This window comes from Pristiophorus japonicus, chromosome 21 (assembly GCF_044704955.1).
Source record: "Pristiophorus japonicus isolate sPriJap1 chromosome 21, sPriJap1.hap1, whole genome shotgun sequence".
Lineage (NCBI taxonomy): Eukaryota > Metazoa > Chordata > Chondrichthyes > Pristiophoridae > Pristiophorus > Pristiophorus japonicus.
The window spans coordinates 34,269,165-34,341,253 of record NC_091997.1 but is presented as its reverse complement, the minus strand read 5'-3'; the positions used below and the strand labels follow the sequence as shown (position 1 = coordinate 34,341,253).

Genomic DNA, 72,089 nt, shown 5'->3' with positions numbered 1-72,089 from the left:
TGACACTGATTTACCTTCAAGTAGCTGTTTCCAGTCCACTGTGGCCAAATCACCTCTCAACTTAGCAAAGTTGGCTTTTCCCCAATTTAGAACTTTTATTCCTGGTATATCCCTGTCCTTTTCCATAACTACCTTAAATCTGACTGAATTATGGTCACCTACATGCTCCCCCATTGGATCAGGGTCTGGTGCTCAGTGCTGCTCCCACTCTCTCGGGAAGAGGAGCTGAGGAGCTTTCCCGTTGCCATCTTCACGGTACCTCCTCTGGGTGGGCTACGACCAAGGCTGAATGGCCCCTCCTGCCCTTAACAGTGGGGTAGGGACCCCCACCCACCCATCTGCCACCATCCCACCCCCACCCACTCACACCCACCCCAACCCCCCACCCACACCAACTTGTACCCCCACACTCAACCCCACCTATACTCACCCCCACCAACACCCACACTCACCCCAACCCCCCCACCCACCCTCCCCAACCACACCAACTCCCACCCCCCTCCCCACACCCACCGCCACTTCCACCCACCCACACCCACACCAACTCACCCCCACACTCACCCCCACCAACTCCCACCCACCCCGACCCCCCAAACACCACACCAACTCCCACCCACCCCCCACACTCACCCCCATTAACAACCACCCCCGGCAAACATCAGCCAGTATTCACAACCAACGCTCTGCTCACCCAAAACTCGGTAGCCCGTGTCTTAACTCGCACCGAGTCCTGCTCACCCATCACCCCCTGTGCTCACTGCCCCGTGTCCTAACCTGCACCAAGTCCCGCTCACCCATCACCCCCTGTGCTCACTGCCCCATGTCCTAACTTGCACCGAGTCCCGCTCACCCATCACCCCTTGTGCTCGCTGCCCCATGTCCCAACTCGCACCAAGTCCCGCTCACCCATCACCCACTGTGCTCGCTGCCCCGTGTCCTAACTCGCACCGAGTTCCGCTCACCCATCACCCCCTTGTGCTCGCTGCCCCGTGTCCCAACTTGCACCAAGTCCCGCTCACCCATCACCCCCTGTGCTCGCTGCTCCCTGTCCCAACTCGCACCAAGTCCCGCTCACCCATCACCCACTGTGCTCGCTGCCCCGTGTCCTAACCCGCACAGAGTCCTGCTCACCCATCACCCCCTGTGCTCACTGCCACGTGTCCTAACTCGCACCAAGTCCTGCTCACCCATCACCCCCTGTGCTCGCAGCCCCGTGTCCTAACTCGCACCCAGTCCCGCTCACCCATCACCCACTTGCTCACTGCCCGTGTCCTAACTCGCACCGAGTCCCGCTCACTCATCACCCCCTGTGCTCACTGCCCCGTGTCCTAACTCGCACCCTGTCCCACTCACCCATCACCCTCTGTGCTCGCTGCCCCATGTCCTAACTCGCACCCAGTCCCGCTCACCCATCACCCACTTGCTCACTGCCCGTGTCCTAACTCGCACCGTGTCCCACTCACCCATCACCCCCTGTGCTCGCTGCCCCATGTCCTAACTTGCACCCAGTCCTGCTTACTGCCCGTGTCCTAACTTGCACCGAGTCCCGCTCACCCATCACCCCCTGTGCTCGCTGCCCCATGTCCTAACTCGCACCAAGTCCCGCTCACCCATCACCCCCTGTGCTCGCTGTCCCCGTGCACCAAGTCCCGTTCACCCATCACCCCCTGTGCTCGCTGCCCGTGTCCTAACCCGCACCGAGTCCCACTCACCCATCACCCCCTGTTCTCGCTGCCCCGTGTCCTAACCCGCACAGAGTCCTGCTCACCCATCACCCCCTGTGCTCACTGCCCCGTGTCCTAACTCGCACCAAGTCCTGCTCACCCATCACCCCCTGTGCTCGCAGCCCCGTGTCCTAACTCGCACCCAGTCCCGCTCACCCATCACCCACTTGCTCACTGCCCGTGTCCTAACTCGCACCGAGTCCCGCTCACCCATCACCCCCTGTGCTCACTGCCCCGTGTCCTAACTCGCACCGTGTCCCACTCACCCATCACCCTCTGTGCTCGCTGCCCCATGGCCTAACTCGCACCCAGTCCCGCTCACCCATCACCCACTTGCTCACTGCCCGTGTCCTAACTCGCACCGTGTCCCACTCACCCATCACCCCCTGTGCTCGCTGCCCCATGTCCTAACTTGCACCCAGTCCTGCTCACTGCCCGTGTCCTAACTTGCACCGAGTCCCGCTCACCCATCACCCACTGTGCTCGCTGGCCCATGTCCTAACTCGTACCAAGTCCCACTCACCCATCACCCCCTGTGCTCGCTGTCCCCATGCACCAAGTCCCGTTCACCCATCACCCCCTGTGCTCGCTGCCCGTGTCCTAACCCGCACCGAGTCCCACTCACCCATCACCCCCTGTTCTCGCTGCCCCGCGTCCTAACTCGCACCCAGTCCCGCTCACCCATCACCCCCTGTGCTCGCTGCCCCGTGTCCTAACCCGCACCGAGTCCCGCTCACCCATCACCCCCTGTTCTCGCTGCCAAGTGTCCTAACTCGCACCCAGTCCCGCTCACCCATCACCCCCTGTGCTCGCTGCCCCGTGTCCTAACCCGCACCGAGTCCCGCTCACCCATTATCCCTGTGCTCACTGACCTACACTGGCTCCCGATTAAGCAACGCTTCAACTTTAAAATTCTCATCCTTGTTTTCAAATCCTACCATGGCCTCGCCCCCTCCCTATCTCTGTAATCTCCTCCAGCCCCACAACCCCGCCCGCCCCCCCCCCCCCGAGATGTCTGCGCTCCTCTAATTCTGCCCTCATGCCCATCCCTAATTATAATCATCCCACCATCGGTGGCTGTGCCTTCTGTTGCCTGGGCCCCAAGCTCTGGAACTCCCTCCCTAAACCTCTCCGTCTCTCTCCTCCTTTAAGACACTTTTTAAAACCTACCTCTTTGGCGAAGCTTTTACGCACCTGTCCTAATATCTCCTTATATGATCAAATTCTGTTTGATAATTGCTCCTGTGAAGCACCTTGGGACGTTTTACGGCATTAAAAGCGCTATATAATTGCAGGTTGTTGCGATATAGTACAAGGTAATATTTAGAAATGGGGTTTGATGGAGTTAGATATTTAGTTGGTTGACCAGTTCCCATAGCCCAGAGCCTGTCTGTCCTTGCTTTATCCCAGAGTTGACTTGGACAGAGACCATCATCACCATCATAGGCAGTCCCTCGGAATCGAGGACGACTTGCTTCCACTCTTAGCATGAGTTCTTAGGTGGCTGAATTGTCCAATACGAGAACCACTGTCCCTGTCACAGGTGGGACAGATAATTGTTGAGGGAAAGAGTGGGCGGGGAGTCTGGTTTGCCGCACGCTTCTTCCGCCGTCTGCGCTTGATTTCTGCACGCTCTCGGCGACGATACTCGAGCTCAGTGCCCTCCCGGATACACTTCCTCCACTTAGGGCGATCTTTGGACAGAGACACAGGGACACTGACTCGCCCCCCCGGGAGGTGCCTGCGATTTCAGAGGGTGTTGCTGTGTCTGCGATCGTTATATACTGTGTAATGTGGCCATCCAGTTCATTAAATAAATGTAATCATTAAGCAAATGGATCTATTACATGGTGAAATGATCTTAATCGCTGACAGAGCGGAGCATGTCTCCCCCACAGATTGGAATGAAGTTTTAAAGGGGCAGGCCACGTCCAATCCTTCTCCCGTGGGACTGTGGCGGGGAGGAACTAACAGAACCGGACAAAATAATTCAGGTGCTGCAACACGACATCCCACACCAAGGGGCATAAACAGATACTGGGACAGGCGACCAGAAGCTCGGTCAAAGAAGTAGGGTTTTAAGGAGCATGTTAAAGGAGAGAGGTGGAGAGGTTCGGGGAGGGAATTCCAGAGCCTGGGGCCCAGGCAGCTGAAGGCACGGCATTAAGTTGCAGGTACTGAAGTTGCATGTTCAGCCATGAGCTCATTGAATGACGGTGCAGGCTTGAAGGGCCGAATGGCCTACTCTTGCACCTATTTTCTATGTTTCTAATAGACACATGGACCTGATTTTCACTCCCCTCGCCCGTCGGTAATGGGGAGGGATAACACGGAGGGGGGGGGAGGCGGTAATGGCGAGGGGGTAACGGCCTCAGACGGGGGATCCAGACCCTTCCCGCTCCGTTACCGGCGATGAAACCGACTCCTATGTGACGGGGTCCCACCGCCAGGTGTTCAAAACAGCTGACTGTTCCAGGCGATGGGGGCCTTTGAATGTGCAAATCAGGCACTCTACGACATAAGGTGGCCCCCTGATTGTCATTTTAAATTCGAACTGGTCGGAGTCTGGTCCATGTTCACTCCCGCCCGGGCCCACAAATATAATTCAGGCCACTTCTGCCCCGGGACCTCCACCCTCCGATATCGTGATACCCTGCTCCCCACGACTCACCTTCCCGTTGCACTATTGGAGGGGCAGTGCTGAGGGAGCGTTGCACTGTCAGAGGGTAGTACTGAGTGAGCGCTGCACTGTCGGAGGAGCAGTACTGAGGGAGCCCCGCACTGTCGGAGGGGCAGTACTGAGGGAGCCCCGCACTGTCGGAGGGGCAGTACTGAGGGAGCCCCGCACTGTCGGAGGGGCAGTGCTGAGGGAGCCCCGCACTGTCGGAGGGGCAGTGCTGAGGGAGTGCTGCACTGTCAGGGGGCAGTGCTGAGGGAGTGCTACATTGTCGGAGGGGCAGTGCTGAGGGAGTGCTGCACTGTCGGAGGGGCAGTACTGAGAGAGTGCTGCACTATCGGAGATGCCGTATTTCGGATGAGACGTTAAACCGAGGTCCCGTCTGCTCTCAGGTAGATGTAAAAGATCCCATGGCACTATTTTGAAGACAAGCAGGGGAGTTATCCCTGTGTCCTGGGATCAATATTTATCCCTCAATCACATAACAAAAAAAACTTATCTGGATCATTATCATATTGCTGTGTGTGGGAGCTTGCTGTGCGCAAATTGGCTGCTGTGTTTCCCACATTACAACAGTGACTACACTCCAAAAGTACTTCATTGGCTGTAAAGTGCTTTGAGACATCCTGAGGTTGTGAAAGGCGCTATAGAAATGCAAGTCTTTTTTCTTTTCCTTACATACGTACCTTGCAGTCTTCTCCCAGCTCAGAAGAATGATTCTGATAAACATATTGATAATTTAATTTCTGTTGCTGAAATCCTGTTGGATTCCTCTAATATTTTTATCAGTGTAGATCTCAGATCTCTTGTGAATCACAGAGAGACAGGCAGTGGGCCTTGAGATCTGAACATTTACTGGTGCTTGGTGTTTCGGCAAAGAGCTCTCAGTAGGTGGGGCTGTCGACTGATGGGAATCAGATGCCAGCCCTGGAGGAGAGGTTATAGTGACAGCCCATTCCCAGAGTTCCCACACTCACAAGGAAATGCCGCATTCTATTTATGCACACCCACCTGTGTTTTATTTCTCAATATTATTCATTTATTTATTTCACTGCAGTTCCCACCTGTCCACTTCCACCGACCTATCATCATAGGCAGCCCCTCGTATCGAGGATGACTTGCTTCCACATCAAAAAAGGGTGTTTCAATGAAGGACCTAATATTCCAGGTCCTGAACTACATACTGAAGGGTGGAAGATGCCTGTGCGTGGATTTTTTTAACGTGTGATGGCCGTTGCACACCAGCCACCACACGGGCTTGACAGAGCTAGGTCTTGGTCCAGTGGCAAGGATTAACCAAGACGACTGGAGACCAGCTCTGCTGCACATACCTAGTGCGCGCACATATCGTAATGTGGGCTGGCCCGTGCTGCCCCTGGGCCCTCGCCTCTCCTGGGCCCCGATCACATCCCTCTGCATTCTCTCGTCGCTCCTTCGCCTCGACCTCGCCGCTCCTGCTGTATCTGCCCACGCTCCAATCACCGACCTGGACCTTGATGACGTCCCTCTTTGCTGCCTTGAAGTGCTACACCGCCATGCTGCCCATGGTCACCGTTCGCCACTTCTTTTATGGCCCCGACCTGCCGCTGATGGTCTCTCGCAGGTCGGGGCCACCACATAGAACCACAGAATGGTTACAACACAGGAGGCCATTTGGCCCATCGAGCCCACGCTGGCTCTCTGCAAGAGCACCTCAGCCAGCCCCACTCCCACTCCCCCTCGGCCAACCCCTCGGCCAGCCCCACTCCCACTCCCCCTCGGCCAGCCCCACTCCCCCTCAGCCAGCCCCTCTCCCCCTCAGCCAGCCCCACTCCCAGTCCCCCTCCCCCACTCCCCCTCCCCCAGCCCCACTCCCACTCCCCCCTCGGCCAGCCCCTCTCTCCCTCGGCCAGCCCCACTCCCAGTCCCCCTCCCCCTCCCCCTCGACCAGCCCCACTCCCACTCCCACTCCCCCTCGGCCAGCCCCTCTCCCCTTCAGCCAGCCCCACTCCCTCTCCCCCTCGGCCAGGCCCACTCCCCCACCCTCTCCCCGTAGCCCGGATCACAGTTTTCCTTCAGGTACTTATTGAATTCCCTTTTGAAAGCCACAAAATGGAATTGAATAACCTTTGCCTGAATTCTCTGAAATCAGGGAGCAGGTTGATTGGGGAATTAAGGATATGGGGACCGAGCAGTAAAGTGGGGTTGAGGTTGTCCTGGGGCCAATATTTATCCCTCAATCAACATAACACAAAAAGCAGATTATTTGGGTCATTATCACATTGCTGTTTGTGGGAGCTTGCTGTGCGCAAATTGGCTGCTGCGTTTCTCACATTACAACAGTGACTACACCCCAAAAGTACTTAATTGGCTGTAAATCGCTTTGAGACATCCGGTAGCCGTGAAAGGCGCTATATAAATGCAATTCTTTCATTGCAGGTCAGAAATGGCAGAGCAGGCTCGAGCATTCAGTAACGGAGCCGTCACTGGATGCAGTAAAAGCTGCAATTGCTGTATGTGTGGGTGAAAGGGTTGACAAGGTGTGCTCCTCTCCGGGCTGGTGCTGGGGGAGCGGCGCCTCCAACTCACCGATACATCCGGCACTGTAACCAATCCGCTCATCTGCATACCACGCCCCTTTGCTGCCATCCTGGCCAATCACATCCCGCCTGCAGTCAGTCCCGCCCTCATTTGCGCAAACACTTACAATGAGCGGGGTTTAGTTCCCGATCTCCGCATGCGCGAAAACCTAGAACTTGCGGTCAGTGCAGCGCAGGAAATAGACATTGGAGCGGAAAGTTGAGCTCTTTGCCCAACCACTGCCCAGCGAATGTTACGTTTGGTAAAAGCAGCCACAGGGCCTTCTTCTACCAGCGTAAGTAAATATTAAAATCAAAATTTTAAAATCATTTAAAACATTCAAAAATCTTTAAAATTAGTTTCGGTTAATTTTGGCTCCTTTAACAATGTGTACATTTACTTTATAAAAAAATAAATTTTTGTTTTAAATGTTTAATTAAATTGTATTTTTACTCCTTTTAGACATTTGGTGATTTATTTTTATTTAGGTTGTGTGATTTTTATGCCATTCCTAATGTGCTCGATTCAGGGACCATTCCTTTAGGTTGGAAAATTGTGCACATCACTCCGCTATTTAAGAATGACGAGAGGGAAACCAGGGAATTATAGAGCAGTTAGTCTAACATCTGTTGTCAGGAAATTGCAGGAGTCTATAATTAAGGAGAGGGTGACTGAACACCTTGAACATTTTCCATTGATCAGCGAGAGCCAGCATGGATTTGTGAAAACAGGTCATACCTGACAAAGTTGACTGATTTTTTGAGGAGGCGACTAAAGTAGTGGACAGGGAAATGTCTATGAATGTTATTTATATGGACTTCCAGAAGGCATTTGATAAATCCCTCATAAGAGACTGTTAGCTAAGGTAGAAGCCCACAGAATTGAGGGCAAATTATTGACCTGGTTACACCCAGTCTGCTCTCCCAAATGGACATAAAAGATTGCAGTTCAGAAGAATGAGAGGTGATCTTATCGAAACATATAAACTAATAGGTCCCTGATTGAAAGACCTGTGAACTCATCCCTTTTTGGTGTGGAAGGTACTGCCTAATACTATACTATAAGATAATGAGGGGGCTCGATAAGGTGGATGCAGAGAGGATGTTTCCACTCATAGGGGAAACTAAAACTAAGGGGCATAGTCTCAGAATAAGGTGCCGCCCATTTAAAACTGAGATGAGGAGAAATTTCTTCTCTCAGAGGGTTGTAAATCTGTGGAAGCCTCTACCTCAGAGCTGTGGAGGCTGGGTCGTTGAAAAATTTAAGGCAGAGATAGGCAGACTTTTGAGCGATAAGTGGGTCAAGGGTTATGGGGAGCGGGCAGGGAAGTGGAGCTGAGTCCATGATCAGATCAGCCATGATTTTATTGAATGGCGGAGCAGGCTCGAGGGGCAAAATGGCCAACTCCTGCTCCTATTATGTTCTTATGATCCCATGGCACTATTTCAAAGAGCTGGTGAGTTCTCCCTGGTGTCTTGGCCAATATTTATCCTTCGACCATCACTAAAACAGATTATCTGGTCAGTATCATGTTGCTGTTTGTGGGAGCTTGCTGTGTGCAAATTGGCTGTCGCATTTCCTACATTACAACAGTGACTACACTTCAAAAGTACATCATTGGCTGTGAGGCACTTTGGGAACATCCTGAGGTGGTGAAAGGCGCTATAGAAATGCAAATCGTTCTTCCTTTGATAGCCCGGTTTGGACCAGTCTGAGTGGAACCAAGCGACGGCAGTACCTCACTGAAGGAGCACGGTGAAGGGGGTAGAATTAGTGACCATGGCGAAGGTGTGGAGAGTTTGAGGAGGAGCGGGAAGGATGAGGACACCATGGTTGCAGTCACAGATGTTGTGTTGACGTTGACTAATGGGGTCTCGGTGGACAGAGTAGAAGCCAGGCTGGGTGGGCCAGTGCAGAGCTGGGTGACGGTGAAGAACTTCAGAGGGGAGAGGGAGGGTCAACGTTAGAGAAGACAGAAGGCTCTGAATTTTGGCGTTTAAAGTGGTGGGGGGCGGGGGGGCATTGATGATGGAAATTTTGGCGGGGAGGGGTTGGTGCCTGAGCCCCGGGAGGCGTTTACAATGTTGACGAGCTATGAGCAAGAGAGGAACCTTTGGTCAGGGGATGGCTGGGGAGGAGACGGTGGGAGCAGAAGATGGGTCGCAATAATGTGATGCCTTCGCAGCTGAATAGCCGATCAGCACCAACTGTCTAGACTCATGCCTGATGAATGGGGATTTGGGGTAAGGTACTGTGAAGGAATTGGGGGGGGGGGCACGAAACTGTACCCCAGGAAAGCACTCATTGCATTGTGGAGTGGGTAGAATTATCGGTGTTGCCGAGTCACACCTGGCTTACCTTCACTGCGGGTAACCTGGTCAAGGCAACTGGCATTTAGCACAGACACTGTGCCTGATGCTGGCATTCAGTCTCTCTCCCCACCCTGGGTGTCATGGTACATCAGTCATTGAAAGTTGGCATGCAGGTACAGCAGGCGGTGAAGGCAGCAAATGGTATGTTGGCCTTCATATCGAGGATTTGAGTATAGGATCTTGCTGCAGTTGTACAGGGCCTTGGTCAGACCACACCTTGAATATTCTGTACAGTTTTGGTCTCCTAATCTGAGAAAGGACATTCTTGCTATTGAGGGAGTGCAGCGAAGGTTCACCAGACTGATTCCCGGGATGACAGGACTGACATATGAAGAAAAACTGGATCGACTAGGCTTTTTTCACTGGAATTTAGATGAAAGGGGATCTCAAGGAAACATATAAAATTCTGACAGGATTAGACAGTTTAGATGCAGGAAGAATGTTCCCGATATTGGGGAAGTCCAGAACCAGGGGTCACAGTCTAAGGATAAGGGGTAAGTCATTTAGGACCGAATTGAGGAAAAACTTCTTCACTCAGAGAGTTGTGGGCGTGTGGAATTCTCTACCACAGAAAGTTGTTGAGGCCAGTTCGTTAGATATATTCAAAAGGGGAGTTAGATGTGGCCCTTACAGCCAAAGGGATCAAGGGGTATGGAGAGAAAGCAGGAATGGGTACTAAAATTGCATGATCAGCCATGATCATATTGAATGGTGGTGCAGGCTCGAACGGCCTACTCCTCCACCTATTTTCTATGTATCTCACCTGCAGCCTTCCTGATCCGCAGGGGGGGGGTTCTGCAAATTGCGACGTGGATGATTGTGTTGTTGACTGAGCCTTGAGCCGAGAATGAAATCGAGGTAGAGTGCAAGTCCGACCCCATCGGGAGTAACAGCGTTCAGTTCTGGGCTCTACACCTCAGGGGGGGGTATATCATCGGCCCCGGAGGGGGACAGAGCAGTTTCACCAGAGTGATACTGGGGTTGAAAGGGTTAAATTACGAGGACGGGTTGTGTTCCTGCAAGTGTAGAAGATTGGGAGTGATGTGATCGAGGTGTTTAAAAGGTTAAACAGATTAGCTAATGTAGAGAGAAACTCTGTTCCCTCTGGCGGGGGAGTCCAGAACAAGGGGCAGGACTTTAAAATTAGAGCCAGGGGTGATGTCAGGCAGCACTTCTTCACACAAAGGGCAGCAGGAATCTATAACTCTCGCCCCCAAAAAGCTTGAGAGATTGGGGGTCAATTGGAGCTTTCAAGACCGAGTGCAAAAGACTTCTGTTCGGTTCCATGGGATGTGGGGCTAAGGCGGGCCGATGGATTAAGATACAGATCAGCCACGATCTCACTGAATGGCGGAACACGCTGGAGGGGCTGAATGGCCTCCTCTGCCTATGAGGCAAGGTGGGGCGAGGTGGAAATGTACAGAAAGACAAGACGGCGGATTTAAACAGGATTAAAAAGGGCTTTGTTTTAATTAAAAAGGTCCGTTTTTGAGATTAATGATGTCCAAACGTCTGCATATTAAAACATTACACACAGCGGCTGGAGAGCAAGCGACGCACAAACATTGTCGTTCTTGGTGTGACGTCACCGCGGCAGGTTGATGTCCGACACCCGCGGAGCGCGCGAGGGCGCCAAGGGGCTGAGCGCGTCTCACTTCCGTGACGAGAGGTCGAAGTGACGGCATGCGACGTGGGGTCAAACACCCCAGCGCACGGCGGTGGACGCTGAGGTCAATCAGTCGGAGCTGCTTGCTGCCTATCAGAAGACGCCGACAATCTCAACACGACAGGGGGTGGGGGGTTAATATTCCGACTGCGCTATCCCAATGAGGCGCCCCCCCCCGCCCCCAGAGAGTGGACACACCGGGAATCGGGACACCCACTGTCGGGAAATCGCAGCCTTGGTGTCCGGACTTTCCATTCAGGATGGTGGAGCTGGAAAGTCCCTTTTTCCCCAGTAATTCAGGCCTGTGATCGGGAATGCGCTGCCTGAAAGGACGGTGGAAGCAGATTCAATAGTAACTTTCAAACGGGAATTGGATAAATACTTGAAGGGGAAACATTCACAGAGCCGTGGAGAACGAGCGGGGAGTGGGACTGATTGGATCGCTCTCTCACCGAACCGGCACAGGCTCGATGGGCCGAATGGCCTGGGTCAAAGCTCATTTGTTAAAATAGGATCCCAGGATTTTTTAAAACCGGGATTGTCCATTTTGCCTTGAAAACCAAAAACGTTGAATCTCGATTCCTTCTCACCAGTGGAGCCCCATCGTGTCCTCCGCCACTGTGAATGCCCCGGGACTAGTGATCACTTGTGCACGGCCAGAGTCTCCAACTCTTGGTGGGACACAGCCCAGGAGGGTTCATCACATGACCTCCAACTGCCCCACCCCTACACTCCCCCCATTGGTTGTCCATCCTCACGTTGCTCCACCCTCCCTCGCTGTTTGGCGAGCACTCTTCATTACCCGATTACATAAGAACATAAGAAATAGCAGGAGTCGGCCATTCGGCCCCTCGAACCTGCTCCGCCACTCAATAAGATCAGGACTGATCTGATCATGGACTCAGCTCCATCTACCTGCCCGCTCACCATAACCCCTTATCACTTTATCGATTGGACGATGCTTGACTGTCAAACAGACTCTCCAACCACCCCCCAACCTCTATGATATTTTTATAATGAAAGCAGTTAAAAAAAAAAGACATTATTTTTAACGCCTGACTTTTCTCCCGGGTTTACTCCGACAGTGTCCAGGAGATCGATCATTAACTCCTGGAGTGTCCAGGGTAAGCCTGGGAGGGTTGGGAACCCTAGTGTAAAGGGCGCACGAGCATTCACTATTGCACGAGGGGTAAACTGTTATTAATGTCCGCAGCAGTTGATCATAGCAGCTTACAGCACAGAAGGAGGCCGCTCGACCCATCGTGCCTCAGTCGGTCCCAGTCTCCTGCTCTTTCCCAACGGCCCCTGCAACTTCTTTCTTTAACAAGTACATCTCCACTTCATCCATTTTTGATGCCATTTAGTCCGTGGCTCATGTCCCAGTTTAAACGGCCCCTGGGGGTCCACATGCGTGCTGACGTTAAGCGCGCGGGGGGGGGTGGGGGGATTATACTGGACGTGGACCAACGTGTTCACATGTTGGGCCTGTGGACATCGTTTCCTGCCCACGACCCCGCGGTAACCTCGAGGATGCCCGCTTTTTGGCAAGTGTTGGTGATGGGAGTTATCGGCCCTTAGAAACAATCCACGGTGTTTAAGGAGACAGGCCAGCCTGGGAGGCGGGTGATACGTATTCACACGTGCAACTACACTACCCCGGGTTATGACCTAGAGCGTATGGCACAGAAACAGGCCATTCGGCCCCATTGGTCCGTGCCGGAATTTATGTTCCCCACCAGCCCCCTCCCACCCCTCTCCATCTCACCCCATCACCATATCCTTCTATTCCTTTCTCCCCCATGTGTTTATCCAGCTTCCCCTTAACTGCATCAAAACTATTCACCTCAACCCCTCCCTGTGGTAGCGAGTTCCACATTCTCACCGCTCTCTGGGTAAAGAAGTTTCTCCTGAATTCTCCAATGGATTTATTAGTGACTGTCTTATATTGATGGCACCCCCCCACCTTAGTTCTGGTCTCCCCCACAAGTGGAAACATATTTTCTACGTCCACCCTGTCGAACCCCTTTATAATTTTGAAGACCTGTGTCCAGTTCTGTTGTGTAACTGAGCCGTGGCCATTGGGAAAGGGAATGGGGAAAGTCCTTGCGACGCTGTGCCTGAGGATTGCAGAGACTGGGGATTCGGAGACTGAGAGATCTCAAGGGCGATGGGGGGGGGGGGGGGTGGGCGGGAGGTTTGTACCCCAAAGCTGCCGCCAATAGTCGGGCAATGGCCCAAAGGGTGGGACTGTAATCCTTTCCCCCCCTCCCCCCCACTTCACACAACAAATGAGCAGCCAGAAACAGCTTATCTGATCATTTATCACATTGCCGTTCACGGGAGCTTGCTGTGCGCAAAGTAGCTGCCGCGTTTCCTACATTACAACCGTGACTACACTTCAAAATAAAACACTTTCGTTGGCTGCGAGGCACTTTGGGACGTCCTGAGGTGGTGAAAGGTGCTATAGAAATGCAAGTCTTTCTTTTCTTAGAATGTCAGGAAATGGAGACTGAAACTGCAATCGTTCAGCAGGTGGATGTTGCGAGGGACCAGCGAGACACGGAGACTGGGCGGGCTGGGCCGTCCAGACGGCCTTCCTCGGTTGTATCTGCTGAATGACGGTGCCTCGGTTGATATTCGGAAACGGCGCGTGGTGTTTGACGGACGGGAAGGGCAGACAGGGAAAAGGCAAAGATTCCCGCTTTATTTTAACAGCGACCATTTGATTTGTTCCTTTGCCGACTGGAGAACCTGGAAAGGAAAACAGACGGCCGTTATTCAATACGCCCACGCTCCTCGAAGGGTATTAGATTTTCCATTTGTTCCTGGGATGTGGGCATCACTGGCAAGGCCAGCATTTATTGCACATCCCTCATTGCCCCGAAAAAGGTGATGGCGAGCCGCCATCTCAGAGGGCAGTAAAGAGTCAACCACATTGCGGTGGGTCTGGAGTCACATATCGGCCAGACCGGGTAAGGGCGGCAGATTTCCTTCAATAAAAGGCATTAATGAGCCAGATGAGCTTTTACGACAATCCAGTAGTTTCATGGTCACCATTACTGACACGAGCTTTTTATTCTAAATTTATTTAACTAACAATTTAAATTCCCCGGCTGCCGTGGTGGGATTTGAACTCATGTCTCCGGATCATTAGTCCAGGTCACGGGATTACTGGTCCCGTAACATAACCGCTGTGCTACCAGAACCCTCACACCTCTATCAAGACCCCATAGCGGTGAGGGCGCGACTCAGTGGCGAGCCTGCGACCAACATCTCGACGTAGGCAACTAGGCCCATACAGCAGTGCCTGGTCTCCAGTCATCTCGGAACCCCTTGCCACTGGACCAAGATCTTGCTCAGCTAAGCCCGTGTGGTAGCCGTGTGCAACGGCCACCCCACATTAAAAGAACTCACGCACAGGCATCTTCCACTCCTCTAATCAGGACCCCATTTCAAAAATGAAATCCATTTCTCTTTAAAAAGAAATCTGCCTCACCCCCTCAACCTGCTGTTCCTCTCCCCTCTACAGCTCGCTGAATCAGCATTCACAATTCAATAGGCGACTGAATGCGTTTCTGGACAGAGAGAGAGAGAGGTGTTTGAGGTGTATGAATCATAGAAATTTACGGCACAGAAGGAGGTCATTCGGCCCATCGTGTCCGCGCAGGCTGACAAAGAGCTATCCAGCCTAATCCCACTTTCCAGCTCTTGGTCCATAGCCCTGTAGATTATGGCACTTCAGGTGCACATCCAAGTACTTTTTAAATGTGGTGAGGGTTTCTACCTCTACCACCCTTTCAGGCAGCGAGTTCCAGACCCCCACCACCCTCGGTCAAAAAAGTTCTCAACTCCCCTCGAATCCTTCTACCAATAACTTTCAATATATGCCCCCTGGTTATTGACCCCTCTGTTAAGGGGAAATAGGTCCTTCCTATCCACTCTATATAGGGTCAGGCGATAGGAACGAGAGAGCAGTCACTTCTCGGTTTAGTGGGAGTTGTGTACAGACCACCAAACAGTAGTAGTGAGGTTGGGGACAGCATCAAACAAGAAATAAGCGATGTGTGCAATAAAGGTATAGCAGTTATCATGGGCGACTTTAATCTACATATTGAATGGGCTAACCAAACTGGTAGCAATGTGGTGGAGGAGGATTTTCTGGAGTGTATTAGGGATGGTTTTCTAGACCAATATGACCAGCTGGCCATCCTAGACTGGGTGATGTGTAATGAGAAGGGACTAATTAACAATCTTGTTGTGCGAGGCCCCTTGGGGAAGAGTGACCATAATATGGTAGAATTCTTTATTAAGATGGAGAGTGACACTGTTAATTCGGAAACTAGGGTCCTGAACTTAAGGAAAGGTAACTTCGACGGTATGAAGCGTGAATTGGCTAGAATAGACTGGCAAATGATACTTAAAGGGTTGACGGTGGATAAGCAATGGCAAACATTTAAAGATCACATGGATGAACTTCAGCAATTGTACATCCATGTCTGGAGTAAAAATAAAACGGGGCAGGTGGCTCAACCATGGCTAACAAGGGAAATTAAGGATAGTGTTAAAGCCAAGGAAGAGGCATATAATTTGGTTAGAAAAAGCAACCAACCTGAGGACTGGGAGAAATTTAGAATTCAACAGAGGAAGACTAAGGGTTTAATTAAGAAGGGGAAAATAGAGTACAAGAGGAATCTTGCAGGGAACATAAAAATTGACTGCAAAAGCTTCTATAAATATGTGAAGAGAAAAAGATTAGTGAAGACAAATGCAAGTCCCTTGCAGTCGGATTCAGGTGAATTTATAATGGGGAACAAAGAAATGGCAGACCAATTGATCAAATACTTCGGTTCTGTCTTCACGAAGGAAGACACAAATAAGCTTCTGAATGTACTAGGGGACAGTGGGTCTAGTGAGAAGGAGGAACTGAAGGATATCCTTATTAGGTGGGAAATTGTGTTAGGGAAATTGATGGGATTGAAGGCCGATAAATCCCCGGGGCCTGATAGTCTGCATCCCAGGGTACTTAAGGAAGTGGTCCTAGAAATAGTGGATGAATTGGTGATCATTTTCCAACAGTCTATCGACTCTGGATCAGTTCCTATGGACTGGAGGGTAGCTAATGTATCGCCATTTTTTTAAAAAGGAGAGAGAAAATGGGTAATTATAGATAGGTTAGCCTGACATCAGTAGTGGGGAAAATGTTGGAATCAATCGTTAAGGATGAAATAGCAGCGCATTTGGAAAGCAGTGACAGGATCGGACCAAGTCAGCATGGATTTATGAAAGGGAAATCATGCTCGACAAATCTTCTGGAATTTTTTTGAGGATGTAACTAGCAGAGTGGACAAGGGAGAACTAGTGGATGTGGTGTATTTGGACTTTCAAAAGGCTTTTGACAAGGTCCCACACAAGAGATTGGTGTGCAAAATCAAAGCACATGGTATTGGAGGTAATGTACTGACGTGGATAGTGAACTGGTTGGCAGACAGGAAGCAGAGAGTCGAGATAAACAGGTCCTTTTCAGAATGGCAGGCAGTGACTAGTGGAGTGCCGCAGGGCTCAGTGCTGGGACCCCAGCTCTTTACAATATACATCAATGATTTAGATGAAGGAATTGAGTGTAATATCTCCAAGTTTGCAGATGACACTAAACTGGGTGGCGGTGTGAGCTGTGAGGATGCTGCTAAGAGGCTGCAGGGTGACTTGGACAGGTTAGGTGAGTGGGCAAATGCATGGCAGATGCAGTACAATGTGGATGAATGTGAGGTTATCCATTTTGGGGGCAAAAACACGAGGGCAGAATATTATCTGAATGGCGGCAGATTAGGAAAAGGGGAGGTGCAACGAGACCTGGGTGTCATGGTTCATCAGTCACTGAAAGTGGGCATGCAAGTACAGCAGGCGGTGAAGAAGGCAAATGGGATGTTGGCCTTCATAGCTAGGGGATTTGAGTATCGGAGCAGGGAGGTCTTAGTGCAGTTGTACAGGGCCTTAGTGAGGCCTCACCTGGAATAGTGTGTTCAGTTTTGGTCTCCTAATCTGAGGAAGGACGTTCTTGCTATTGAGGGAGTGCAGCGAAGGTTCACCAGACTGATTCCAGGGATGGCTGGACTGTCATATGAGGAGAGACTGGATCAACTGGGCCTTTATTCACTGGAGTTTAGAAGGATGAGCGGTGATCTCATAGAAACGTATAAGATTCTGAAGGGACTGGACAGGTTAGATGCAGGAAGAATGCTTCTGATGTTGGGGAAGTCCAGAATCAGGGGACATAGTCTTAGAATAAGGGGTAGGCCATTTAGGACCGAGATGAGGAGAAACTTCTTCACTCAGAGTTGTTAACCTATGGAATTCCCTGCCGCAGAGAGTTGTTGATGCCAGTTCATTGGATATATTCAAGAGGGAGTTAGATATGGCCCTTACGGTTAAGGGGATCAAGGGGTATGAAGAGAAAGCAGGAAAGGGGTACTGAGGGAATGATCAGCCATGATCTTATTGAATGGCAGTGCAGGCTCGAAGGGCCGAATGGCCTACTCCTGCACCTATTTTCTATGTTTCTATGTTTCCCATAAATGAAATGCTAAAGAGCACAGCTCAACCCAGAGATACCAACACAAGCCACATTGTACCTCATGCTTGCAATCCAGTCCCACGAATATCTCCCACTCCTAGTGACAGACCCACCAGTACTGTACCCCAGTGTTATACAGTGAAAGACCTATACCCACCTGTACTGTATCCCAGTGTTATAGTGACAGACCTGTATCCACCAATACTGTACCCCAGTGCTATACAGGGACAGACCTGTACCCACCAGTACTGTACCCCAATGCTATACAGGGACAGGCCTGTATCCACCATTACTGTACCCCAGTGCTATACAGGGACAGACCTGTATCCACCAATACTGTACCCCAGTGCTATACAGGGACAGACCTGTATCCACCAGTACCGTACCCCAGTGCTATACAGTGACAGACCTGTATCCACCAATACTGTACCCCAGTTATACAGTGACAGACCTGTATCCACCAATACTGTACCCCAGTGCTATACAGGGACAGACCTGTACCCATCAGTACTGTACCCCAGTTATACAGTGACAGACCTGTATCCACCAATACTGTACCCCAGTGCTATACAGGACAGGCCTGTATCCACCAATACTGTACCCCAGTGCTATACAGGGACAGACCTGTATCCACTAGTACTGTACCCCAGTGCTATACAGTGACAGACCTGTATCCACCAATACTGTACCCCAGTTATACAGTGACAGACCTGTATCCACCAATACTGTACCCCAGTGCTATACAGGGACAGACCTGTACCCACCAGTACTGTACCCCAGTTATACAGTGACAGACCTGTATCCACCATTACTGTACCCATGGCAGACTGACCATATGGATAATTGGGAAATGTCCTTTAAGACATTCCTTAAAACCTGCGTCTTTGACCAAGCTTTTGATCACCTGTCTCAATATCTCATGTGGCTCAGTGTCAAATTTTGTTTGATAATCGCTCCTGTGAAGCACCTTGGAACGTTTTACAATGCTAAAAGGTGCTATATAAAGGCAAGTTGTTGTGTTCAGCGTGCCCCCGTGAATGGTCTCACAGCGCTGTGTTATCGCGCCCCCCCCCCCTTATGGGAGGGAGCTGGTCTGCAGCAGACACGACGAATCCCACAGTGGGCTCACGGTCCGGTATAAAGCTTCACGGGGCCTGGTCAGATGTAGAGCTTGGGGCAGAGTCAATTCATTCCGTCCCATGTACTGCACAACGCTGCATCTTGTACCAACAGCCAGCGGCCGGTGAGGCAGCAGCTGTTGAATTGCAAAACCCAACTCCGCCCTACCTTTCCCTCTCTATATCCCCCCCGCCTCCCCCCCCCCCACCGTGCTCTCCTCCCCACCCCTCCCATCTCTCCACCCCCCACCCCTCCAGCTCCCAGTCCTAACAGATGAGGAGAATGTTTTATTTAAACGCAGCGAGTTGGTGTGATCGGGAACGCGCTGCCTGAAATGGCGGTAGGAGCAGATTCAATAACAACTTTCAAAAGGGAATTGGTTAAATACTTGAAGAGTAAAAATTTGCGGGGCTATGGGAAAAGGGTAGGGGGAGTGGGATTAAGCGGATTGCTCTTTCAAAGAGCCGGCACAGGCACGATGGGCCCAATGGCCTCCTCCTGTGCTGGATGAGGAAGGGCAGGGAAGGGCGAGGGTGGGTTAACATGCCCCCCTTGCATTCACTCACACACACAGGCTGGGGAATGATCCACGTGAAACGCTCCCACCCATTCTCTCCACCACCCACCCACCTGGTGCAGCTGGAGACACTCGGTTCCTCGTGTGCTGTCCCATTCCCTCAACCCCTCTCGCCCTCCCCCTCCCCCTCCCAAAGGGGGTCCGATAGGGTAGACGTACAGAAGATTGAAGGCTGATAAATCCCCAGGGCCTGATAAGTACTATGGGATGCAGATTAAGGAAGTGGCCCTTGAAATAGTGGATGCATTGGCGATCATTTTCCAACATTCCATGGACTCTGGATCAGTTCCTATGGACTGAAGGGTAGCTAATGTAACGCCACTTTTTAAAAAAAGGAGGGAGAGAGAAAATGGGTAATTATAGACCGGTTAGCCTGACATCAGTAGTGGGGAAAATGTTGGAATCAATCGTTAAGGATGAAATAGCAGCGCATTTGGAAAGCAGTGACAGGATCGGACCAAGTCAGCATGGATTTATGAAAGGGAAATCATGCTCGACACATCTTCTGGAATTTTTTGAGGATGTAACTAGCAGAGTGGACAAGGGAGAACCAGTGGATGTGGTGTATTTGGACTTTCAAAAGGCTTTTGACAAGGTCCCACACAAGAGATTGGTGTGCAAAATTAAGGCAAAATTAACGTGGATAGAGAACTGGTTGGCAGACAGGAAGCAGAGAGTCAGGATAAACGGCTCCTTTTCAGAATGGCAGGCAGTAACTAGTGGGGTACCGCAAGGTTCAGCTATTTACAATATACATTAATGATTTAGACGAAGGAATTGAATGTAATATCTCCAAGTTTGCAGATGGGCGGCAGTGTGAGCTGTGAGGAGGATGCTAAGAGGCTGCAGGGTGACTTGGACAGGTTAGGTGAGTGAGCAAATGCATGGCAGATGCAGTATAATGTGGATAAGTGTGAGATTATCCACTTTGGTGACAAAAACAGGAAGGCAGATTATCTGAATGGTGACAGATTAGTAAAAGGGGAGGTGCAACAAGACCTGGGTGTCATGGTACATCAGTCATTAAAAATAGGCATGCAGGTACAGCAGGTGGTGAAGGCAGCAAATGGCATGTTGGCCTTCATAGCAAGAGGATTTGAGTATAGGAGCAGGGAGGTCTTACTGCAGTTGTACAGGGCCTTAGTGAGGCCTCACCTGGAATAGTGTGTTCAATTTTGGTCTCCTAATCTGAGGAAGGACGTTCTTGCTATTGAGGGAGTGCAGCGAAGGTTCACCAGACTGATTCCCGGGATGGCTGGACTGACATATGAAGAAAGACTGGATCGACTAGGCTTACATTCACTGGAATTTAGAAGAATGAGAGGGGATCTCATAGAAGCATGTAAAATTCTGACGGGATTGGACAGGTTGGATGCAGGAAGGTTGTTCCCGATGTTGGGGAAGTCCAGAACCAGGGGTGACAGTCTAAGGATATGGGGTAAGCCATATAGGACTGAGATGAGGAGAAACTTTTTCACCCAAAGAATTGTGAACCTATGGAATTCTCTACCATAGAAAGCTGTTGAGGCCAGTTCATTGGATATATTCAAAAGGGAATTAGATGTGGCCCTTACGGCTAAAGGGGTCAAGGGGTATGGAGAGAAAGCAGGAATAGGGTACTGAGGTGAATGATCAGACATGATCATATTGAATGGTGGTGCAGGCTCGAAGGGTCGAATGGCCTGCTCCTGCACCTATTTTCTATATTTCCACTTGTGGGGGAGGCCAACACTGGGGGTCATAAATATAAGACAGTCACTAATAAATCCAATGGGGAACTCAGAGAAACTTCTTTACCCAGAGAGCGGTGAGAATGTGGAACTCGCTGCCACAGGGAGTGGTTGAGGCGAATCGCAGAGATGCATTTAAGGGGAAGCTGGATAAACACAGGAGGGAGAAAGGAATAGAAGGATATGGTGATGGGGTGAGATGAAGAGGGGTGGGAGGGGGCTGGTGTGGAGCATAAACCCCGGCACGGACCCGTGGGGCCAAATAGCCTGTGTCTGTGCCGTACATTCGATGTAATTCTCTGTAATGCAGTCACACAACAGATGAAAAGGACCTGCATGGTTAGTGACTCACTACATGGGCAAATGGAGACACAGGCTCAGAATATGCAACGCAGCAAAATTAAAGCACATGGTATTGGGGGCAATGTATTGACGTGGATAGAGAATTGGTTGGCAGACAGGAAGCAAAGTCGGGATAAACGGGTCCTTTTCAGAATGGCAGGCAGTGACTATTTACAATATACATCAATGATTTAGATGAAAGAATTGAAGGCAATATCTCCAAGTTTGCAGATGACACTAAGCTGGGTGATGGTGTGAGCTGTGAGGAGGATGCTAAGAGGCTGCAGGGTGACTTGGACAGGTTAGGTGAGTGGGCAAATGCATGGCAGATGCAGTATAATGTGGATAAATGTGAGGTTATCCACTTTGATGGCAAAAACATGAAGGCAGATCATCTGAATGGCGGCAGATTAGGAAAAGGGGAGGTGCAACAAGACCTGGGTGTCATGGTTCATCAGTCATTGAAAGTTGGTATGCAGGTACAGCAGGCAATGAAGGCGGCAAATGGTATTTTGGCCTTCATAGGTTAGGGATTTGAGTATAGGAGCAGTGAGGTCTTACTGCAGTTGTACAGGGCCTTGGTGAGGCTTCACCTGGAATAGTGTGTTCAGTTCTGGTCTCCTAATCTGAGGAAGGACATTCTTGCTATTGAGGGAGTGCAGCGAAGGTTCCCCAGACTGATTCCCGGGATGGCAGGACTGACATATGAGGAGACTGGATCGACTGGGCCTGTATTCACTGGAGTTTAGAAGAATGAGAGGTGATCTCATAGGAACATATAAAATTCTGACAGAACTGGACAGGTTAGATGCAGGAAGAATGTTCCCGATGTTGGGCAAGTCCAGAACCAGGGGTCACGGTCTAAGGATAAGGGGTAAGCCATTTAGGACTGAGATGAGGAGAAACTTCTTCACTCAGAGTTGTTAACCTGTGGAATTCCCTGTCGCAGAGAGTTGTTGATGCCAGTTCATTGGATATATTCAAAAGGGAGTTAAATATGGCCCTTACGGCTAAAGGGATCAAAGGGTATGGAGAAAAAGCAGGAAGGAGGTACTGAGGTGAATGATCAGCCATGATCTTATTGAATGGTGGTGCAGGCTCGAAGGGCCGAATGGCCTACTCCTGCACCTATTTTCTATGTTTCTATCCTGCACACGCACTCCCCCAGCACCCCACAGTAACGCAGGGTTACCTGGGCTTGGAATCCCTGGAGTTTAGAAAATTGAGACATGATCTGATTGAGGTGTTTAAAACGATGAAGGGATTCGATAGAGAGGAACTAATTCTTCTGTGGGTGGGGGGGGGGGGCAGGGAAAGAGTCCAGAACAAGGGGGCATCACCTTAAAATTAGAGCCAGGCCGTTCAGGGGTGATGTCAGGAAGCACTTCTTCACACAAAGGGCAGTGGGAATCTGGAACTCTCTCCCCAAAAAGCTGTTGAGGCTGGGGGTCAATGGAAATTTCCAAACAGAGATTGATAGATTTTTGTTGGGTGAGGGTATTAAGGGTCACGGATCCAAGGCGGGCAAATGAATTTAAGATACAGATCAGCCCTGATCTGATTGAATGATGGAACAGGCTCGAGGGGTTGAATGGCCTCCTCCTGTTCCTGTGTAACAGGCTCGAGGGGCTGAATCTCTCACAAATCTCTCCGCTCTCCCAGCGCTCGATACCAATACGTTGAATTTCCAGGGAAGGGTTCTCCCGATTGTCCTCTTAACTTTGGCAGAAGTTTCATGGAAACTCCCCAGGAAGCAGCAGGAATGGCATTAATTTCTCCATGATTCCAACCCCCCACCCCGTCCACAGAAATTCAACCACCCCTCCCCTCCCCCCCCAGTCTATCCCTGACCCTGCCCGAAGGTCAGTCTCTGGTCTCGATTCATTCCCGCCAAACACGCGAGTGCCTTTCAATTAAAGTTTTTCCTCATTATTTGAGGGTCAGTGATGAAGGGGCCGGGGGGGGGGGGGGGGGGGGGGGAGAATGGATGAGGGAGGGGTGGGTGAATCGGAGTGGGTACAACCCTAAGGATGGTGTGTAAACAAGGAGAGAGGTGGCGAAGGGCCTTACCTGGGCCATACTGTGTTCCGTTAAGGGAGTATCATCGACCTGCAGGGACAGATACAGAGTCTCCTCAAGCCTGGACAAATCATTCAAGCTACAGTCCCATGCAGAACTCGGGTAACGTTAACTTTGCACCTTATGAAAATAGTAAAAATTGGAGGAGGAGCAAAAGCGGCAAAAGTTCAGCGGAAATCAGAGGGCAAGGAAAATAAGCGCATGCGTGATCATGCAAAGCTCTGGAACTCCCTGCCTAAACCTCTCCGCATCTCTACCTCATTCATGACGCTCCTTAAAATGTACCTCTGATCAACCTGTCCTAATATATCCTTCTATGGCTCGGTTGTTTTCTAACACTCCTGTGAAGCGCCTTGGGACGTTTTACTATGCCAAAGGCACTAGATGAATACAAATTGTTGTTGTAGTTGTAATGAGACCAAATTTGACAACTGTGTTTCCAAAGCTGACATCTGCGATCCCAGGCTACTCGGCTATTCAACTGCACGTGGCATCACACCCAGGCCCAACCCAGATGCACACGCACAATTTCTTGCAGGGGTCACTGGGCGGTGATCAGGAGCAGGAACCTGGCCGAGATTTCCTCTCCACAGCCCAAGTGCACTAAAACGTCAGCCATGGCTCAGGGAGTAGCACTCTCGCCTCGGAGGCTAACGGTTGTGGGTCCAGGTCTGTCCCACTCCAGAGCATCCAACACTTAATCCAGGCCGACATTCCCTCAGTGCAGCATCAATTGGAGCAAGAGCAGGGGAGTTCTCCCTGATGCCCAGGGCAATATTTATCCCTCAAATCAACATCACTATAGAAACAGATTATCTGGTCGTTATCACACTGCTGTTTGTGGGAGCTTGCTACGTGCAAATTGGCTGCCGTGTTTCCTACATTACAAGTGTGACTGAACTTCAAAAATTATTTCATTGGCTGTAAAGTGATTTGAGATGTCCGGTGGCTGTGAAAGAAAGAAAGCCTAGCACCTTTCACCATCTACCTTTCTCCCTCCCGTATGCCTGCTCAGCTGAGATCAGATAACAGCATTACTTCCACCGGTGCTCGCGATGCCATGTCAATAGCCACATGGACGCATGTCAATGATTAGCTGGTCCCCATCATGCAGACGGACACTCTCGTGCACCAGTGTCACTGAGGTCGGACCAGGGTACCCGGCAGCTTTCCACACCCGTACCCGTACCTGCCGGCCGCCCGTTAATCGAGAGGCCGTTGGGCCGGGTTGTCACCGTTCCCGCTGCTCGTCAGATAGTCAAAGAGAACGAAGCCATAGGCCGATTCAGAGACCGTCTGAGAGAGAGAGAGAGAGAGAGAGAGAGGGAGAGGGAGAGGGAGACGGACAAAGGGAGAAAAAAAAAAATGAAGATATAGTCGCCGCAAACAGGACAGAGCAAAGGGGAAGAGATATGAGGACCGTTGTAGAACAGATACTTACCCTAAAATTCACTTTCTGAATGACCTGTTGCGGATCACTCTCCAGAATCACCCTGTCGGGGGCAGAGGACAGAATCAACGTAAAAAACACAGGGCAATATGTAACAAACAGTGTTTCCAGTATGTGACTGAATGGTGTTAATCCAGCTCCCTCACACTGTCACTCAGTAACCCCTCTCTCCCAGCGCCCTGTGTTACTAATTGTATCTCTACTGATGTTAATCCAGCTCCCTCACACCGTCACTCAGTAACTCCCTGTGGGAAGAAGTGCTTCCTGCCACCACCCCTGAACGGCCTGGCTCTAATTTTATGATGCCGCTTGTTCTGAACTCTTCCTCCAGAGGAAACGGTTTCTCTCTATCCACCCTATCAAACACTTTAAATCATTTTAAACACTTTGATTAGATCATTCCTTAATCCTCTAGGCATTGCAAGCAACCTAGCCCTTAAATGGGCAGAAACCCAGTTTCTGGGTGTACAATGCCCCAGAGAGCATGGATTTGCCTGGAAAAGACCAAACAACATTCAAATGGCCTCACCCTCCATCTACAATCTCATCGATGATCAGCAGGACCCCATCCATATTCTCCATCAGAGCCTTCTTCTCCACGTTCTTCCTGAAATTATAAAATGGATTACCAAAAATAAAAATACAAAGTTCTGGGTTATTATTTTATTTACTGGCCATCTCCCTGACTGGACCATAATTGGTACCAGAGAATTACAATAACTTGCATTTATATAGGTGTCTTTAATGTCGTAAAACATCCCAGGATGCTTTACAGAAGCGATTATTAGTCTATATTTGACACTGAGCCACACAAGGAGATATTAGGACAGCTGATCCAAAGCTTGGTCAAAGAGGTAGGTTTTAAGGAGCGTCTTAAAAGGAGGAGAGGTGGAGATGTTTAGCGAGGGAATTCCAGAGTTTGTGGCCTCAGCAGCTGAAGACATGGCCACCGATGGTGGGGGTGCTGTGAGTGGGAGACACACAAGAGGCCAGAGTTGGAGGAACGCAGAGATCTCAGAGGGTTAAGGGAAATGCCAACTCTGTTTTTTTGGCTGCATGGCCCTTTAACGGGTCGAGCCGCCCATGCGCATTTTTTCTATTCGAAGGCCAGTACGTCAGTGCTCCGGACAGCTGCACAGCTTGAAGGGAACATTGATTGTGGGGCTGGAGGAGATTACAGAGATAGGGAGTGGCGAGGGCCACAGAAGGATTTGTAAATAAGGATGAGAATTTTAAAATCGAGGCGTTGCTTAACTGGAAGCCAATGTAGGTCAGCGAGCACAGGGGGTGATGGGTGAGCGGGACTTGGTGCGAGTTAGGACACGGGGCAGCAAGCACAGGGGGTGATGGGTGAGCGGGACTTGGTGCGAGTTAGGACACGGGGCAGCAGAGTTTTGGATGAGCTCACATTTATGAAGGGTGGAAGATGGGAGGCCGGCCAGGATTGCAATAGAATAATCACCTCTAGTAGTAACTAAAGTTTGGATGAGGGTTTCAGTAGCAGATGAGCTGAGGCAGGGGTGGAGATGGACAATGTTACGGAGGTGGAATTCAGTGGTCTTTGTGACGATGGGGTTATGGGATCTGAAGATCATCTCAAGGTCAAATAGGAAGCCAAGACTGCACACAGCCCGAGACGGTGGGTAGGGAGGGGGACAGAATCGATGGTGAGGAAATGGGGAAATTTGGGGGGGTGGTAATTACACATATCGAAGGCTTAACAGGAACAAGAGTCACCCTTACCGTAGCATTTGGCTCAATGAGTCGAACAGGCAATTGAGAACTGTCATCAACATCAGCTGTAAACAGACAGACTCTGTTACACATCACCGTGCAGCCCATGTTATAGTAACTGAGGCAATTCATGTACTGATAATTATATATATAGACAAAGCCACACTTGCGCTGATACAACAACAGCTTGCATTTATATAGCATCTTTAACATAGAAAAACGCCCCAAGGCGTCTCAGAGGGGGAATCAGACAAAAGAATGGACATTGAACCCACGGAGATATCAGGCGAGTCGACCAAAAGTTTAGTCAAAGAGACGGGTCTTAAAGGAGGAGAGGGAGGGACTTCCAGAATGTGGGTCGTAGACGGTGGAAGGCACGGCCGCCAATGGTGGGGCGAAGGAAATCGCAGATGCTACAAGGCCAGAAGTGGAGGAGCATGGAGATCTCAGAGGCCCTGATGGCCACCAACAGGTCCAGGCAACACGCAGTCGATGGTCGCTCGGCCCGACTACTCACCTCTCTCCCACCGCTATGCCCGTGCCCAGGGGTCCCTGGAGAGGCAGACTGGAGGCCTTCGGTGACCAGTGGGTATCCTCCATACCCGAAAAAATGTTTGGTTTAATTTACAGTTAAATGTTGGCGCCCCTTGGCACCTGCAAACTCTTAAAAGTCGAGGGTGTCATCATCCTCACAGATGGAGCATAGAAGAGAAATCTCGGAGAGTTGTGGGGCTGGAGGAGGTTACAGAGAGAGAGAGGGAGGGGAGAGGCCATGGGATTTGGAAAAACAAAATGAGGAGATTATAATAAATCGAGCGTTGCCAGCCAATGTCGGTCAGCGAGCATAGGGGGTGATTAATGAACGGCACTTGGTGCGAGTTAGGACACAGGGCAGCCGAGTTTTGGATGAGCTCCATGCCGGTGTTTATGCTCCCCACTCTATTTACTCTAGCGCCTCCGAGCAATAGATCCTTCTATTCCTTTCTCCCTCCTGTGATTTAAATGACTCTCTGGGGCAAAGAATTCCAAAGATTCACGACCCTCAGAGAAGAAAATCCTCCTCATCTCAGTTTTAAATGGGCAACCCCTTATCCTGAGACTATGGCCACAAGTTCTAAACCCTCCAGCCCGGTGAACAGCTCTCAGCATTTACCCCGTCAATCCCCCTCCGTTTTAGGTTTCAAACAGCGACAGTGAATCGCAGCCCGTTATACATCTCTCCCCATCGTGATTCCCACTGAAGTCATGGGGAGCAGGTAAGTCGCCTTCCAACTCGCAATCTACCACACAGCCATTTCTCTTACAATCTGTTACTGTGGAACTCAATGTTACTGTTACTCTTAATTTTTTAAATGATGCTCCACTACGTTACTTTTAAAACTGTACTTTGTTACGTTACTCCTTGTTACTAGCTTACTATATTATTGTTACTCTGTTACTATGACTGTCACTATATTATTGTTACTCTGCAGTACCCAGCATTATGATAGAGATGATGAATTCTATGAAGAGAGACTTGCATTTATATAGCACCTTTCACGATCACGTCCCAAAGCGCTATACAGCCAATGAAGTACTTTTTGAAGTGTAGTCACTGTTGTAATGTAGGAAAATCAGCAGACAATTTGCGCACAGCAAGCTCCCACAAAACAGGACTGTGATAATGACCAGATAATCTGTTTTTGTGACGTTAATTGAGGGATAAAAATTGGCCAAGACACCGGGGATAAGTCCACTGCTCTGCTTCGAAATAGTTCCATGGGATTTGTTACGTCCAACTGAAAGGGCAGACGGGGCCTCGGTTTAACATCTTATCCAAAAGATGTCCCCTCCGACAGTGCGACACTCCCTCAGTACTGCACTGGAGTGACAAGCCTCTGGAGTGGGACTTGAATCCACAACCTTCAGACTCGGTGAATGCCTCCAACTTCCTCCTCAATTCTCAGCCAAACCAGTTGTGAGCAGGAATGGCAAGAAGTGGGCGATTCCCTCCCGGTTCCTGCCAGTGTTGCTCCGTTTGACCCGGACACGGTGTCCGAACGAATGGACAAAACTTCCGTCTGCGCGGAGGTGGCCGCTCGCCACATAGCACTCCCACACGTATGCAGTACGTCACTTACTGAGCAAAAGGCTTTACTTCTTACCTCATTCTCCTGCGGACTCCCTACTATGTAGAAGTACAGATCCACCGAACTTTTATAGATGATAGTCAGTCCCTCCAGGAATGCAATTTCACCTGTTTGAGTCAAAGGACAGAGAGGGTCGGAGTCCTGCTGGGCCCATCAAATCTCCTCTCCTCTCCTCTCCTCTCCTCTCCTCTCCTCTCCTCTCCTCTCCTCTCCTCTCCTCTCCTCTCCTCTCCTCTCCTCTCCTCTCCCACCCTAGTGCCCATTATTTATTTTTGAGCTGATCTGCATCTTAACTCAATCTATCACCTTGGTTACGTAAGCCCCAATACCGTCATCCAACAAAAGTCTATCCAGTTTTGACATTTTCAATCGACCCCTGCAGCATCCACAGCTTTTTGGGGGGAAGAATTCCAGATTTCCATTACACTTTGTAAGAACATAAGAATTAGGAGCAGGAGTTGACCATTCAGCCCCTTGAGCCTGCTCCACCATTCAAAGAGATCATGGCTGATCATCGACCCCAACTCCACTTTCCCGTCTGATCCCCATATCCCTGGATTCCCCATGAATCCAAAAATCTATCTATCGATCTCAGCCTTGAATATACTCAACAACTCAGCATCCACAGTCCTTTCAGGTAGAAAATTCCAAAGATTCACCACCCTCTGAAGAAATTCCTCCTTATTTTAGTCTTAAATGACCGACCCCGTATCCTGAGATTGTGACCCCTGGTTCTGGACACTCCAGCCCGGGGGAAAACATCCTCCCTGCATCTACCCTGTCAATCCCCCTCAGAATCTTATATTTCAATGAGATCATCTCTCATTCTTCTAAACTCCAGAGAGTATCGGCCCAATCTATACAATCTCTCCTCATAGGACAACCCTCTCATCCCAGGAATCAATCGTCTGTGAAGAAGTGTTTCCTGACATCACCTCTAAATGGCCTGGCTCTAATTTTAAGGTCCTGCCCCCTTGTTCTGAACTCCCCCCACCAGAGGAAACAGTTTCTCTCTAACTCCGCTACCAACTCCTTTGAACATCTTAAACTCCTTGATTAGATCACACCTTAATCTTCTACACTCAAACGGGAATATAAGCCCAGTCTGTGCAACCTGTCCTCGGTATTTAACCCTTTCAGCCCCGGGTATCGTTCTGGTGAACCTGGGCTGCTCTCCCTCCGAGGCCGATATACCCTCTGAGGGGCGGGGCCCAGGATTGGACACAGTTACTGCACAGGGGGTCCATATACAACCGGAACATAACTTTCACCCGTCTATATTCCAGACCACCCCCCCCCCCACCCCGAGATAAAGGCCAACATTCCATTAGGTTTTTACATTATTTTTGTACCTGTCCATTAGCGTTTTGTCATTCCTGCACTTAGACCCCAAAATCCCTCGGCTTCCCCACAGATCCCAGCTTCTCACCATTGAGAAAATACATGGATTGATATTTCTGGGGTCCAATGTGGGTGACCTCACACTGAACTCCATCTGCTACGGGCTACCATCACACAAGGGAGCAATTCATCATCTCATTTTTTTTTTAAATCACGTCAACTCTCACTGCACATAAACAAACCCGACATCAGACACACCAGCCACCTGCTCTCAGTACCTTGGCCCCCTCACTGACCTATCCCTGGTCTCAGTAACTTTGAACTGTTTTTCTATTCAAGTTGATCAACACCCCATCCACACCTTCAACATTCACTCCCTCCACCACCGGCGCCCCCTGGCTGCAGTGTGTACCATCTACAAGATGCACTGCAGCAACTCGCCAAGGCTTCTTCGGCAGCACCTCCCAAACCCACGACCTCTACCACCTAGAAGGACAAGGGCAGCAGGCGCATGGGAACACCATCACCTCCAAGTTCCCCTCCGAGTCACACACCATCCTGACTTGGAAATATATCGGCCGTTCCTTCATCGTCGCTGGGTCACAATCCTGGAACTCCCTCCCTAACAGCACTGTGGGAGCACCTTCGCCACACGGACTGCAGCGGTTCACCACCACCTTCTCAAGGGGCAATTTTGGATGGGCAATAAATGCCGGCCTTGCCAGCGATGCCCACCTCCCGAAAATGAATTCAAAAATAAAATTAAAAGTTTTGTAAAAAGATCACCTTCAGCAAAGGCTCAGAGGCCAATTTCCACCCAGTGAGTCACTGAGCGATACAAAGCAATCCCAGGGCCCGCTCTCTGGTCACTGCTGAGCCAGCCGATTTCAGGCAAGCAGCATTATGGGCAGTAGGATGGGTCTCATTCGCTGAGGGCAGGGGAGCGGGGGGGAAAATCAGCCAGGGTGACCACTCCAGAGTACAGTCCAGTAATCAGAGTAGGAGACGACCATACAGCCCCTCGAGCCTGTTCTGCCATTTCATTAGATCGTGGCTGATCTGTATCTTAACTCCATCTAGGTTCTGTAACCCTTAACACCCTTACCGTAACAAAAATCTATCAATCTAAGTTTTGACATTTTCAATTAACCCTCCCCAGCCTCAACAGCTTTTGGGGTGAGGAGGGGGAGAGAGTTCCAGATTCCCACTGCCCTTTGTGTGAAGAAGTGCTTCCTGACATCACCCCTGAACGGCCTGACTCTAATTTTAAGGTGATGCCCCCTTGTTCTGGACTCCCCCCACCAGAGGGAATAGTTTCTCAATCTTTACCCCATCAAATCCTTTAATAACCTTAAACACCTCGATCAGATCAGCCCTTAATCGTCTACACTCGAGGAATACAAGCCCAGTCTGTGCAACCTGTCCTTGTCATTTAACCCTTTCAGCCCTCGGGTATCAGTCTGATGAATCTGCGCTGCTCCCCCTCCGAGGCCGATATACCCTCCCTGAGGGGCAGGGCCCAGAACTGGACACAGTTACTGCGCACGGGGTCTGACCCGAGCTTTATATAACCGAAACATCACTTCACCCGTCTATATTCCAGCTCCCGAGATAAAAGTCAACATTTCATTAGGCTTTTAAATTATTTTAAATGCCGTTGAAGGCGGAGATATTTTGGTGGAGGGGGGAGCGGGACACACACTTACTGTCATTTTTATGTGTCTTGGTGAAAACATTCTTTTCAAAATTCCTTTGTTCCTTGGTGGAGGGATAGGTGTCATCGTAATACTGTGGAGAGAGAGAGAGAGAAAGAAAGAGGGAGAGAGAGAGAGAGAGAGAGAGAGAGAGAGAGATAGGTTCATTCCCCTGGACGATATTGAAGAAACAATAACATTTTCAAACAGCAACCGTTAGGAGTTACCTTGGCGTGCAGACGTTCCCCGTCATTGTCCAGGATGATGATTGCTTTGACAGTGTAGAGAGAAGGTTCCTAAAGCCACAGTACGAGGGAAACATAAAAGAATGGACAGTTTCAAACAGAATCATAATTAAGGCTAGTTTTAAAATGGGTTACTTTCCCCCCTCCGGTTACGGGTCAAGTTGCTGTCAATGCCACATCACACTGCTCACGGGGAGACTGTTCATTGCCCAAGGGAGGATCGGTTTGCTGCTGGATTCCTGCCCCGGCGGGGAACCTGGAAACAGACGGAGGGGAGTGAGAGCGATGGGCGGGACTCCTCAGCCAACCCATACCAGTGTCACCCTTGGCTTTCCGTGGCACTGTCGCGAGTCAGAAGGTTATGGGTTCAAGTCTCACTTCAGAGATTCGAGCCCATAATCCAGGCCAACACTCCCAGTGCAGTGCTGAGGGAGCGCCGCACTGGCAGAGGTGCCATCTTTCGGATGAGATGTTAAACCGAGGCTCCATCTGCCCTCTCAGGTGGACGCAAGAGATCCCACGGCACTATTTCAAAAGAGCAGGGGAGTTATCCTGCCCCGTAACCGAGTCCAAACCACAGAAAACAGATTATCTGCTCATTCGCTGATTGTAGGAACTATAGAATCAAATCTTTTATCAAACATTTTCCCACTTAGCAACAGTCCTAGCAGTGTTAAGCAATCATCTTGGTGTAGACCCTACACGTACTAAAACAGCCTGGCTGTCACACTTGCCGATGTAACACTTCAAAAAATAATTCATAGATTGTGAAGCACTTTGGGATGTCCTAAAGATGTGATGAGTTGCTATGTGAATGCAAGCTCGCTCAAGCTAACCAGCCAGTAACAAGGTGCTGGCACAGCCTCGGCCTTCTATCGGACTAGATTCATGATCAAAGACCCCAAGATTAGGTTCTGCCGTTTCCATCCCCGGCAAGGTCAGGCAAGTGGTTTTGAGGGGGGAGGGGGCAATGACGATCAGGGGAGAAGGGAGGGAAACCCAGAGTAAGGGAGGCCCAAGACTTCCCTGTAGGGCCCCAAGGAACACCTCTGACCCCATAAAAAAACCAAAAGAACCAAAGGCGACATGAGGAAAAACACTTTATACGCAGCGAGTGGTTAGGATCTGGAATGCGCTGCCCGAGAGGGTGGTGGAGGCAGACTCAATCGTGGCTTTCAAAAGGGAATTGAATAAGTACCTGAAGGAAAAAATGTGCAGGGCTACAGGGAAAGGGTGGGGGAGTGGGATTGGCTGAGGTGCTCTTGCAGAGAGCCGGCACGGGCTCGACAGGCCGAATGGTCTCCTCCTGTGCCGTAACCATTGTATGAATATAAAAATTTTAAACTTACTTTCTTGGGCCTGGTCTGGTGCACAAGTCCCCTTCCGGCAGGGCCTTAACGTCCCACCCACAGTGCGGAAATAATTGTACAAATTTGTCTCTTATTTTTTGCAGTGGCCTCTTCAATGGCATGAACTCTACTGTAATTATACAGTAAGAGAGCGAGAGACTCCCAGTGGCAATGTCCTTCAGGAACAGCACACCATGGAAAGCAAACATGTTTTGCAACACAATATTTACTGAGCCTCTCCATCTGGCAATAAGCTGGAGGAGCTGCTCATTCAACAGAGAGAGAGAGAGAGAGAGAGGGCCAAATGAATCAAACACAACTTTCAAAGTCCTGGCTGACAAAATGATCAGGTCAAAGCAAAGCCATCACAAGGCTGGAGCAGAGGAGAGCGGGGCCGGGGGGGGGGGGGAAATGGGGCGATAATGCCTGGAGCAGAGACAGTCCCAGCTTTGCCTTTTGGGCTGATCCCAGTTTCACTGAAATACGGGACAGGTCAGTTCGCGCCTCTCTCCTGAACTCTCGCTCAGGCCGGCATCAGATCCTACATGGAATATTTCAGCCTGTAGTAATCAGACTTCTCACCTCGGAGTCAGAAGGTTGTGGATTCAAGTCCCACTCCCGAGTTCCAAGCACAAATTCCAAGCCGATATGTCCAGTGCAGTGCTGAGGGAGCGCCGCACTGTCAGAGGGGCAGTGCTGAGGGAGCGCCACACTGTCGGAGGGGCAGGGCTGAGGGAGCGCCACACTGTCGGAGGGGCAGGGCTGAGGGAGCGCCACACTGTCGGAGGTGTCACCTTTCGGATGTGTAGGCTCACATCTGCTCTCAGGTGAACACAATAGTATGGCACTATTTCGTAGAAGAGCAGGGGAGTTCTCCCTGGTGTGCTGGTCAATATTTATCCCTCAACCAACAGATAGGATAGGCTTTGGTTGTTTTCTTTGGAACAGAGGAGGCTGAGGGGAGACCTTATTGAGGTGTATAAAATTATGAGGGGCCTAGATAGAGTGGATAGGAAGGACCGGTTTCCCTCAGCAGAGGGGTCAACAACCAGGGGGCATAGATTTAAAGTAACTGGTAGAAGGTTTAGAGAGGATTTGAGGAAAACTTTTTTTCACCCAGAGGGTGGGGGCCTGAAAGGGTGGTAGAGGCAGAAACCCTCACCACATTTAAAAAGTACTTGGATAGGCACCTGAAGTGTCGTAACCTGCAGGGCTACGGACCAAGAGCTGGAAAGTGGGATTAGGCTGGATAGCTCTTGGTCAGCCAGCGTGGACACGATGGGCTGAAAGGCCTCCATCTGTGCTGTAAATTTCTATGATTTTATGACTAAAACAGATTATCAAGTGCTTGCTGTGAACAAATTTTCCTACATTACAACACTTCAATGGGTGTAAAGCACTTTGGGACATTGGGAGGTTGTGAAAGACGCTATAAATGCAAGTCTTTTCTTCTGGAAGTGAGCGCGTTTTTGGTTCAAATTTGACTGAAAATGGACTTATCAGATTCGCTCATCATCATCACTGTGCTGCCAATCAGATGTCCAATGTAAAGATCAACTTTCCTGCTGCCAATGTGTACAATGGTCAGGAGTCTGGCAAGTCCTTGCTGTTACACAAGGACAAGTTGCCAGTGACCCTTACAGGCTTTAGAGACACACACGGGTCACATGGGATCGACCCCCGGCTCAAGGATCACACTGACATGGTTCCCATTGTAAAGCAAAGGACTTGGTGCCACTTAACGAGGCTGCACTCCAAAGGAATGTTGTTCAGCACGAAGGAAACAAGCAACATAATAAACTATTAATAATGGAGTTTGTGGCTTTCCTGCCCCTTATACTTCAGAGCCCATTGGGCCTTTACAGGAGGCTGGTGTCAGAACTATGATAAAGTGTCTGCTAGACAGCATTTCATGTGAATCGTGTGTGGAGGTAACATTGGTGTGAAAGAAAGGCTTGCATTTATAAAGTGCCTTTCACAACCTCGGGACGTCTCAAAGCGTTTTACAGCCAATGAAGTACTTTTGGAGTGTAGTCACTGTTGTAATGTGGGAAACGCAGCAACCAAATTGCACACAGCAAGCTCCCACAAACAGCAATGCGATAATTGCCAGATAATCTGTTTTAGTGATGTTGATTGAGGGATAAATATTGGCCAGGAATAACTCCCTTGTTCTTCTTTGATACAGTGCCATGGTATCTTTTATGTCCACCTGAGGGGGCAGACGGGGCCTCAGATTAACAGCTCATCTGAAAGTTAGTACTCTGACAGTGTAGCGCTTCCTCACCCCTGCACTGGTAACACGGAACCTTAGTGTATTATTGCATGGCACTAAGTGACACAGAATATTGGTGTACAGCATCTCAAGGCTTGGTAGGAATCTGGTCTGTGCCCACAATTTTCTGTGTGGTAAATTCACCTCGAGTTCAGGGGTCACAAGGAGACAATGGTGGTGAATGCAGAAAATTAAACATTAAAAAAAAAGGATTTAAAATTGCAAATGCTGGAAATCGGAAACAAAAACCAGAAAGCACTGGAAATACCCTGCAGGTCAGTCCATTTCTGCAGAGTAAAGGTAGGTGGTCAGGGTCCCTCCGAGGTGGATCTACTCTCGGAGCGAGAGAAACACAGTGACTTGGGGCAAGTAGTAAAACCTGGTAGTGTGAAGGATGCGTGATCCACCCAGGAGCCAGCACTCTGCCAATGGGTTCAGACAGGCTGCCAGAGTACCAGCATTGCCCTGAAATTGCCTCGATTTAAAAATTCTCATCCTCGTGTTCAAATCCCTCCATGGCCTCAACCCTCCCCATCTCTAATCTCCTCCAGCCCCACAATCCTCCAAGATCTCTGCGCTCCCCCAATTCTGGCCTGTTGTGTATCCCCGATTTCCATCACTCCACCATCGGTGGCCGTGCCTTACACTGCCTGGGCCCCAAGCTCAGGAATTCCCTCCCTAAATCTCTCCACCTCTCACTTCCTTAATTCTTTGACCAAGCTTTTAGTCACCTGTCCTAATGTTTCATTCCTCGGTGTCAATTTTGTGTGTTTCTAATAATGCTTCTGTGAAGCATCTTGGGACGTTTTACTACGTTAAATGCGCTATATAAATGCAAGTTTGTTGTTGAAATGTGGATAGTGCCAAAATGTTCACTTTATTTTTTTAAACAAAAGTTATTCTTTTCAGCCTACTTGTGTGCCTTGTGATGAAGAGACCTTGTATTTATATAGGGTTACATACTGGGGCACCACTATTCCAGGCCACAATGAGGTTTGGGTAATTGCCCCATCAGTCACTGCTGCATGTGCCTGGCATTGATTTGATGCACATAAAATGTGTAACTTATCCTTCACTCACTGCATTTTGCCGGAAAAATCACCGCGTTTATCATCAGGAGAATTTGCTGCAGTTTTTCGGTCAGGACTTGTTTTTGCTGCAAAGTTTAAAACAAAACAGACTCTGTAAATCATCATCATAGGCAGTCCCTCGGAATCGAGGAAGACTTGCTTCCACTCCCAAAGTGAGTTCTCTGGTGGCTGAACAGACCAATACGAGAACCACAGACCCTGTTACAGGTGGGACAGACACTCGTCGAGGGAAAGGGGTGGGGCTGGTTTGCCGCGCGCTCCTTCCACTTGACCTCTTCACGGAAGAGCTCAACGCCCTCCCGGATGCACTTTCTCCACCTCAGGCGGTCTTCGGCCAGGGACACCCAGGTGTCAGTGGTGATACCGCACTTTATCAGGGAGGCTTTGAGGGTGTCCTTGTAACATTTCCGCTGCCCACCTTTGGCTCGTTTGCCATGAAGAAGCTCCGCATAAAGCATCTGTTTAGGGAGTCTCGTATCTGGCATGCTAACTATGTGGCCTGCCCAGAGAAGATGATCGAGTGTGGTCAGTGCTTCAATACTGGAGATGTTAGCCTGGGCGAGGACACTGATGTTGGTGCGCCTGTCCTCCCAGGGGATTTGCAGGATCTTGTGGAGACATGGGTAAATAGTCATGGCTTTCTGTACATTCTGCCCCATGTCCCGCCCCCGCCTCCAACTCATTGGCTGACAGTGGTGTCAATGGCCACCCCGTTTATTATTAGCCACTTATCACCTCTCAAAGTGCGTCACAATGAATGGAAATACAGCGAAGGTTACATATGCAAACAACAGTCCTTTTAGTGTTGTACTTTGCAGAGAACTTAAATCAGCAGCAATAAAACACATATTAATCCTAATCCTTCCCCCTCTGTTCCCCTGGAGTTAAAAGAGATTTGAAGGGAGCTCTGCGCACATTCTCTTTAACAGCAACCTGGTGCAGTACTGTTGTGAAGAGGCAGGATTTAAGCTACATTTAGTGACGGGTGCTTGAAATACCGGCCATTTACCTGCAACTCACACCACCCAACACAGGCTGCCCGGAAGCGTCTGGTACACGTGTCCCCGCCGACGCCACATCACAGAGTGACCCAGAAAGATCACAACTTCACAGATATAACTCAAATCCTTCACAGAGCACTCACAAACTCCACACACACACTTTAAAATATCTTCTACATGTCTTTGCAGCTCTTTGAAACTTTGCAGCTAACAAATATATTTGATTATATAATGTAGGTAATTTTGTAATAAGTTAATGTTGATAATGTAAATAACCTTGTAACAAAAAGGTTAACTTGTTGATAGATGCATATAAATAAAGTAATTGAAACTTTGTAACAAGTGTTAACTTTTTGATATATACATATGTAAATAAAAGAAACAACCTTTGTATCAATAAAAATTAACTTAAACACAAAGCGATTTGGAGTGTTTTTAAAGAGCTGGGGAGGTTTGAAGCCTTTGGCCAGTTCGCCTGCTGTGAGGTTGTCGATGGGGTCTTTCCAGATCGAAGTTCTGTCATGCACTGACTTCCTGAAGTACAGAGCCGGAGTGTATGACAGAACCTTCGGCTTGGGAGACCTGGGCTCGGTGGATCCTCGGGCCGAGTCAGCAACAGAATTTTTTTTTTTAAATCACAAATATTTAAAGGTCGGAATTAAAACTTTTTCTTCGCATTTCAACATTAGTCAGTTTCAACCCGATTTCAACATTAGTCAGTTTCAACCCGGATCGCAACCTGCAAAAACCTCCGGACTTGGGGAAAAAAAATCACATTAAAACATTTCTATCGATTTTACACCAATTATTTTTTTGTTACAAGTTTTCCTGAATGTTGCCCCCACCCCCACTCCGTCCATTAACCAACCAGACACAAACTAGGAACGCAGAACCAACCCTTTCGTTGCATTTTACTGAACTATCTTCTAGTTTTAGTTTACAGACAAGAACACGCCAAAGTTAGCGACTGCTTCTTGCTTGTAGCCGAGACCCGGTTAAGTTTTGTTGCAGGCTGCCCGGGGTCTATATCTGTGCAAGCTGGTATGTGAAAAATGTTAGTAAAAAAATCAATCTTAGCCAATTCCGCGAGGAGAGAGAGAAGGCAGTGTGCGGGAGAAAGACTGTTTTCACCTCTCACGACAAGCAGCTCCCACCGAAGGTGACATGACCTAAAGGGGGGCAAAAATGCTTAAAATATTACACACCGTACCAGCGCCGAGGGTTCCATGTTCCACCAGTGCCGACGTGGACAAATCCTGTATCCACTCCCAGTTTCTCTGACTGGCTCCCTCGCCATAGGAGGGTTTATTTTAGGCTGCAACGGTGTATGACGGGATTCTGGATGACTCCCAGCTCTCTGGAATTGCTGCCTCTTATGTGGTTTGACTCAAATTCCTTTCTTTTTTTCCCGTCTTTTGGGTTAGAACGCCCTGACACACAGCACAGTATTCAGTACACGTGGTACACTTAGTATGGTATACATTGTATAGGACGCACGGTACAGGATGCAATTCTTTAAAATTATACAATTAATGTGCCTCCTTGTTAAAGGGGCACAACAACTAGAAACTGCATGCTAATCAAAAATGTTTAAGAAAACCTAACAAATCAAATCCAATTTTTTTTTGCCGGGGGTGATGATGCACTCCAGTCCCTCCGGTGCCCATCTCTTGCGGAAGGCCGCGAGCGTACCGGTGGACACCGCGTGCTTCATCTCCAGGGACACTCTGGCGCAGGATGTAGCCGCAAAAGTGAAGCAGGCAATCGGGCTGAACGACCACCCCACCCCCCGACCGCTCGCTGCCTGGACCAGCTAATGGCCACCTTGGCCGTGCCAGGGGCAGTCCCACCAGGAGGCCTTCGGACCTGCCCGCTCCCCTCCGTTCCGAGTGCCCAAAGATCAGGAGAGTGGGACTGAAGTGCCACCAGAAATCGAGGAGCAGCCCCTTCAAATAATGGAAGAGGGGCTGCAACCTCACACTCTCTCTCTCTCTCTCTATAATATATTATATATATATATATGGAACACATAGAAACATAGAAAATAGGTGCAGGAGTAGGCCATTCAGCCCTTCGAGCCTGCACCACCATTCAATAAGATCATGACTGATCATTCACCTCGGTACCCCTTTCCTGCTTTCTCTCCATACCCTTTGATCCCTTTAGTCATAAGGGCCATATCTAACTCCCTCTTGAATATATCCAATGAACTGGCATCAACAACACGGACTCCTCCAGACCGCAGAGAATTCAGGTGGCCCACGAGTCTGACTTAAAAACCCATTGCACGGGACTGTCCCTTGCAACACCCTTTGGGCCAAGTCCGGTACAGGATACATGACAGTGTGCATTGTGTAGAATGCATGGTATAATTTACATAGTACAGTGTGGGTGATATAAGGTACATGATATAGCAGGCATGGAATAAGTGTGTAAAGGAAAAAAGAAAGACTTGCATTTATATAATGCCTTTCATGACCACCGGACGTCTCAAAGCACTTTACAGCCAATGAAGTACTTTTTGAATGTAGTCACTGCTGTAATGTTGGAAAAATGGCAACCAATTTGCACACAGCAGGCTCCCACAAACAGTAATGCAATAATGACCAGATAATCTGTGTGGTGTAGCATGCACTGTATGGGATAGAAGGTATATGATGCATGGTATAGTATACATACTACAGAGTGAGTGACATATGATACATGATATAGCATGCATGGTAAAAGTATGTGTGGTACAGCATGCATTGTATGGGATACAAGGCATATGATGTATGGTATAGTATACATAAAGAAATAAAACAAAAGACTTGCATTTATATAGCACCTTTCACGACCACCAGATGTCCCAAAGCGCTTTATAGTCAAAAATAGTACAGGATGGATGGTATATGTATAGTATTATGCAATCCCTCGTATCGAGGATGACCCGCTTCCATACCAAAAAGGGATGAGTTCACAGGTGTTTCAATGAGGGACCTGACATTCCAGGTCCCGAACTACATACTGAAGGGTGGAAGATGCCTGTGCGTGGATTTTTTTTAAGTGGGGTGGCCGTTGCACACCAGCCACCTTGGTCTTGATCCACTGACAAGGGTTAACCAAGATGACTGGAGGCCAAGCTCTGCTGCACGGACCTAGTGCGCACACGCTCCTACTATCCATAGATCTCAGTGTGGGCTGGCCCGTGCTGCCCCTGGACCCTCGGCTCTCCTGGGCCCTGAACCCGCGCCACTCCTGGGCCCCGATCACGATGATTCTGGGCCTCGATATTTCAAATTGGTATTTCAAATAACAGTGTTGATATTTGATGTCTCCAAGATAAGAGGGGACTAATTGATGTCCTGTTTCTGACTGCTCCATTTTTGATCGGGGCGGAGGACAGTGGTATAGGATGCATGGCATATTATACATAGATCAATCTGCATGGTATAGAATACATGGTATAAGTATCTATGATATTGCACACATGGTGCTATATACATTTTATAGAGTTTGTGGTATAGTATACACAGTAGAGTGTGCATGGTACAGTATATATTGTATATGTTAGCTAGTATAGTGTATATTGTGTAGTACACATGGTATAGCGTGCATTGCATATGATACATTGTATAGTACAGAAAGAAAGACTTACATTTATATAGCGCCTGTCACAACCACCAGCAAACTCCCACAAACAGCCATGTGATAATGACCAGATAATTTGTTTTGTTATGTTGATTGAGGGATAAATAAGGACACAGGGGATAACTCCCCTTCGAAATAGTGCCGTGGGATCTTTTACGTCCACCTGAGAGAGCAGATGGGGCCTCGGTTTAGCGTCTCATCCGAAAGACAGCACCTCCGACAGTGCAGCACTCCCTCAGCACTGTCCCTCTGACAATGCAGCATTCCCTCAGTGGGAGTGTCAACCTAGATTTATGTGTTCAAGTCCCTGGACATGAACCCACAACCTTCTGACTCAGAGGCGAGTGTGCTGCCCACTGAGCCACAGCTGACACTGTATGGGCCACGTGTTACAGTACACGACACATTGATGGTGAGTGATATAGGGCCTTGGAAAGAGATTTAGATAGGTTAAGCGAATGGGCTAAGGTTTGGCAGATGGAATACAATGTCGGAAAATGTGAGGTCATCCACCTTGGGAAAAAAAAACAGTAAAAGGGAATATTATTTGAATGGGGAGAAATTACAACATGCTGCGGTGCAGAGGGAACTGGGGGTACTTGTGCATGAATCCCAAAAAGTTAGTTTGCAGGTACAGCAGGTAATCAGGAAGGCGAATGGAATGTTGGCCTTCATTGCAAGAGGGATGGAGTACAAAAGCAGGGAGGTCCTGCTGCAATTGTACAGAGTATTGGTGAGGCCGCACCTGGAGTACTGCGTGCAGTTTTGGTCACCTTACTTAAGGAAGGATATACTAGATTTGGAGGGGGTACAGAGACGATTCACTAGGCTGATTCCGGAAATGAGGGGGTTACCTTATGATGATAGATTGAGTAGATTGGGTCTTTACTCATTGGAGTTCAGAAGGATGAGGGGTGATCTTATAGAAACATTTAAAATAATGAAAGGGATAGACAAGATAGAGACAGAGAGGTTGTTTCCACTGGTCGGGGAGACTAGAACTAGGGGGCACAGCCTCAAAATACGGGGGAGCCAATTTAAAACCGAGTTGAGAAAGAATTTCTTCTCCCAGAGGGTTGTGAATCTGTGGAATTCTCTGCCCAAGGAAGCAGTTGAGGCTAGTTCATTGAATGTATTCAAATCACAGATAGATAAATTTTTAACCAATAAGGGAATTAAGGGGTATGGGGAGCGGGTGGGTAAGTGGAGCTGAGTCCACGGCCAGATCAGCCGTGATCTTTTTGAATGGCGGAGCAGGCTCGAGGGGCTAGATGGCCTACTCCTGTTCCTAATTCTTATGTTCTTATGTTCTTATGAAACGACGGCAAGTGTCCTTGTGGACAAATACAATCCATGTCCTGTGTTGTTGAATCATCCCGACTAGCTACACTATGCGGGCCCCCATGGGTTGTTTGTGCTGGTGATGACACACCCTAAGGTGGCTGGATTTACAACACCGAGTCCGCACATGCGAACTAAGTGAGTGAGCTTTGGTGATTGGCTGGAGTCGTGGTGCACCCTGGGGACTGATTCTGGTTGTGGCTGTGGTGCGAGCACATTGAGCTGGGCTCCGCCGCTGTGCCAGTGTCTGGTGGGCAATGGTTGTGCTAGCAGGACCCCGACAGTCACCCTACTCGGGCAGCGGGAAGCACGTCCCCGGGGTTTACTTCGTGCCTTGGGGGGTGGGGGGCTGCTGGTCAAACACTGGCACTGCTCCAGCAACAGTGACCAGGTTATCAGGAGTTTCTCATGGTTCAGCCTCTGCTTGGGTGTATTCCTGGAGGTTTTGTCGCATATCCTTCTACCTCCAACTGCTCCGCCCCCCCCCCTCATTCCCCCCATTGGTCCATCCTCTGGCTGCACTGCCTTCCCATAGCCAATTGGAAAGGATACAGACTCCATGTTCATGAGGTTGATTCCTGAGATGAAAAGGTTGTCTTATGAAGAAAGGTTGAGCAGGTTGGGCCTGTACTCATTGGAGTTTAGAAGAATGAGAGGTGATCTTATTGAAATATAAGATTCTGAGGGGGCTCGACAGGGTAGATGCAGAGAGGATGTTTCCCCTCGTGGGGGAATCTAGAACTAGGGGGCATAGTTTCAGAATAAGGGGTCGGCCATTTAGGATGGAGATGAGGAGGAATTTGTTTTCGTAGAGGGTCATGAATCTTTGGAATTCTCTGCCCCAGAGAGTCGTAGAGGCTGGGTCATTGAGTATATTTAAGGTGGTGATGAACAGATTCTTGAACTATAAGGGAGTCGAGGGTTATGGGGATTGGACAAGAAAGTGGAGCTGAGCCCAAGATCAGATCAGCCACGATCTTATTGAATGGCGGAGCAGGCTCGAGGGGCTGAATGTCCGACTACTGCTCCTATTTCTTATATGTTCCCCAATTGGATCACCTTGACGGTTAGTAAAACAACCAATTACAACTAATTAATGAAAGTGTTCAAAGAAAATACAAAACAACAATTTGTCTATAATGCCCCAATGATGTTTCTTCCGGCTCACTCGCAGTGTCCTAGAGATTGATCTTTAATTCCTGGCGACTCCGGGGCAATCCCGGAGGGTTGGGAACCATAGTCTCTGCCGGGATCAGTCAGCCCCTCTCGGATTGCTGACATTTGTAATGTCCCCAAAACTGCCGAGGGGAGGTTGAGGGGGCAAGGCAAGGGGTCGAAGTGGGGGTTGGGATCGTGGCTCGATTGCAAGGGCTGCAGGGAGTGATGCGAATCACAACTAAGGCTGTGAATTTCAAAGCTATGGGAGGCAAAATCTGAAGCAGACATCAGGAGACAGGAGTCCCTTTATCATCGTCCAGACTGACTGACCCTAAACATAGAAACATAGAAAATAGGTGCAGGAATAGGCCATTCGGCCCATCGAGCCTGCACCACCATTCAATGAGTTCATGGCTGAACATGCAACTTCAGTACCCCATTCATGCTTTTTCACCATACCTCTTGATCCCCCTAGTAGTAAGGACTACATCTAACTCCTTTTTGAATAATTTAATGAATTGACCTCAACAACTTTCTGTGGTAGAGAATTCCACAGGTTCACCACTCTCTGGGTGAAGAAGTTTCTAAATGGCTTACCCCTTATCCTTAGACTGTGACCCAGACAGAGTTGGTGCAGATTCCACAAAACTCAGTAGGAAAAATTGATTTATATTTTCAAAAATTGGCTTTGGGAATCAGTTTATAATTTAGAATATTTTCAGATACCTCACTCAAAAAAAACCCGGACTACCCAGTCCAAAAGCAGATGGGTGCAAACCTACCTCAAGAAGAAAGAACTTACATTTATATAGCGTCTTTCCACTGCCTCTGGACAACACAAAGTGCTTCGTCACCAATCCTTACCTCTCCCTACCCCTCAACTCTTACCAACCAACTCTTACTTGCACAGCCACCTCAAGTTTCAGAACCTCCATTTCAGGCTATGCTGAACGGGGTGTATTTTCACTTCTGTCGCTTGGGATGAACGGGGTTACGGAGGGAGCAAGATGGCAGGACGGCTTTTAACGTCTAAGTTTGCCGTCACTTAGTTCCCACTTGTTGACTTACCTTGCCTTCTATTGCCAACCTGGCTGGTGTCCTGCTCCCGGGCATCTGAACCAAAGTATATATAAATTGAGTGTGTATAACATGCTCCATGTTCCTGTGGGAGTGCGAAGGCCATGTGTGAAAGGCTACTTTTCTAGTTATCGGCTGCCTTCACCAGAACATGCTTCATTATTCTGGAATGAACATTGGGACATCAACAAATTGCAATGAAGGTCAAAGGGCAAAGGTCGCCAGGTTAGGGAGCTAGGGAGGGGTGTAAGGCTGGAGGAGGTTACAGAGATAGGGAGGGTGTAGGGGCTGGAGGAGGTAACAGAGATAGGGAGGGGTGTAGGGGCTGGAGGATGTTACAGAGCTAGGGAGGGATGTAGGGGCTGGAGGATGTTACAGAGATAGGGAGGGGTGTTGGGGCTGGAGGAGATTACAGAGATAGGGAGGGGTGTAATGGCTGGAGGAGGTTACAGAGATATGGAGGTGTGTAGGGCTGGAGGATGTTACAGGAGGGGTATAGGGGCTGGAGGAGGTTACAGAGATAGGGAGGGGTGTAGGGGGTTAGAGAGATAGGGAGGGGTGCAGGGGCTGGAGGTGGTTCGAGAGATTGGGTGGGGTTAGGGTTAGGGTTAGGGTTGGGTAGTGTCTGTGTCAGGGTGGGGTAGTGTCTGTGTCAGGGTGGGGTAGAGTCTGTGTCAGGGTGGGGTAGAGTCTGTGTCAGGGTGGGGTAGAGTCTGTGTCAGGGTGGGGTAGTGTATGTGATAGGGTGGAGCAGAATTTATTTAGGATGGAGTAGGAGAAGTGGGATTGATGGGCTAAATGGCCTTTTCTTGTTCTTAAGTTTTGTTATCTTTACCTGCATTTGATATGAAATGATTCAAATATTTACAAAACCACAGCACAATATTTAGTGTAATGAGGCAAGATAAGGATTGTCTGTCGGATGACAAGCCTGTTCCGTCCGTCCTGTTGCGAAGTACGAGAGAGGTTTGAGAAGAGCTCCTCTTAGCTCTGATTGGGTTTTCAATCTGTGTGAGGAACCAGCAGAGTCTCAGGAGCTGTGTTCCGCTGATCGACATCTCCCTGTCTCCTTGCTGAGCAAATGCTGCGGAGATGTTTCTGATTAAAAGCTCCCGGCCACAAGGATGATCCCACACCAAGCCCTCCATCCCTGCCCCGAAGTTAGAACGATGTGAACTTCCTTGTTCCCATGCTCCCAGAGCCGACTGCCCTGCTTGTACTTTCCAGCTCCCGAGCTCCCAGCCGTGATGGGGTCACTCTGACCCGAGGAGAATGCAATCTCCCAGAGCAAAGGCTTGATGCTCCCGCAACTCGCGTGTTCGGAGAGTTGCTTCTGCTGCCGGCGTACGTGATGGGATCTGCATCGGGCGCCAGCTGGGTTGGTCCTGATGGACTGGCTCCAAGGTTAGACAGTGGAAGGGTCGTGAACGCAAATGACCATTCAAAATAAAACTGGCCACTTTCCGTGCTCACAGTAAAGCCTGGGAATTACCCTGAGCCACATCATCCGACCAACACGTAATAGAAACAAAAGAAAGACTTGCATTTAAATAGCGCCTTTCATGACCACCGGACGTCTCAAAGCGCTTTACAGCCAATGAAGTACTTTTGGACTGTAGTTACTGTTGTAATGTAGGAAACGCGGCAGCCAACTTGCGCGCAGCAAGCTCCCACAAATAGCAATGAGTTAATGACCAGATAATCTGTTTTTAGTGATGTTGATTCAAGGATAAATATTGGCCCCAGGATACCGGGGATATCTCCTGGTACACTCATAATAAAAGTGGAAATTGAGTACTGTGTACAATGAGCAAGTGTGACCCTAGCTCCTTTAATAAGATTCCAGAGTGTAGATACCTCTTGGGTGGCCTGCTTTTATACCGTGCTCCCAAAGGATGCTGGGATCCCTTGGGACTCGAACAGGTGGGCCCTCTGATGGTCAGGTATCATGCAGGTTACAAAGGGTTAAATACATAACATCACTCCCCCGTGAAGTCAACAGTACACTTATTTACAGGGTGAGACAATCTGGGCTTTGTGCTCTCTTGTCGATCGTCTTGGTACAAATGCGGGTGTGGGTGGGTTGGTCAGTGCTTCACTGGGCTGTTGGGCAGCCGGCCTTGCCGGGCTGCTGGGGATAATGAGTTTGGTTTCATGGTCAACCATGATGTCAGTTGCCACTTGTGTGTGTGTGTGTGTCCCTGCTTTTCTTGCGCAAGACCATGCGATTGCCCCACAATAGACAGTCCGCCTGCAGGGACAACTCGTCTTTGCATCTGTGGAACGGCTTAATTGCCTCCTGTATCTCCACTGGGACACCGGACCAGCTCCCATGGAAGACACAGTTTTTTTTTACCAAGGACAGTAAAGGATCCTGGCTGGTCCAGGTCCTAATTTGGCGGGCCGTAACGGGGGACTTCTCTTCTCGAATGCTTCCATGACCATGAGCAAGTCCGCTGGCTGTGACATTTCCACCCCTGAGAGCATCTGTGCAGTTCTCTGTGCCTGGTCTGTGGCGGATTACATAGTTGTATGCCGACAGCGTGAGCGCCTATCTTTGGATGTGGGCAGAGGCATTGGTATTAATCCTTTTGCTCTCACAGAACAGTGATATGAGTGGCTTGTGGTCAGTTTCAAGCTCAAACTTGAGGCCAAATACGTACTGGTGCATTTTTTTTACCCCGTAGATGCATGCCAGAGCCTCTTTTTCAATCATGCTGTAGGCCCTTTCGGCCTTGAACAAACTCCTGGACACATAAGCGACCGGTTGCAAAATCCCCGATTCATTAGCCTGTTGTAACACACACCCGACCCCATCACAAGCTAGCGCTAATTGTTTACAAGGGTTATATAGGACAAGCAGTTTGTTAAAACACAACAGATTTCTGTCTTTCTTAAAGGCAGCCTCTTGTGAATTCCCCCATACCCAATCGTCTCCCTTGCGTAGTAGTACATGTAGGGGTTCTAGCAGGGTGCTTAACCCAGGTAGGAAATTACCGAAATAGTTAAGGAGTCCCAGGAACGACCGCAGCTCCGTCACATTCTGTGGTCTCGGCGCATTCTTGATGGCCTCCATCTTGGTGTCAGTGGGTCTGATGCCATCTGCTGTGATTCTCCTTCCCAAGAACTCAAAGTCCTGCGCCAGGAAAACACACTTTGAGCGTTTCAACCTGAGCCCCACGCGATCCAACCAACCGACTAAGAACCTCTTCCAGATTCTTCAAGTGCTCAATGGTATCCTGACCTGTAACCAGTATATCGTCCTGAAAGACCACTGTGCAAGGAACCGACTTTAGCAGGCTCTCCATGTTCCGCTGGAAGATCGCCGCGGCTGACCGAATCCCAAACGGGCACCGGTTGTAAATAAACAGACAGTGCGTGTTGATGTAGGTGAGGCCTTTCGAAGTCTCCTCCAGTTCCTGCGTCATGTAGGCCAAGGTCAGGTTCAGCTTGGTGAACGTCTTTCCTCCAGCCAGGGTCGTAAATGGGTCGTCTGCCTTGGGTAGCGGGTACTGGTTCTGCAGTGAAAAATGGTTAATCGTTACTTTATAGTCCCCACAAAATCTAACCGTGCCGTCCTCCTTGAATACCGGGACAATCGAACTGGCCCAGTCGTTGAATTCCACCAACGTGATGATGCCTTCGCGTTGCAGCCTGTCCAGCTCAATTTCTACTCTTTCACGCATCATGTACGGTACCGCCCGAGCCTTGTGGTGGATGGGTGGCGTACCGGGAACCAAATGGATCTGCACTTTCGTCCCCGAGAAGCTTCCAATGCCTGGCTCGAACAATGATGGGAACTTGCTCAGAACCTGGGTACATGAGGCATCGTCGACGGATGAAAGCGCTCGGATGTCGTCCCAGTTCCAGCGGATTTTTCCCAGCCAGCTTCTGCCTAACAATGTGGGGTCATCCCCTGGCACAATCCACAGCGGGAGTTCGTGTGCTGCTCCTTCATAGGAGACTTTGATTTCTGCACTGCCAATTACAGGGATTAGTTCCTTGGTGTAAGTCCTTAGTTTGGTGTGAATAGGGCTGAGTTTGGGCCTGTGTGCCTTTTTGCCCCACAGCCTGTCGAAGGCCTTTTTACTCATTATGGACTGACTTGCCCCTGTGTCCATCTCCATAGATACTGGAATACCGTTCAGTTCAACTTTCAACATTATTGGTGGGCATTTCGTAGTGAATGTGTATACCTCGTACACTTCTGCCTCCTCAGTACCAATTCAGACTGATCCACGGTGGATTGATCTTCCTCTGCAATGTGGTGGTTTGCAGGGTTTGCAGCTCGCCTGCACATTCGTTGGAAGTGTCCCATTGTTCTGCAACCATTGCACGCATAGTGCTTAAAGCAGTATTAATGGGGCCGATGATCACCCCCGCAGTGCCAACAGGGTGTTAACTGTCTCACATTAACAGTTGATAGTGGACTCTGGGTTATCTGAGGTCGTGCAGCAGCAGCCGGCGTGTACGTTCTGCCATGTACATTTCTGCTCGAGACCGATGTTACTTTATGCACAGTACTGGCCGAAACTTCTTTATTCTGCAAAATCTGTTTGGTGTTGTCGCTGGTGGGCTATCGTTATGGCTTTACTTAGATTCGGAGTTTCTACAGTCAACAGTTTGCGAAGGATTGTCTCATGTCCGATTCCCAGTACAAAAAAGTCTGAGCATTTGTTCTAGGAATCCCCCAAATTCACAATGTCCTGCGAGGCGCCTTAGTTTGGCGACGTAGCTCGCCACTTCCTGGCCCTCCGATCGTTGACACGTATGGAACCGATATCTTGCCATCAAAACGTTTTCCTTAGAGCATCTGAAGACATAACAATTGGCGATGAGATTACGAACTTTCACGAGACAATGGCTAACTTTGGTACGTTGCAGCAGTTCGCCAATGGTGATGATTGGGAAGCCTTTGTGGAGAGGCTCGATCATTTCTTCACAGCAAATGACCTGGCAGGTGACAATCCGGCCACACTGGTTGATAAGTACAGAGCTATCCTGCTAACCAGTTGTGGGCCCACTGTCCATGGCCTTGTCAGGGACTTGCTGGCACCAGCGAAGACAACGACCAAGACATACGAGGAGCTTGTAACGCTGATCCAAGAACAACTCAAGCCCAAAGAGAGCATCCTCACAGCCAGACACCGGTCTTATACACACCGACAGCCCAAAGGCCAGGAGATCGCGAAATATGCTGCAGACCTCAGGAGGCTGGCGGCACCGTGTGATTTCGGCGACCACCTCACCGAAGCGATGCGGGATATCTTTATCATCAGAATCGGCCATTAGGGCCTTCTTCATAAGCTACTGTCTGCGGATACCACAGTCACACTGCAGAAGGCCATCTCCGTGAGCCAAACATTCATGACCTCGATCTGCGGCTCTAGGCAGATGATTCATCCTCAGGACTCAAACCCGGCAAGTACTGTGCACAGAGTGGCGCCTTTTAGAAGCTGGACTAGAATGCGAATCTTCTCAGGGGAGAGAGCATAGGCCCCCGAGTACCTTAACTCAGAGTCCACTAAGGGGGACTAATCAAGTAGCTCCATGCTGGCGTTGCGGAGGGAATCACAGGGCTCACCAGTGCCGTTTTAAAGACTATGTGTGTAAAGGCTGCAGCACAAAGGGCCACCTCCAGCGAAATATGACTCCATGTGTTGATGAAGAGTCTGCAGATGGCCATGAATCTAGCACGGATTATGAAGCGATAGTCAAAGAGGCAGCTCAGCCCCACGATGAGGTATATAGCATGTTTACCTGCACCACCGAATGTTCTCCATTGAGGATGGAAGTCGAGATAAATGGCATTCCAGTCTTCATGGAAGTGGACACGGGGGTGAGCCAGTCAGTAATGAATCAAGAAGCCTTAGAGAGGCTATGGGACAATCAGGCTGAACCGAGTTGGTCCCGCTTCAGGCAAAGCTGCGCATCTACACCAATGAACTTTTCCCTGTCGTTGGTAGTGCGGATATAAAGGTACTCCATGATGGCGCGGTGCACAAGTTACCTCTGTGGATTGATGCAGGCGATGGACCAACGCTACTCAGAAGAAGGTGGATGGAGAAGATCCATTGGAGCTGGAAAGATTTCATCCCTCCAGCGATCGACGTCCTCTGCGCTCAGAGGCAAAGCAAACCCTCACCTGAGGTTGGATCCGGCACCAGAGAGCAGACCAGCACAGCACCCGAGGCACAGACTGCTCAGCATGACTGCATGGAGATGATCCAGCTGAGACGACCCGAATGCACCATCCAGGCTCCAGTGGCAGGACTCCGGAGGAAGAAAATCGGACCCAGAGGCGACTTCCCAGCCTCTGTGGCAGAACCTGGGCAGAAGAGGATCACAGCAGTCGACATCGTGGATGGAAGAAAGATGGCGCCCAAACCACGAGGTGAGGCGCTGAAGAAAAAGATGGCAGCGGCCAGATCATGAGGTGCAGCGCTGATGGAGCAACACGTGGCACCAAACGGAGAAGAGGATTGGGGTAAAGATAGCAAGGCGCTCTTAAAGGAGGCCAGCAACCCACCACGCTTAAAGGGACAGTTCCACACTCTCAATCAATGGAACAGCAACTGTGAGTTAGATGTAAAATGTGTAATTGATGATTAGAGTTGTGTACATGCAATAAGCAAGGTAAAGTCACGCGATTGTGATTGGAGCTACAAGTTATTTACAATAAGTAATGAAACGTTGTGCGATGCAGGATTTCAACTGCATACAGTCAATGCAACGGGAAAACACCCATCGGGAGCACACAGGTCCAGCGAGCTACCCAATGCTGTAGCCTGCGTCCCTGGGACCAGAGTGATGCACCACAGAGTGTGGCCACAAGCAGCTAATATATACAAGCTGCAGAGCAAGCGATCTCAGGAGGGCAATGGCATCAGAGGCACCATGCCTCTGATCAGCTACAGCTCTCAGGCATCCGATGGTACCAACCACCACGAGCTTGAAAGAGCAAACCGCACTAAGGCACAGCCCCCAGACCCTATCACCACCAAGGTCACACCCGGGAATGAAGGGTCACCCGCAACGGTTCTCCAAAATGGGACCGGGATCAGCCAGGATCCCAAACCAAATAACGCCCAGGCAAGCGAGTCAGCAGTTCCCTGTGCACTGCTAGACGACTGCCCCTCAGGGAGCAGCAGCGACCCGGGACGCAAGGAGATATCAGGGAGGTCACAAGCATCTGTGAACCTGCCCGATGCTAGAAGCAACGGCAAAAGCCCCGAGAGCAGGCAACTTGAGCCAACCGGGTTCCCACGGCCAGGCACCGTGCCACCACCAGACTGCCTGGACACCATCCAGCAGTCCTGGCACTAGTTTGTCCTCACGCACCAGTGCTGACCCCAGCACTGACTCCAAGTATATTCCAAGTATGTACCTCACCATTCAAATGTATTTGCCTCACTACATACCACGAATGTAACACTAAATGCAAATTTTTTTTTTGGACTTGAGTGTATTCTTAATTCTTATGTTCTTATATGTTCTTATGTATATGAATGTAATGAGCCAACAGCACAATCTGTATATGGCAGGGGGGGGGAGGGGGGGCGGAGAATGGGGTGGTTATGGACGCACAAACAGAAACCACCAGCACCTCTACTGCCAATGAAACACTACCTACTCACCCAAGATGGAAACGACCCTCCAAGGGTTAACCAGATAGAGCTAAGCCCAGAGCACAGTCAATGCAAAGGTGATTTGCACTAAGGACTTGGGGGAGAGTGATGTCATGTATCCTACATGGTTACTGCTTGTACTATTACAAGGTGTGCCACCAGAGGGCACTGCAGTGGGAGACTTGTACAGGTTACCTGTACAGGTGTGCTAGGCCGAGTATAAAAGGCAGGCCACAATGTGTGATCCTCACTCTGGAGTTACATTAAATGGACTAAGGTCAGTACAGTTCAAGCACAACACATTGTCTCGTGGAGTCATTATTAGAGCATCTGAAGACACAACAGCCTCGGTTTAAGGTCGCATCTGAAAGACGACCCCTCCGACTGGGGTTGGGTAGGGCCGGGAAGTGGGACACTGAAGTACTTCAGGAGCAATGCAGCACTGGGGATTCAGTGGGAGGGGGGGAGGTTGTGGGGTGAGGCGGGGCGGGGGGGTTAATTGCAACTTCCGTTGAATGCTCCAGCCATCTTAAGATAAGTGTTTATTAAAGAAAAAAAAGGACTTGCATTTATATAGCACCTTTCACGACCACCAGACCTTCCAAATCGTTTCACAGCCAGTGAAGTACATTTTGAAGTGTAGTCACTGTTGTAATGTGGGAAACATGGCAGCCAATTTGCGCACAGCAAGCTCCCACAAACAGCAACGTGATGATGACCAGATAATCTGTTTTCAGTGATGTTGGTTGAGGGATAAATATTGGCCAGGACACCGGGGATAACTCCCCTGCTCTCCTTAGAAATAATGGCGTGAGATTTTTTACACCACCTGAGAGAGCAGACAGGGCCTCGGTTAAACATCTCATCCGAAAGACAGAACTTCCGACAGTGCAGCATTCTCTCAGTACTGCCCCTCCGATAGTGCAGCGCTCCCTCAGTACTGACCCTCCGACAGTGCGGCACTCCCTCAGTGCTGCCCCTCCGACAGTGAGGCACCCCCTCAGTACTGCCCCTCCGACAGTGCAGCACTCCCTCAGTACTGCCCCTCCGACAGTGCAGCACTCCCTCAGTACTTACCCTCCGACAGTGAGGCACCCCCTCAGTACTGCCCCTCCGACAGTGCAGCACTCCCTCAGCACTGCACTGGATTTTTATGCTCAAGTCTCTGGAGTGAAACTTGAACTCACAACCTTCTGACTCTGAGGCTGGGATGCTGCCCACTGAGAATTACTTACTAATTAGCTGTTAGACGTTTTTAAGCTCTGACACATATTTAAAGATCACAAAGGAGCAGGCAGGGGGATGGAGTTCAATGTGGAGCCGATAAAATCTTCACCTGAAAGGACTTGGAATTCTGTATAAATGGTCAATGTCCTGTAGTTGATTAATACGCAAAGAACAAAAGTTGAAAAGTAACGCTTCTAATTTGAAGGAGCAGGGAACAGTTTCCTCATCAGTCACTCAGTAAAAGCTCCAAAACATCGATTTGATCATTTGATGGAGTGCATTCTAAATCTGCCAAATTGACAACTCTTGTTTGTGGGGTAATGATAAAGTTATCCCTTTTTTTTCCACACACGTGTTAATAAGAACATAAGAAATAGGAGCAGGAGTCGGCCATTTGGCCCCTCGAGCCTGCTCCGCCATTCAATAAGATCATGACTGATCTGATCATGGACTCAGCTCCACTTCCCTGCCCACTCCCCATAACCCTTTACTCCCTTATCGCTCAAAAATCTGTCTATCTCCGCCTTAAATATATTCAATGACCCAGCCTCCACAGCTCTCTGGGGCAGCGAATTCCACAGATTTACATATGATGAGAGACTGCCTATACTCTCTGGAGTTTAGAAGAATGAGAGGTGATTTCATTGAAACATACAAGATTCTGAAGGGGATTGACAGGGTAGATGCCCAAGAGTCTGTTTCCCCCAGTCTGGGGAGTTTAGAACCAGAGGGCACAATCTCAGAATAAGGGGTCGGCTGTTTAAGGCTGAGATGAGGAGGAATTTCTTCACTCAGAGGGTGGTGAATCTTTGGAATTCTCTGCCCCAGAGGGCTGTGGGTTCTGAGTCTCTGAATATATTCAAGGCTGAGATCGCTATATTTTGGAATCTAGGGGAATCAAAGGATATGGGGATCGGGCGGGAAAGTGGAGTTGAGGTCGATGATCAGCCATGATCTTATTGAATGGTGGAACAGGCTCGAGGGACCGAATGGCCAACTCCTGCTCCGAATTCTTCTGTTCTTATGCTGTTGTATATTGCAATAATGTGCAGCCAGGTGATGAGACGCAGAATACAGACCATTGACGCTCATCTCTTTCCAACAAAGGAGGAATATTCAGAGAGGGTGAGTTAACCACTGGTGCGTCACTTTCAACAAGATCGGTGTCAGCCGTGGCTCAGTGGCTAGCACCCTCGCCTCTGAGTCAGAAGGTTGTGGGTTCAAGTCCCACTCCAGTGACTTAAGCACAAAATCTAGGCTGACGCTGTACTGTTGGAGGTGCCGACTTTTGGATAAACTGAGGCCCTGTCTGCCCTCGCAGGTGGACATAAAAGATCCCATGGCACTATTTCAAAGAAGAGCAGGGGAGTTCTCTCTGGTGTCCTCAACCAGCATCACTAAAATTAGATTATCTGATCATTATCATATTGATGTTTGTGGGAGCTTGCTGTGCATAAATTGGCTGCCACATTACAACAATGACTACACTCCAAAAGTACTTCATTGGCTGTGAAGCACTTTGGGACATCCCGAGGTCATGAAAGGCGCTATATAAATACCAGCGCATGGTCTACAGACCAGTAGTGATAACCGCCCTTCTATATGGCTGAGAGACATGGACTATGTACAGCAGACACCTCAAAGCGCTGGAGAAGTACCACTAACGCTGCCTCCGCAAAATCCTGAAAATCCATTGGCAGGATAGGCGCACCAACGTCAGTGTTCTCGCTTAGGCCAACATCCCCAGCATCGAGTTATTGACCACGCTCGACCAGTTCCGATGGACAGGCTGCATTGTCCGCATGCCCGATGCTAGACTCCCGAAACAAGCACTCTACTCGGAGCCCCGAGATGGCAAGCGAGTCCCAGGAGGGCAGAGAAGACACTTCAAGGACACCTTCAACGCCTTCTCGAAAAAATGTAACATCCCCACCGACTCTTGGGAATCCCTGGCCCAACACTGCTCAAAGTGGAGGCGAAGCATCCAGGAAGGCGCCGAACACTTGGAGTCTCTTCGCCGGGAGCACGCGGAAGCCAAGTACAAACAGCGGAAGGAGCGCTCGGCAACCCAAGCACCCCCCCCACCCGTCCCTCCAACCACCGTCTGCCCCACCTGTGACAGACTGTAGATCCGCATTGGACTCATCAGTCACCTGAGAACTCGTGTTAATGTGGAAGCAAGTCCTCCTCAACTCCGAGGGACTGCCTGAGAAGAAGAAGATAAATGCAAGTTATTTTTTTCTTCTTTGAACACTACAGACACTGTACACCGACTGCGAAAACCTTACTGTAAACACTGCATTGTGTGTCTGCCTGCTGTCGTGGACAGGGATGGTGTGCAAACACGGAGAGATATTAAGAAAGGATGTACTGTTCTTGCCACGGGAGTGCATTATGCTAACACTGGGCAGAAAAGTTGGAAAAAGCGCTGCGCTGACCAGTGCTGATGTCCCTTCACCGTGACAAGCACAGAATTACTTTGACAGGTATAGGCTTGGGGTTTCTGTAACCTTCAGATAGAAACAGATCATTGGTAAACTTCTGCACCACAGTCCTCGTAGTGATTTGTGCAATGATTCAGTCAGAACAAAACACGGAACAGGAAGCTGGATTTTACACATACAGTATCATATTTCCAAACACATTGCAGCTTCTGAATGGGACTTTCCAATGGATTCTCTGTATTCAGGGCACTGAATCCCACTCCAGGGACTTGAGCACATCAATTTAGGCTGACTCTCCAGTGCAGTACTGAAGGACCGCTGCACTGTCGGAGGGGCAGTACTGAGGGAACACTGCACTGTCGGAGGGGCAGTGCTGAGGGAGCGTCGCACTATCGGAGGGGCAGTACTGAGGGAGCGCTGCACTGTCGGAGGGGCAGTACTGAGGGAGCGCTGCACTGTCGGAGGGGCAGTGCTGAGGGAGTGCCGCACTGTCGGAGGGGCAGAACTGAGGGAGCACTGCACTGTCTCAGGGGCAGTACTGAGGAAGTGCTGCACTGCCGTCTTTCAGATGAACCATTAAACCGAGGCCTCATCTGCTCTCAGCTGGAGGTAAAAGATCCCACGGACACTATTTCGAAGAAGAGCTGGGGAGTTATCCCCGGTGTCCTGGGGCCAATTTTTATCCCTCAGTTAACATCACAAAAACAGATTATCTGGTCATTATCACATTGCTGTTTGTGGGAGCTTGCTGTGCGCAAGTTGGGCGGCCGTGTTTCCTACATTTAAACAGTGACTACACTCCAAAAGCACTTTAGGGTCTGTAAAGCAGCTTTGAGATGTTCGGTGGTCGTGAAATACACAATATAAATGTAAGTCTTTCTTTTTGAACATTCAAACTGGATAATCAGAGAACATCTTATTCTTGGAGCAGGAAATTGAAACAATGGGAGTGACTCACATGGTGTCAGCTGTGGCTCCGAGTCAGGTGGTTGTGGATTTAGGGACTTGGGCACAAAGACTAGGCTGACACTGCCAGCGCGGTACTGAGGGAGCGCCGCACTGTCGGAGCGACAGTACTGAGGGAGAGTCGCACTGTCGGAGGGGCAGTGCTGAGGGAGCGCCGCACTGTCGGAGGGGCAGTGCTGAGGGAGCGCCGCACTGTCGAAGGGGCAGTACTGAGGGAGCGCCGCACTGTCGGAGGGGCAGTGCTGAGGGGGCGCCGCACTGTCGGAGGGGCAGTACTGAGGGAGCGCCGCACTGTCGGAGCGACAGTACTGAGGGAGAGTCGCACTGTCGGAGGGGCAGTGCCGAGGGAGCGCCGCACTGTCGGAGGGGCAGTGCTGAGGGAGCGCTGCACTGTCGGAGGGGCAGTGCTGAGGGGGCGCCGCACTGTCGGAGGGGCAGTACTGAGGGAGTGCCGCACTGTCAGAGGGGCAGTACTGAGGGAGCACTGCACTGTCGGAGGGGCAGTACTGAGGGAGTGCCGCACTGTCGGAAGGTCAGTACTGAGGGAGTGTCACACTATCGGAGGGGCAGTACTGAGGGAGTGCTGCACTGTCAGAGGTGCTGTCTTTCAGATGAGACATTAAACCGAGGCCCCGTCTGCTCTCTCATCTGGATATAAAAGATCCCATGGCACTAATTCGAAGAAGAGCAGGGGAGTTATCCCCGGTGTCCTGGGCCAATATTTATCCCTCAACCATCATAACATAACAGATTATCTGGTCATTCTCAGATTGCAGCTTGCTCTGCGCAAATTGGCTGCCTACATTACAACAGTGACTACACTTCAAAAAAGTACTTCATTGGCTGCAATGTACTTTGAGACGTCCTGAGGTGGTGAAAGGGACTATATAAATGCAAGTCTTTTCATTTTGTTTCCTCCCAGATGATGCTGTGGATAGCGCGGGGAGCAGAGAGCGGAAATGGTCAGGATTCCCGTCTTACTGTGAACACCAGGATTCCGAGGCAAGCAGTGCAGCCTCCAGCCTCGGAGCTAACGGGTAGCCAAGCAATAATCCACTTGTTGCTCTCATTGAAATTGTTATGTATTTAACCCCTTGTAATCTCCATGACATCTGACCACCAGAGGGCTACCTGTTGGAGTCCCAAGGGATTCCAGCATCCCTCGGGAGCACGGTATATAAGTAGGTCACCCACGGAGGTACCTGCACTCTGGAATCTTATTAAAGGAGCTAAGCTCACACTTGCTCATTGCACACAGTACTCAGTCTCACCCTTTATTATGAGTGTAATAGAAATTGTCCCGGGTACAGTGACATCTCTCTGCTATTTCTTCATTTAGAAAAGGGAAAAAGGAGGCACACCGTTTGAAGTAATTGCAGCAATTCGAACAGGCACAATGCCATCTGTTATTACGACTCACTCAGACCTTGACTATAATTTGCAACCAACAATTGGGAGCCTTCCAATTACTGAGGGAACCAGCCAATGTCAGGACCACTGCAGCCACCAACTCCTGCTCCATCTCCTCTAAATATCAGCGCTCGTGGATACATGAAAAACAAATAATGAGAAAGAAGAATTTGCATTTATATAGCACCTTTCACATCCTCAGGGCGTCCCAAAGCAGTTTACATACAACTAATTACTTTTGAAGTGTAATCAAAAGAACATAAGAAATAGGAGCAGGAATCGGCCATTTGGCCCCTCGAGCCTGCTCTGCCATTCAATAATATCATGGCTGAATTCCACTTCCCCGCCCACTCCCCATAACCCTTGACTCCATTATTGTTCAAAAATCTGTCTATCTCCACCTTAAATATACCCAGCCTCCACAGCTCTCTGGGGTAGAGAATTCCAAAGATTCCCGACCCTCTGAGAGAAGAAATCCCTCCTCATCTCCGTTTTAAATGGGCGACCCCTTATTCTGAAACTATACTCCCTAGTTCTAGGTTCCCCCACGAGGGGAAACATCCTCTCTGCATCTACCCTGTTGAGCCCCCTCAGAATCTTATACGTTTCAGTAAGATCACCTCTCATTCTTCTAAACTCCAATGAGCATAGGCCCAACCTGCTCAACCGTTCTTCATAAGTCAACCCCCTCATCCCCGGAATCAACCTCGTGAACCTTCTCTGAATTGCCTCCAATGCAAGTATATCCCTCCTTAAATAAGGAGACCCAAACTGTACGCAGTATTCCAGGTGTGGTCTGTTGTAACAGGACTTGCAATGAAGGTCTATCACTATTGATATACGGGCAAATGCGGCAGCCAATTTGCAGGCAGCATGGACCCACAAACAGCAATGAGATAAATTACCAGTGTGTCTGTGTTGGTGTTTTGACTGAGAGTTATGTGCCGCGTTTCCTACATTACAACAGTGACTACACTTCAAAAAGTACTTCATTGGCTGTAAAGCGTTTTGGGACGTTCCGTGGTCGTGAAAGGCGCTATATAAATGCAAGTCTTTCTTTTAAGACAGGAGCTCCCCTGCTCAGCCGTGACTCAGTGGGTAGCACTCTCGCCTCTGGGTCAGAAAGTCATGGGTTCACATCCCACTCCAGAGACTTGAGCACATAATACAGAGTTAATGAGAGATAGTGAGAGAGAGTTACTGAGAGTGTGAGTGAATTACTGACAGTTACTGAGAGCGAGAGGGAGTAACTGAGCCCAGTTCTGCACAGAATCCCAATGGACCAAACCCCTTCCCATTCACTCCCACTGTATACAATCCCAATGGACCAAACTCCTTCCCATTCACTCCCACTGTACTCAAACCCAATGGATCAAACCCCTTCCCATTCACTCCCACTGTACACAATCCCAATGGACCAAACCCCTTCCCGTTCACTCCCACTGTACACAACTATTTTGTTTGAAACTATAAATCAAGTGCCCCCTTATTAAAGAGGCACTAAAATTGACAAATTTAATCAAATTAAACTTTTAACATTCAAGAATCAAATTAAAATTTGGTTGCTGGGGGCGATGATAAGAACATAAGAAATAGGAACAGGAGTAGGCCATATGGCCCCTCGAGCCTGCTCCACCATTCAATAAGATTATGGCTGATCTGATCATGGACTCAGCTTCACTTCCCTGCCCGCTCCCCATAATGCCATATCCCCTTATCATTTAAGAAACTGTCTATTTCTGTCTTAAATTTATTTTAATGTCCCAGCTTCCACAGCTCTCTGAGGCAGCGAATTACACAGATTCACAACCCTCAAAGAAGAAATTTCTTCTCATCTCAGTTCTAAATGGGCGGCCCCTTATTCTAAGATCATGCCCTCTAGTTCTAGTCTCCCCCACCAGTGGAAACGTCCTCTCTGCATTCACCTTGTCAAGCCCTACTCATAATTATACGTTTCGATAAGATCGCCTCTCATTCTTCTGAATTCCAATGAGTAGAGGCCCAACTTACTCAACCTATCCTCATAAGTCAACCCCCTCATCACTCCAGTTCCCACTGTACACAATCCCAATGGACCAAACCCCTTCCCATTCATTCCCACTGTACACAATCCCAATGGACCAAACCCCTTCCCATTCATTCCCACTGTACACAATCCCAATGGACCAAACCCCTTCCCATTCATTCCCACTATACACAATCCCAATGGACCAAACCCCTTCCCATTCATTCCCACTGTACACAATCCTAATGGACCAAACCCCTTCCCATTCATTCCCACTGTACACAATCCCAATGGACCAACCCCCTTCCCATTCATTCCCACTGTACACAATCCCAATGGACCAACCCCCTTCCCATTCATTCCCACTGTACACAATCCGAATGGACCAAACCCTTTCCTGTTGCGCTATCTTATTTTTTCAGTAAAGGAAAGTTCTTCTGCCTTCTCACTGCTTCAAGCCACATGTAAATCAATAACAGGATACCAGAACTGGGAAAGGAGGTGTCTCTTGTGTCTCAGTTTGATGTAGTGCTATAATAAATACTAATGAATTACAGTGGGCAAGATGTACTAAATAATCTCACAGCTCTCTGTCAGCCAGTTGGCACTTATGGGCTGTGACCGTTCGTAATATTTAGGAAATATATAAAGACAAATTTTCAGTCCTTAGGAAACGGCTCCTTTAAAGAAAGAAAGCTTTGCTGTTGTTCAGATGAGACGTTAAACCGAGGCCCCGTCTCAGGTGGATGTAGAAAATCATGTGGCCACTATTCGAAGAGCAGGGGAGTTCTCCCCGGTGTCCTGGGCCAATATTTATCCTTCAATCATCGTCACTAAAACAGATTATCTAGTCATTATCACATTGCTGTTTGTGGGAGCCTGCTGTGTGCTACTTGGCTGCTGTGTTTCCTACATTACAACAGTAATTAGAGTTCAGAAAGTGTTTCATTGGCTGGAAAGCGCATTGAGGCATCCTGAGGTCTTGAAAGACGCTATATAAATGCAAGGAGCGGGAGTTTGGGAGGCGAGTGGCCTATAAAGGCTCATGTGTCGTCAGAGGCAGCCACAGGAGTGGGAGTTCGGGGAGTCGGAGAGGCATATAAAGGCCCGAGTGCCGTCGGAGGAGCCACAGGAGTGGGAGTTCGGGAGGCCAGCCAGTGCAGGTGCAGCAGGGGCAGAAGGTAAACAAAGAAGTAGAAAGAAATCGAAAGGTGATGTCACAGCCAAGGGGGTAAGTGATTGGCTGGTGATTGATGAGTAGTTTTTGTTTTTCTTTTCCCGATCAGTAGGTAACCTTTATCATTCTTGTTGCCAAATTAAGTTAATCTAAGGGCTAAGTCATAGCAGGAGAGCTTGAACATGTGTCATGCTCCTCCTGCACTATGTTGGAAGTCAGGGACGCTTCTAGTGTCCCTGACGACTACATGTGCGGGAAGTGTGTCCTGCTGCAGATCCTGACAGACTGCATTGCGGCACTGGAGCTGCGGGTGGATTCACTCTGGAGCATCCGCTATGCTGAGGATGCCGTGAATAGCACATTTAGTGAGTTGGTCTTACCGCAGGTAATGGTTACACAGACAGATAGGGAATGGATGATCAACAGGAAGAGCAGTAGAAGGAAGTTAGTGCAAAGGTCCCCTGCGGTCATCCCCATCCAAAACAGATACACCGCTTTGGGTACTGTTGGGGGGGATGGCAGGGCAGCAGCAGCCAAGTCCACAGGAGGGCAGGAAAAAGAGTGGGAGAGCTATAGTGGTAGGGGATTCTATTGTTAGGGGAATAGATAGATGTTTCTCCGGCCACAATCGAGACTCCAGGATGGTATGTTGCCTCCCTGGTGCAAGGGTCAAGGATGTCTCGGAGCGGATTCAGGACATTTTGGATGGGGAGGGTGAACAGTTGTCATGGTGCATATAGGTACCAATGATATAGGTAAAAAACGGGATGAGGTCCTACAAGCTGAATTTAGGGAGCTAGAAGTTAAATTAAAAAGTGGGACCTCAAAAGGTAGTAATCTCAGGATTGCTACCAGTGCCATGTGCTAGTCAGAGTAGGAATCACAGGATAGCTCAGATGAATACGTGGCTTGAGGAGTGGTGCAGAAGGGAGGGATTCAAATTCCTATGACATTGGAACCGATTCTGTGGGAGTTGTGACCAGTACAACACGGACGGTCTGCACCTGGGCAGGACCGGAACCAATGTCCTCGGGAGAGTGTTTGCTATTGCTGTTGGGGAGGAGTTAAACTAAATGGCAGGGGGATGGGAACCTAAGCAGGGAGACACAGGGAAGTGGAAGGGGGGTTGAAACAAAAGATAGAAAGAAGAAAAGTAAAAGTGGAGGGCAGAGAAACGCAAGGCAAAAATCAAAAAGGGCCACATTGCAGCAAAATTCTAAAAGGGCAAAGTATGTTAAAAAGACAAGCCTGAAGGCTCTATGCCTCCATGTGAGGAGTATTCATAATGTGGACGAATTAATTGCACAGGCAGAAATTAATGAATATGATATAATTGGCATCACAGAGACATGGGTCCAGGGTGACCAAGGCTGGGAACTCAACATCCAGGGGTATTCAACATTCAAGAAGGATAGACAGAAAGGAAAAGGACGTGAGGTAGCGTTGCTGGTTAAAGAGGAAATTAACGCAATAGTAAGGAATGACATTAGCTTGGATGATGTGGAATCTGTATGGCTGGAGCTGCGGAATACCAAAGGACAGAAAACGCTAATGGGAGTTGTGTACAGACCACCAAACAGTAGTAGTGAGGTTGGGGACAGCATCAAACAAGAAATTATGGATGCGTGTAATGAAGGTATAGCAGTTATCATGGGCGACTTTAATCTACATATAGATTGTGCTGACCAAACTGGTAGCAATACGGTAGAGGAGGATTTCCTGGAGTGTATTAGGGATGGTTTTCTGGACCAATATGTCGAGGAACCAACTAGAGGGCTGGCATCCTAGATTGGGTGATGTGTAATGAGAAAGGACTAATTAGCAATCTTGTGCGAGGCCCCTTGGGGAAGAGTGACCATAATATGGTAGAATTCTTTATTAAGATGGAGAGTGACACAGTTAATTCAGAGACTAGGGTCCTGAACTTAAGGAAAGGTAACTTCGATGGTATGAGACATGAATTGGCTAGAATAGACTGGCAAATGATACTTAAAGAGTTGACGGTGGATAGGCAATGATAAACATTTAAAGATCACATGGATGAACTTCAACAATTGTACATCCTTGTCTGGAGTAAAAATAAAATGGGGAAGGTGGCTCAACCGTGGCTAACAAGGGAAATTAAGGATAGTGTTAAATCCAAGGAAAAGGCATATAAATTGGCCAGAAAAAGCAGCAAATCTGAGGACTGGGAGAAATTTAGAATTCAGCAGAGGAGGACAAAGGGTTTAATTAGGAGGGGGAAAATAAAGTATGAGAGGAAGCTTGCTGGGAACATAAAAACTGACTGGAAAAGCTTCTATAGATATGTGAAGAGAAAAAGATTAGTGAAGACAAACGTAGGTCCCTTGCCGTCAAATTCAGGTGAATTTATAATGGGGAACAAAGAAATGGCAGACCAGTTGAACAAATACTTTGGTTCTGTCTTCACGAAGGAAGACACAAATAACCTTGCGGAAGTACTAGAGGACCGAGTGTCCAGTGAGAAGGAGGAACTGAAGGATATCCTTATTAGGCGGGAAATTGTGTTTGGGAAATTGATGGGATTGAAGGCCGATAAATCCCCGGGGCCTGATAGTCTGCATCCCAGAGTACTTAGGGAAGTGACCCTAGAAATAGTGGATGCATTGGTGATCATTTTCCAACAGTCTATCAACTCTGGATCAGTTCCTATGGACTGGAGGGTAGCTAATGTAACACCACTTTTTAAAAAAGGAGGGAGAGAGAAAACAGATAATTATAGACCGGTTAGCCCGACATCAGTAGTGGGGAAAATTGAATCAATTATTAAAGATGAAATAACAGCGCATTTGGAAAGCAGTGACAGGATCGGTCCAAGTCAGCATGGATTTATGAAAGGGAAATCATGCTTGACAAATCTTCTGGAATTATTTTGAGAATGTAACTAGTAGAGTGGACAAGGGAGAACCAGTGGATGTGGTGTATTTGTACTTTCAAAAGGCTTTTGACAAGGTGCCACACAAGAGATTGGTGTGCAAAATTAAAGCACATGATATTGGGTGTAATGTACTGACGTGGATAGAGAACTGGTTGGCAGACAGGAAGCAGAGAGTCGGGATAAACGGATCCTTTTCAGAATAGCAGGCAGTGATTACTGGGGTGCCGCAGGGCTCAATACTGGAACACAGCTATTTACAATATACATTAATGATTTGGATGAAGGAATTGAGTGTAATATCTCCAATTTTGTGGATGTCACTAAACTGGGTGGTGGTGTGAGTTGTGAAGAGGATGCTAAGAGGCTGCAGAGTGACTTGGACAGGTTAGGTGAATGGGCAAATGCAGTATAATGTGGATAAATGTGAGGTTATCCACTTTGGGGGGCAAAAACACAAAGGCAGAATATTATCTGAATGGCAGCAGATTAGTAAAATGGGAGGTGCAACGAGACCTGGGTGTCATGGTACATCAGTCATTGAAAGTTGAATTGCAGGTATTGCAGGCGGTGAAGAAGGCAAATGGTATGTTGGCCTTCATAGCGAGGGGATTTGAGTATAGGAGCAGGGAGGTCTTACTGTAGTTGTACAGGGCCTTGGTGAGGCCTTACCTGAGTTCGAGCAGCGCGAGTCCGGGGTGCGTGGAGAGGCCTATAAGAGGCCCACGTTGGAGGAGGAGCGGCAGTTCGAGCAGCGCGAGTCCGGGGTGCGTGGAGAGGCCTATAAGAGTCCCAGCTTGTACAGCTCCAGCCGGGAGAAAAAGCAAAAAAGAAGTAGAAAGAATTCAAAAGGTGACGTCACAGCCAAAGGGGTAAGTGATTGGCTGGTGATTGGTGAGTAGCTTTTCTTTTTCTTTTTTATATCAGTAAGTAACCCGTTAACATTGTTGTCGCCAAATTAAGTGTATCTAAGGGTTAATTCATGGCAGGAGAGCTCGGTCACGTGATATGCTTCTCCTGTACCATGTGGGAACTCAGGGACACTTCCAGTGTCCCTGACGATGACGTGTGCGGGAAGTGTATCCGCCTCCAGCTCCTGACGGACCGCATTGCAGAATTGGAGCCGAGGGTGGATTCACTCTGAAGCATCCACGATGCTGAGAATGACGTGAGTAGCACGTGTAGCGAGTTGGTCTTACTGTAGGTGAAAGGACCACAGCCAGCTAGGGAATGGAAGACCAGCAGGAAGAGCAGTGCAAGGAAGGTAGTGCAGGGGTCCCCTGCGGTCATCTCGCTGCAAAACAGATACACTGCTTTGAGTACTGTTGAGGGGGATGACTCATCAGGGGAGGGCAGCAGCAGCCAAGTTCATGGCACCGTGGCTGGCTCTGTTGCACAGGAGGGCAGGAAAAAATGTGGGAGAGCAATAGTGATAGGGATTCAATTGTAAGGGGAATAGATAGGCATTTCTGCGGCCGCAACCGAGATTCCAGGATGGTATGTTGCCTCCCTGGTGCAAGGGTCAAGGATGTCTCGGAGCGGGTGTAGGACATTCTGAAAAGGGAGGGAGAACAGCCAGTTGTCGTGGTGCACATTGGTACCAACGACATAGATAAAAAAAAGGGATGAGGTCCTACGAGACGAATTGAAGGAGCTAAATTAAAAAGTAGGACCTCAAAAGTAGTAATCTCGGGATTGCTACCAGTGCCACGTGCTAGTCAGAATAGGAATTGCAGGATAGTGCAGATGAATACGTGGCTTGAGCAGTGGTGCAGCAGGGAGGGATTCAAATTTCCAGGGCATTGAAACCGGTTCTGGGGGATGTGGGACCAGTACAAACCGGACGGTATGCACCTGGGCAGGACCGGAACCAATGTCCTCGGGGGAGTGTTTGCTAATGCTGTTGGGGAGGAGTTAAACTAATATGGCAGGGGGATGGGAACCAATGCAGGGAGACAGAGGGAAACAAAATGGAGACAGAAGCAAAAGACAGAAAGGAGATGTGTAAAAGTGGACGGCAGAGAAACCCAAGGCAAAAAACAAAAAGGGCCACTGTACAGCAAAATTCTAAAGGGTCAAAGTGTAATAAAAAGGCAAGCCTGAAAGCTTGGTGCCTCAATGCGAGGAGTATTCGGAACCCAGGAGAGGGCTCTGAGCTAGTTAGAGTGGGTGAGAGCGCAGATGAACAGGACCCCAAGAAAGAATGCAAAAGGCAGGAGGCAACAGAGCAGAGTAGCACTGGGGTAAGTGTAAACCACAAGGTAATAGGAAGGGACAATATGTATGAATATAAAGGGGCTGCAGGAGGGGTCAAAACTAAAAATCATGGTTTAAAAACTAGTATTAAAACACTCTACCTAAATGCACGCAGCATTCGAAATAAAGTAAATGAATTGATGGCACAAATCATTACAAATGGGTATGATTTGGTGGCCATTACAGAAACGTGGTTGCAGGGTGGCCAAGACTGGGAATTAAACATACAGGGGTATCTGACAATTCGGAAGGATAGACAAGAAGGGAAAGGAGGAGGTGGTGTAGCTCTGTTAATAAAGGATGATATCAGGGCAGTTGTGAGAGATGATATTGGCTCTACTGAACAAAATGTTGAATCATTGTGGGTAGAGATTAGAGATAGTAAGGGGAAAAAGTCACTGGTGGGCGTAGTTTATCGGCCCCCAAATAATAACTTCATGGTGGGGCGGACAATAATCAAGGGAATAATGGAGGCATATGAAAAAGGAACGGCAGTAATCATGGGGGATTTTAACCTACATATCGATTGGTCAAATCAAATCGCACATGGTAGCCTGGAGGAGGAATTCATAGAATGCATACGGGACTCTTAGAACAGTATGTTACAGAACCTACAAGGGAGCAAGCTATCTTAGATCTGGTCCTCTGTAATGAGACAGGAATAATAAACGATCTCCTAGTAAAAGATCTTCTCGGAATGAGTGATCACAGTATGGTTGAATTTGTAATACAGATTGAGGGTGAGGAAGTAGTGTCTCAAACGAGCGTACTATGCTTAAACAAAGGGGACTACAGTGGGATGAGGGCAGAGTTATCTAAAGTAGACTGGGAACACAGACTAAACGGTGGCACAATTGAGGAACAGTGGAGGACTTTTAAGGAGCTCTTTCATAGTGCTCAACAAAAATATATTCCAGTGAAAAAGAAGGGCGGTAAGAGAAGGGATAACCAGCCGTGGATAACCAAGGAAATAAAGGAGAGTATCAAATTAAAAACCAATGTGTATAAGGTGGCCAAGGTTAGCGGGAAACTAGAAGATTGGGAAAATTTTAACGACAGCAAAGAATGACTAAGAAAGCAATAAAGAAAGGAAAGATAGATTACGAAAGTAAACTTGTGCAAAACATAAAAACAGATATTTATCGATATATAAAACGGAAGAGAGTGACTAAAGTAAATGTTGGTCCCCTAGAAGGTGAGAAGGGGGATTTAATAATGGGAAATGTGGAAATGGCTGAGACCTTAAACAATTATTTTGCTTCGGTCTTCACAGTGGAAGACACAAAAACCATGCCAAAAATTGCTGGTCACGGGAATGTGGGAAGGGAGGACCTTGAAACAATCACTATCACTAGGGGGGTAGTGCTGGACAGGCTAATGGGACTCAACGTAGACAAGTCCCCTGGTCCTGATGAAATGCATCCCAGGGTATTAAAAGAGATGGCGGAAGTTATAGCAGATGCATTCGTTATAATCTACCAAAATTCTCTGGACTCTGGGGAGGTACCAGCAGATTGGAAAGCAGCTAATGTAACGCCTCTGTTTATAAAAGAGGGCAGACAAAAGGCAGGTAACTATAGGCCGGTTAGTTTAACATCCGTAGTGGGGAAAATGCTTGAAGCTATCATTAAGGAAGAAATAGCAGGACATCCAGATAGGAATAGTGCAATCAAGCAGAGGAAAAATGGATTCATGAAAGGGAAATCATGTTTAACTAATTTACTGGAATTCTTTGAGGATATAACGAGCATGGTGGATAGAGGTGTACCGATGGATGTGGTGTATTTAGATTTCCAAAAGGCATTCGATAAGGTGCCACACAAAAGGTTACTGCAGAAGATAAAGATACGCGGAGTCAGAGGAAATGTATTAGCATGGATAGAGAATTGGCTGGCTAACAGAAAGCAGAGAGTCGGGATAAATGGGTCCTTTTCGGGTTGGAAATCAGTGGTTAGTGGTGTGCCACAGGGATCGGTGCTGGGACCACAACTGTTTACAATATACATAGATGACCTGGAAGAGGGGACAGAGTGTAGTGTAACAAAATTTGCAGATGACACAAAGATTAGTGGGAAAGCGGGTTGTGTAGAGGACACAGAGAGGCTGCAAAGAGATTTAGATAGGTTAAGCGAATGGGCTAAGGTTTGGCAGATGGAATACAATGTCGGAAAGTGTGAGGTCATCCACCTTGGAAAGAAAAAACAGTAAAAGGGAATATTATTTGAATGGGGAGAATTACAACATGCTGCGGTGCAGAGGGACCTGGGGGTCCTTTTGCATGAAATTCGTAGCCAATCGTTCCAATTCTTTGTCAAATCACAAACGCCAGAGGTCACCTTGGGCCCATTCAAGGATCACTCTGCGCCAATGCTCTTAGCCAAAAGTCCTAGAGCCACTGCACCGTTCCTGGAATCCCAAAAAGTTAGTTTGCAGGTGCAGCAGGTAATCAGGAAGGCGAGTGGAATGTTGGCAAGAGGGATGGAGTACAAAAGCAGGGAGGTCCTGCCGCAACTGTACAGGGTATTGGTAAGGCCGCACCTGGAGTACTGCGTGCAGTTTTGGTCACCTTACTTAAGGAAGGATATACTAGCCTTGGAGGAGGTACAGAGATGATTCACTCGGCTGATTCCGGAGATGAGGGGGTTACCTTATGATGATAGATTGAGTAGACTGGGTCTTTACTCGTTGGAGTTCAGAAGGATGAGGGGTGATCTTATAGAAACATTTAAAATAATGAAAGGGATAGACAAGATAGAGGCAGAGAGGTTGTTTCCACTGGTCGGGGAGACTAGAACTAGGAGGCACAGCCTCAAAATACGGGGGAGCCAATTTAAAACCGAGTTGAGAAGGAATTTCTTCTCCCAGAGGGTTGCGAATCTGTGGAATTCTCTGCCCAAGGAAGCAGTTGAGGCTAGCTCATTGAATGTATTCAAATCACAGATAGATAGATTTTTAACCAATAAGGGAGTTAAGGGTTATAGGGAGCGGGCGGGTAAGTGGAGCTGAGTCCACGGCCAGATCAGCCATGATCTTTTTGAGTGGCGAAGCAGGCTCGAGGGGCTAGATGGCCTACTCCTGTTCCTAATTCTTATGTTCTTATGTTCTTATATTGTGTTCAGTTTTGGTCTCCTAATCGGTGTAGCGAACGTTCACCAGACTAATTCCCGGGATGGCTGGACTGACATATGAGGAGACACTGGATCGACTGGGCCTTTATTCACTGGAGTTTAGAAAGATGAGAGGGGATCTCATAGAAACGTATAAAATTCTGACGGGACTGGACAGGTTAGATGCAGGAAAAATGTTCCCGATGTTGGGGAAGTCCAGAACCAGGAAAAGACCAGCTGGTCCATGGCGTTAAGATGCAACCCATGCACATCGTGACCCCTATCTGCAACCCCCGCCCTCTGCGCACCACCAGCCAGCCACACAATGTCCTAAAGAAAGACTTGCATTTATATAGCGCCTTTCACAACCACCAGACATCTCAAAGCACTTTACAGCCAATGAATTACTTTTGGAGTTTAGTCACTGTTGTAATGTGGGAAATGCGACAGCCAATTTGCGCACAGCAAGCTCCCACAAACAGCAATGTGATAATGACCAGATAATCTGTTTTTGTGTTATGTTGATTGAGGTATATATACTAACCCCAGGACACTGCACTAGAGTGTCAACTTAGATTTTTGTGCTCTAGTGTCTGGACTGGGACTTGAACCCACAACTTTCTGACTCAGAAACAAACGTGCTGCCCACTGAGCCACAGCTGACATTCACCAAAAGTGTCCTGGGAGAAGCAAACAAACAGAGGAAAAGTCCTAGATCAATTTAATAAAAAAAAGCACTGAGAGATTTCTCTCCGACCCCCGAAGGTGATAAAAACAAGTTCCAGGAGACAGGGAGACACATTCCCCCATTACCCCACCTACCTTCTATATGTAGTGATGTTGGCCACAGACAGGAACTTGTCCCGCTCCCATTTGAATGTTTGCAGCAAATCTGAACGTGTCCTAACTCACACCGAGCCCCACTCACCCATCACCCCCTGTGCTCGTTGACCTACACTGGCTCCTGGTTAAGCAATGACTCGATTTTAAAATTCTCATCCTTGTTTTCAAATCCCTCCATGGCCTTGCCTCTCCCTGTCTCTGTAATCTCCCCCAGCCCCACAACCTCCCGAGATCTCTGCGCTCCTCTAATTCTGGCCTCTTGCACATCCCTTGTTGTGTATGGAGAAAGAGTCAGACTGAACACTGTGAGCTCAAAGTAAAGTGTGACCTTAGTCTTTTATTGCAGGTCTCCAGAGTGCCTCTCCAACCTGTGAAGCCTCCTTAAATACCTGTGCTCTCAAGGGATTATGGGATCCCTTGGGACTCCAGGGGATGAGTCCTCTGGTGGCTGTACAGAGTAAATACAAGTCCACATATATAACAACACTCACCCGCACCCCCCACCCCCCAAAATCAATAGTGTAACTATTTACAATGTGAGTCAATCTGGGGTCCTTCTTGCCCTGGTTGATCGTCTCGGTGTGAAAGCTGGTGTTGTTGAATCATTTGTTGGGTCCTCGCTGGGCTGCTGTGCAGCTGGCTTTGCTGGGCTGCCTGGTGTGTTGGGCCCTGCAGGGCTGCTGTGGATGATGGGTTCTGCTTCATGGTCAACTGTGGTGCCGGTTGCCACTGGTGTATATGTTGGGGGATCAAAAAAGGTAGGGTCCTCGCTGGTTGCATGTATACAATTCCGATCATCAGTTACACATTTTACATGGTCAGTTACACACTTTACATAATCCGTTACACCTTTAGTCTCTAACTTACAATTCTTGTTACATTGCTTAATTGTGTGGAACTGTCCCTTTAACTGTAGTAGGTTGCCGGCCTCCTTTAAAGGGAGCCTTGCTTGCTTTACCTCAATCCGCTTCTCCGTTTGGTGCCACGTGTTACTCCATCAGCGCTGCACCTCGTGGTCTGGCTGCGGCCATCTTTGTCTACAGCACATCGCCTCGTGGTGTGGGCGCCATCTTTGCTTCGTCCACGATGTCGACTGCGGCGATCCTCTTCTCCCCGGGTTCTGCCTCCGCAGTTGGGAAGTCACTGCTGGATCCGATTTTCTCCCTCCTGAGTCCTGCACTGGAGCCTGGAAGGTGCGT

The 72,089-nt window shown here is 48.9% G+C and overlaps 1 protein-coding gene across 3 annotated transcripts; it reads right to left on the bottom strand.

Moving 5' to 3' along the window:
- Positions 1–13,299: 13,299 nt before the first annotated feature.
- Positions 13,300–39,038, bottom strand: LOC139233919 (coatomer subunit zeta-1-like). 3 transcript variants are annotated; one of them, XR_011588239.1, is made up of 10 exons: positions 38,936–39,038; positions 31,992–32,060; positions 31,777–31,858; positions 28,745–28,836; positions 26,610–26,665; positions 25,396–25,473; positions 24,858–24,909; positions 24,606–24,712; positions 23,408–23,446; positions 13,702–13,749 (listed from the first exon to the last, which is right to left on the bottom strand). XR_011588239.1 is itself a non-coding variant. In XM_070864586.1 (9 exons), the coding sequence occupies exons 1-9, from the start codon at positions 39,020–39,022 to the stop codon at positions 13,702–13,704; spliced, it is 603 nt and encodes a 200-aa protein (XP_070720687.1). In that variant the 5' UTR covers positions 39,023–39,038; the 3' UTR covers positions 13,300–13,701. The 3 variants fall into 3 exon arrangements, 2 of the variants coding, with proteins under 2 accessions (XP_070720687.1, XP_070720688.1); XM_070864586.1 differs by lacking the exon at positions 24,606–24,712 and having other exon boundaries at positions 13,300–13,749; XM_070864587.1 differs by lacking the exons at positions 23,408–23,446; positions 24,606–24,712 and having other exon boundaries at positions 13,300–13,749.
- Between the last annotated feature and the right edge of the window lie 33,051 nt (positions 39,039–72,089).

Bases quoted from the DNA above. Each gene is read 5' to 3' on its own strand.
- LOC139233919 (XM_070864586.1), bottom strand. From the start codon at position 39,022: ATGGCGAGGGAGCCAGTCAGAGAAACTGGGAGTGGATACAGGATTTGT. The intron at 25,474-26,609 runs GTAAGGGTGACT...TTATAATTTCAG, and splicing joins TCATTGAGCCAAATGCTACG to GAAGAACGTGGAGAAGAAGG. The intron at 24,910-25,395 runs GTGAGGCCATTT...TGCCCCCGACAG, and splicing joins GATGAGATTGTAGATGGAGG to GGTGATTCTGGAGAGTGATC.